This window comes from Hyaena hyaena, unplaced genomic scaffold (assembly GCF_003009895.1).
Source record: "Hyaena hyaena isolate Hyena2069 unplaced genomic scaffold, ASM300989v1 scaffold_390, whole genome shotgun sequence".
In the NCBI taxonomy this organism is placed as follows: domain Eukaryota; kingdom Metazoa; phylum Chordata; class Mammalia; order Carnivora; family Hyaenidae; genus Hyaena; species Hyaena hyaena.
In genome coordinates, this window is record NW_024081018.1 from 1,621,917 (window position 1) to 1,679,357 (window position 57,441).

At 37.6% G+C, this 57,441-nt stretch overlaps 2 protein-coding genes across 3 annotated transcripts; both read right to left on the minus strand.

Moving 5' to 3' along the window:
* Window positions 1-202: 202 nt before the first annotated feature.
* Window positions 203-46,634, minus strand: GPSM2 (G protein signaling modulator 2). Of its 2 annotated transcripts, none has more exons than XM_039251128.1 (15): window positions 46,620-46,634; window positions 40,741-41,045; window positions 32,898-33,119; window positions 32,389-32,524; window positions 31,915-32,057; window positions 31,237-31,360; window positions 31,008-31,123; window positions 28,105-28,260; window positions 27,049-27,157; window positions 26,022-26,151; window positions 17,241-17,311; window positions 14,299-14,475; window positions 11,443-11,602; window positions 10,336-10,553; window positions 203-478 (listed from the first exon to the last, which is right to left on the minus strand). In XM_039251128.1, the coding sequence occupies exons 2-15, from the start codon at window positions 40,794-40,796 to the stop codon at window positions 251-253; spliced, it is 2,046 nt and encodes a 681-aa protein (XP_039107059.1). In that variant the 5' UTR covers window positions 40,797-41,045; window positions 46,620-46,634; the 3' UTR covers window positions 203-250. The 2 variants fall into 2 exon arrangements, with proteins under 2 accessions (XP_039107059.1, XP_039107058.1); XM_039251127.1 differs by lacking the exon at window positions 46,620-46,634 and adding an exon at window positions 42,877-42,918.
* On the minus strand, window positions 42,990-53,784 carry LOC120244536 (translation initiation factor IF-2-like). The gene is made up of 3 exons (XM_039251118.1): window positions 53,580-53,784; window positions 52,873-53,455; window positions 42,990-43,027 (listed from the first exon to the last, which is right to left on the minus strand). The coding sequence occupies exons 1-3, from the start codon at window positions 53,782-53,784 to the stop codon at window positions 43,012-43,014; spliced, it is 804 nt and encodes a 267-aa protein (XP_039107049.1). The 3' UTR covers window positions 42,990-43,011.
* Between the last annotated feature and the right edge of the window lie 3,657 nt (window positions 53,785-57,441).

The following is a 57,441-nucleotide window of genomic DNA, read 5'->3' on the forward strand; positions in this document are numbered from 1 at the left end:
CCAAGCACTACTCAAAAAAGTTGACGAAGCACCTTGTATAAGACACCTCCACCGTGAAACAAGTGAGTGTCCAGAGAAATGTGAATGCTATACTATTAAAGGTTAAATATTTACATCATTCTAAAAACATTTTAAGCTGTATTACAGTGCTATAATTTCTCCTTTTAAGGAAAAAAAAAATTCCCCTGCAGTGTTCTGAAAGGAAAAAAGGTCATTTAAAAAAATATATCCATAATAACTAGTGGTTTGCTTATTTTTTTCCTGTATTTTTAAATTCCAACAAAGCATTACTTTGCAAAATGTCCTTCAGCCCAAATTCAGTGTCTCTGTTTTGATCTCTTTGTAAAAGAACTCTCTGTTCATCCATTCTTTTTGCCTGAGAACGTAAAATCAGGCTAAAAAAGTCTTCGTCTGGCACTGTTGGTCCCTTTGTAGTGGCAGGTGGTGGAGCACATCTTTGATCATCTAATCTGGACCCCTGAAAATTTAGGAGAAAGAGATTAAAACATAAATATCGTAGGGAAGGAGAACACCAGGTTACATTTTGTTTGTCATCACAAGAAAAACTTTTTTTTGCCTCGTCTCAGAAATTTAATCTTTAGACCTGAAACCTAATAAAACCCTTCCAAAGACTTATAGAATCAGAACATAACAAGTACTATGTAGAAGCACAGCTGTAACCTCAGGCTTTGCTAAGATTAACTCAGATACAAGGTCAAAAAAAAGCTACAAGGTCAAATCTTACATATTCAGCATTGACAACTTACCCAAATCCTAAGAAATATATTATGTATAAAACCCGTGCAGCACTATGTCAGGTCAGGGGTCAGCAAGCCATAACCTGCTGCCTGTTTTGTACCAAAAGTTTCCTTTCTGTTTCACCACAATGCTCATTTGTCTACAAACTTCATGTGGCTGTTTGCCTGTGACAGCAGCAGAGGGGAGCAATTGTGAAGGCCTGAGACGCCTACAATACTTTCTATGTAGCCCTGTACAGGAAGCTTGCCTCGCCCTATCTTAAGCATTTACATCTGTTACAAACAGGCCAGATTTTTTCCTTGAAGTTCCAACTTCATGATTTTGTCTGTTTGGGTGCTCTCTCTTTTTGAGAAACCTGGCTAGAGGTTTGTCAATTTTGTTTATTTTTTCAAAAAACCAACTCTTGGTTTCATTGATCTGTTCAATTGTTTCTTTGGTCTCTATGTTGTTTATTTCTGCTCTGAATTTTACTATTTCTCTTCTCCTAGTGGGCTTGGGGTGCTCTTGTTGCTCTGCCTCTAGTTCCTTTAGGTGCGCTGTTAGATTTTGCACTTGTGCTTTTTCTAATTTCTTGAAATAGGCCTGGAATGCAGTGTACTTTCCTCTTAGGACTGCCTTTGCCGCATCCCATAGAGTTTGGATTGTTGTATTTTCATTTTCATTTGTTTCCATATATTTTTTAAATTTTTCTCTAATTGCCTGATTGGCCCATTCATTCTTTAGTAGGGTGTTCTTTAACCTCCATGTTTTTGGAGGTTTTCCAGACTTCTTCCTGTGATTGATTTCAAGTTTCAAAGCCTTATGATCTGACAGTGTGCATGGTATGATCTCAGTTCTTTTATACTTATTGAGGGCTGCTTTATGTCCCAGTATGTGATCTATCTAGGAGAATATGCCATGCACACTTAAGAAGAAAGTGAATTCCATGGCCTCGGGGTGTAGAGTTCTAAATATATCTGCCAGATCCATCTGGTCCAATGTGTCATTCAAGTCCATTGTTTCTTTAGTGATTTTCTGTCTGGATGATCTATCCATTGCTGTAAGTGGAGTATTAAAGTCCCCTGCTATTAGCACATTCTTATCTAATAAGATTGTTTCTGTTTGTGATTGTTTTAAATATTTAGGTGCTCCCATATTCGGTGCGTAGACATTTTTAATTGTTCTTCCTGATGGATAGACCCTGTAATTATTATATAATGCTCTACTTCATCCCTTGTTATTGTTTTTAAAGTCCAGTTTGTCTAAGTATAGCTACTCCAGCTTTCTTTTGACTTCCTGTAGCATGATAAATATTTCTCTATCCCCCTTTTTTTTTTAATGTTTTATTTATTTCTGAGAGAGAGAGAGACAGCGTGAGCAGGGAAGGGGCAGAGAGAGAGAGGGAGACACAGAATCTGAAGCAGGCTTCGGGCTCTGAGCTGGCTGTCAGCACAGAGCCCGACGCGGGGCCCGAACCCATGAACCGTGAGATCATGACCTGAGCCAAAGTCGGACGCTTAACTGACTGTGCCACCCAGGCGCCCTCTATCCCCTTACTTTTAATCTGAAGGTCTCTTCCAGTCTAAAATGCGTTTCTTGTAGACAGCAGATAGATGAACTTTGTTTTTTTATCCATTCTGCTACCCTATGTCTTTTGATTGGAGCATTCAGCCCATTTACATTCAGTGTTATTATTGAAATATGTGGGTTTAGAGTCATTGTGTCCTTTGTGGGATTCATGCTTGTGGTGGAGTCTCTGGTATCTTGTGTTCCTTCCTTGAAGTTCTAACTTATGATTCTTATTTTAGAAGTACATTACAAATGTTACCAAATAAAAAACATAAGCACTTAAATGAGTACAGTGTAGTGGAACTGTAGCTCCAGAGTGGGACTATGACCGCTGACACCTGAGCGTCTACTGTGTTGCCGGGCACCGCGCACTTACAGGCCTTAACATTTCTCTGCACAGCCCCGTGACCCTCACCAGCCTCCTTGTCAGCAGCCTCCCACCCACCCACCCGGCTCCTGCTTCTGCATTCCTCCTGTCTTTAAGTTGGAGTGATTTCATTGTCCTCCAGTTGATCCAACACTTGGTACTTCATTTCAGTCCTCAGACTCTGGTCTCTGTTCACCTTTGCCTTCTCCATTAGCTCCCATCATCATAGGCCAGACTGGTCAATCTTAGTCACCACAGTCGTGAAAATCAGGATTTCAAACATCTCATGTTGGTCACCGCCTCCAATTTCCCAGATCAGGCTATAGAGTGCTCCTCCAGGATTTTTTTTTTTAACTGTGGTAAAATATGATGTTTACCATTTTAACCATTTCAAATGTACAGCTCAGTATTAAGCACATTCATACTGCTGTGCAGTCATCAGCATTATCCGTCTCCAGAACGTTTTCATTTTGCAAAACCGAAACTCCTTCCCTCTCCAGCCCCTGGCAACCACCAATCTGACCACTTTGCCCCATGTCAGTGGAACTGTATTTGTCCTTTCATAAATGCCTACTTCTCAGCATAATGTCTTCAGGGTTCATCCATGTTGTAGCCTGTGTCAGAATCTCACTCATTTTTAAGGCTGAAAAATACTCCAATGTACACGTACACATTTTATTTTTCCAGGTGTCAATAGGCACTTGGTTGCTTCTACCTTTGGCTATTGTGAATAATGCTGGCTGCTTGAAGGTGGGTGTACAAGTATCTGTTCATATCTGTGCTTTCAGTCGTTTGGGGAATATACCCAGAAATGAGACTGATGGATCATATGTTAATTCTATTTTTAAATAATGTAAGGAACCACCATACTGTTTTTTATAGCAGCTTTGCCATTTTGTATTCCCGCCTGCAGTGCACAACAGTTCCAACTTCTTCACATCCTTGCCAACTCTGTTTTCCGATGTTTTTAATTTGTTTTTAATGTTTATTTTTTAAAGAGACAGAGCATAAGCTGGGAGGGGCAGAGAGAGGGAGGGAGACACAGAATCTGAAGCAGGCTCCAAGCTGTCAGCACAGAGCCCTACACAGGGCTTGAACTTGAGAATTGCAAGATAATATCCTGAGCTGAAGTTGGACGCTTAGCCGACCGAGTTACCCAGGTGCCCGTTTTTTTTTTCCTTTCCTAATGTTAGCTTCCCAATGGGTGTGAGGTGATACCTCATTATGATTTTAATTTGCATTTCTCTAATGATTTGTGATGTTGAGCATCTCTTCCTGTGCTTACTGGCCGTTTGTAGATCTTCTTTTGAGAAATGTCTTTGGATTTTTTGCCCATTTTTGAAATAGGTTTTTTTTTTGTGGTTAAGTTTTAAGAGTTCTTTATAATTCTGAATTAATCCTTTATTGATTATGTAATTTGTATTTTCTGTGGGTTGCCTTTTTACATTGTTGATAGTGTCATTTGATGTACAAAAGTTTTAAACTTTCATCAAGTCCAGTTTGTTTACTCTTTTGTTGCCTGTGCCTCATAACTGAGGTCTCATAACTAAGAAAGAACTGCCAAATCCAAAATCTTGAAGCTTTCCTCTTACGGTTTTTTTTAAATTAATATTTTATGGGGGTGAGTGCAAGTGGAGGAGGGGCAGAGAGAGGGATACAGAGGATCTGAAGCAGGCTGTATGCTGACAGGGTGATAGCAGTGAGCCTCATGTGGGGGCTGGAACTCACAACTGTGAGATCCAGACCTGAGCTGAGGTCGGGTGAGCCACCCAGGTGCCCCTCCTCTTAAGTCTTCTGTATGTTTAAAGTCTTAGCTCTTACATTGAGGTCTCTGATCCATTCTGAAGCAGTTTTTACATATGGTGTTGGGTAAGGGCCCAGCTTCATTCTTTTGCACGTGGATAGTTTTCCCAGCAGCATTTGTTGATGAGACTCCTTTCCCCATTTAATAGTTTTGGCACACTTGTGGAAAGTCATTTGATGATATATTCAAGGATTCATTTTTGGGCTCTCTTTTCCATTGGTCTATATGCCTGTCATGTCAAATACCATACTGTTTGATTACTATAGCTTTGCAGTAAAATTTGAAATCAGCAAGTGGGAGTCCTCCAGCTTTGTCCTGCTTCCTCAAGATTCAGTTTCAGTTATTTGGGTTCCCCTGAAATTCTATAGGAATTTCAAGATGGAATTTTCTGTTCAGTAAAAAACCTTATTTACATTTTGATAAGGAATGCATTGATTGAATCCATAGATTACACTCTGACATTTTAACAATATTAAGTCTTCTAATCCATGAACATGGGATTTTTTTTCCATTTCCTTAAGGAGTTGTAATTTCTTACAGAAACATTTTATACTTTTCATTGCTCAGGTCTTTCAGTGTCTTGATTAAGTTCATTCCTGCTCCTGCTATAAGAAGAGCTGTCTTCTTCTTTCCTTTTGGGTCTGTTCACCATTAGTGTATGGAAACACACTGATTTCTGGATATTAATTTTCTACCGTTATTTTGCTGAATTTGTTTCTTAGTTCCAACAGGGTTTGTTTTTGTGTGTGTGTGGTTTTTTTTGGATGAAATCTTTAGGATTTTCTACACATAAGACTCCTTACTGAACAGAGATAATTTTACTTCTTCCTTTCCTATCTGGATGTTTTTTCTTACCTAACTGCTCTGCTAGAACTTCTAGTACCATGTTGAATACAAATGGCACGTGGCAAAAAATGAGCATCCTTGTCTTGTTCCTGTCTTAGAGAAAAGCTTTTCTTTTACCACTGAGTAGCTGTGGGTGTTTCATAAATGACTTTTATTGTGTTGTGGTAGTTTCTTACTATTCCTAGCTGAGTGTTTTTATCATGAAAATGTGTTGAATTTTGTCAAATGCTTTTTCTGCATCAGTTTACATGATCAGTTTTTTTTTTCCTCTTTCATTCTATTAATGTAGTAAATGTATTACACTAATTATTCCCCTATGTTGAACCATCCTTGCATTCCAGGAACACATTTGACCTAGGCATGGTGTATAATCTTTTTAACATTCCCCTGGATTCTGTTTGTTCGTATTCTATTCATGATTTTTGCGTCTATATTCAAAAAGGATATTGGACACATACTTTTCTTGTAGTGCCTTGTCTGGCTTTGGTATCAGGGCAAACTGATTCTGTATCATTCTATGATACTGACCTCATAGAATGACTCAGGAAAAGAAAGTATTAGGAATATAACGTATTCCCTTTTTTTCAGTTTGGTAGAATTCACCAGTGAAGCCATCAGAACCAGGGCTTTTGTTTGTCAGGAGGTTTCTGGTTACTGATAAAATGTTCTTATGGATTATGGCTCTGTTTTCTATTCATGATTCCGTCTTGGTTGATTTTGTGTTTCTGGTTATGTGTCCATTTCATCTAGGTTATCCAACTTATTAGCATATAAGCATTCAGAGCATTCTCCAAAAATTCTTATTTCTATAGAATTAGAAGTGATGTCCCTACTTTTGTTTCTTATTTTTGTAATTGGAGCCTTTGTCAATTGTGTTAAACCTTTCAACTAACCAGCTTTTGGAGTTCTTTTTTTTTTTCCTATTTTTCTGTTCTTCATTTACTTCTTTCTGCTAGTTTTAGGTTTAATTTGTTCTTTTTCTAAGCCCTTAAGCTATAAAAAATTAGGTTGCTGATTGGAGATATTCTTCCTTTTTTAACATAAGCATTTACAGCTGTAAATTTCCCCAAATACTGCCTTCCCTGCATCCCAAGGTTTTAGGATACTGTTTTCATTTTCATCTGTCTCAGGTTATTTTCTAATTTCCCTGTGCTTGCTTATGGTTAATTTCCACCCATTTGTGAATTCTCCGTTTTTCCTTTCCTTAAGTTTTATTCATTTATTTTGAGAGAGATGGAGACATTGTGAGCCAGGGGAAGGAGAGAGAGAATCCCAAGCAGGCTCCTCACCTTCAGTGCAGAGCCCGAAGCAAGGCTTGAACCAAGAAACCATGAGATCATGACCTGATCTGAAACCGAGAGTCAGATGCCCAACCAACTGGGCCACCCAGGTGCCTCTCCTTGTTATTGCTTCTGACTCCATCCGGTTGTGGAGAAAATACTTTGTATGATATCTAATCTTTTAAAATTGTTGAGACTTGCAGCACCTGGGTGGCTCAGTTGGTTAAGCATATGACTTTTGCCATGGTCTTACAGTTCGTGAGTTTGGGCCCTGTGTTGGGCTCTGTGCGGACAGCTCAGAGCCTGGATCCTGCTTCAGATTCTGTGTCTCCCTCTTTCCACCCCTCTCCCACTCTATGTCTCTCTCAAAAATGAAACTTGAGAATTTGTGGCCTAACATACGGTCTATCCTGGAGAATGTCCCATATGTACTGGAGAAGAATGGTATTCTCTAAGAACTAGCTAGTTTATTGTGTTGTTCAAATTTATCATCTGTCTGGTTGTCCTACCTATCATTGGGGTTGTGAGGTGGAGTCTTGAAATCTCCCAACTATTTTTGTAGAAGTGCCCATTTCTCCCCCCAGTTCTGTCAGTTTTTGCTTTCTCTATGTTGGTGGTTTTTTTTTTTTTTTTTTTTTAGAGACAGAGAGGGGCACAGAATCTGAAACAGGCTACAGGCTCTGAGCTAGTAGCATAGGGCCTGCAGGGCTCGAACTCACGAACCATGAGATCATGACCTGAGCTGAAGTCGGACGCTTAACTGACCGAGCCACCCAGATACCCCAGGTCTTCACGATTTCTTAAAGCCACCAGGATCACTGACAGTTGTCACTTCCATACCTTTCATTTCCCTACCCCCTTCTTAGATGCAGCCTAGTTTCCAAAGTCCATTAGTAAAATCAGTTCCTGGCATGTGCTTCTCTCCCCCTCCATCCTATTCTCTCAAATTACTGACTTTGGTTAAATCTTTGTATCCTTAAGTAGCTGGTTATGCCTTGAGAAAATACAGTGACTGTGGACTTCAAAGGAGTCCTCAGAGTTAGCTCAACAATCCCAATACTTTCTGCTGGTCAAAATACTTTGTTTCTCAAAATAACTATATTCTATTCTTTCTCTTCAAAATTACAATGCTGCAACCCCCATCTCAGTTAACGGCCCTACTTCCATAACCAGAGAATTCCTACCTGCACCTATCTCCAAATGCAGACATATACTCTGCTGCATCACTGGTTCCTCCCTCTACTTGATCATTTACAAAACAACTAACCTCTATCCTTTATCTCCAACTCTTTGAAAATCCCTTGAAAGTTTTATATTTACTATCTCTCCTTTTTCTCAACCCCCTCAATCCTTTGTCCCCATCATGTCACTAAAACAGTATCTTTCAAAATGACTAATAATATCCACATTGGCAAATCTGTACATCAGCCATCATCTCACTTGGCTTCTTAGCAGTGTCTGGCACAGATGAACATTCTTGAAAACACTTCCTTTAATTTGCTGCCACCACCCCCTGGGCTGACTGCTGCTTTGCCGGCTCATCTTCCTCTGTTCAATTAGATTTAGGAATGCCCAGGGCTTAGTCATCCTATTTCCGGATCTCTTCTTCAGGTAGTATCTTCACAGGGTTTTAATACCAGCTACATGCTGATGACTCCCAAAGTCGTTTCCTTCTGGGGCTCTAGGTTTTTGCGGGTTTTTTTGAGAGAGAGAAAGTGTGCATGAGCTCAGAGACTGCACTGAGTGTGAAGGGGGCTTGATCTCATGACCTGAGCCAGTGTCAAGAGTCAGACCCTTAACTTACTGAGGTGCTCTGGGGCTCCAGATTTTTATATCCGATTGTCGACTCAACATTGCCACTTAAATACCTACTTATGTAACTGAAATTTACATACCTAAATTAGAACTCCTGCTTTTTCTTCCCAAACCTATTTCTCCTCTCAACTTCTCTATTTCAGTCACCATCCGGTGACTCAGTTATTCAAAGCCAAAAAGGTAGGAGCTCTCCTTGCTTCTTATACCCCCCACATGATTTATTAACAGGGTCTTGCCAATCACCCATAACTTCGAAATAAACCCCTGTTCATCATCACTACTACCACCACACTAGTCAAAGTCGCCAATATCTTTTGCCTGAATCACCAGAGTGGTTTTCTAGCTGGTTCTCCCACTAACTTTCAGCACTATCCAAGATGATCTTTCAGACCCTCCAATATCATCACATTTGGAACACAAGACCTCATCATGGCCTATAAAATCACAAGATCTAGGGGCGCCTGGGTGGCTTAGTTGGTTAAGCGTCCGACTTTCGCTTAGGTCATGATCTCACGGTTTGTGGGTTCGGGCCCTGCGTCGGGCTCTGTGTTGACTGCCAGCTCAGAGCCTGGAGCCTGTTTCAGTCTGTGACTCCCTCTCTCTCTGACCCTCCCCTGCTCACGCTGTCTTTCTCTCTCTCTCTGCTAGAAATAAATAAAATAAAATCACAGAATCTAGGCTGGTTACTTCTCCATCCTTATCTCCTACCACTCTCCCTCACTCTTTTCTTACTCCATGCAAGTCACACTGGCCACCTTGCCATTCCTTGAACCTGCTAAGCTTTTATATTCGAGAAGGGACATGTTGTGTCTGTATAGGATGCTGTTTCACTAAATATTCACATAGCTATTTTACCTTATTCAGATCTCTGTTCATCTGTCAATCCAGGAACATCCCCCTAGCCACCACCCCTGGCTAACCCACCCCTTTCTTTACCTTGGTCTAATTTTCTTTATAGCAAGCATCATTACCTGACATATAGTATCTATCTCTACATGTGCACAGACTTACTTATTGTCTCTCCCACTAACATGCAGGATCCTTTAAAAGCAAGTACATGGCAGGGTGGCTCAGATGGTTAAGCATCTAACTCTTGATTTCACCTTAGGTCATGATCTGAGTTTCGGTAGTCTGAGCCCCATGTTAGGCTCTGTGCTGACAGTGCGGAGTCTGCTGGAGATTCTCCCTCTCAAAAAGAAATAACAACTAAAAAACTTTAAAAGAAGGATTGGGGCGCCTGGGTGGCTTAGTCAGTTAAGCGTCCGACTTTCGCTTAGGTCATGATCTCGCGGTTCGTGGGTTCGAGCCCCACGTCAGGCTCTGTGCTGACTGCCAGCTCAGAGCCTGGAGCCTATTTCAGAGTCTGTGTCTCCCTCTCTCTCCTAGAAATAAATAAAAATAAAAATAAAATAATAAAATAAAAGATTATTTTCCTCATGGTCACGTTTAAGCCATCTGAGGTATTCCTTAACCATTTTGGCAAATAATTATTAAAATAAATATTTTAAATTTAAAACTTAAATTTAAATGAAAATAAAGATGAAATCTATCTCTATATGTAGATTTTGCCTAAAGCTGTCTAGAGAGGGCCCCAGCTTAACTCTCCCCATACTGATCACTGGTTGCTCCCAATGCTAACATTTAGGAAAGTGGAGCTCTTTTCTAGGCCTCCACCCATGCCCTTCAGTCTCCTCTCCACTGCAGCCCAGAGGGCAGCATCGGCAACACCTCACCTTACCACCCAAAAGAATACAAAGTAAGGAGCTATCACAGGGATCTATAGTGTCTATGAAGGATCCCTGAATGATAAGTGTGTCCCTAATACAAAATGAGCCCCTCCCAAATTAGAATAATACTGCCAAAGCTGTCAACAGCATCTGAGCTACACACAGACCGACAAAAATATACATACGTACTTGACATTTTACAAGGATGTCAAAGAAGTCTTCATCAGGCTCTTTGTTGTCATTAGTCATCAGGTGGCCAAGTACGGACTTATTGTTGTTTTGCGTCAGACGAAGCCCTGGCAAATTACTGAAACTGGCCCTCTGGTCATCAAGACGGCGGCTCTGAGAGCTGGCAAGAAGGTCTAAAAACTCATCTGTGTTGGGGGACGTCACGGAAACAGACGGTGCTATGAAAGGGGAAAAAAAATCCAAAACATTATGAAAATATTTAAGCCTATTTTTAATATACATATAGTTCTTTATGCCTTGTTCAGTGCCAACATCCACTGTCCCCTGGCTTCGTCTCTCACTGAGAGGCACGGAGAGGCTGGGGCCTGACCAGATGGATAGGGAAGGAAGAATGGATCCCAGAGTACTTCAGGTGACTCACTTGGAGGTTATTCCTTCAGATTTAACCATCTTTCCTTTTATCTAACGCCTGCTCAAAATGTAACTTTAAAAGATCTTGGGCTAGATTTCAGAAGGTAAATAGTCTCTCTTACATAATTTCTCATGTGAAGATGAGTGAGACTGTTTTTATTCTATGCCCTGCATGGGAACCACTTAGCTAACTTAGACTGTTGCTAAGTCCTGTTCGACAGAGGAAGTCTTCTGGTAGTTGAAATAGAAAATCTTAAGTAACCCATTTTAGACCTTTCTAAGGCTCAGGCAGGCCTTAGCTTCAGCCTGAGTTAGAGGTTCCTCTTCAGTCTGTCTTGGCTTTTCTTTTTTAATCCAGATAGAAATCATTTGCATTTTACATAGAATTATAAGGTAAGTATACCTAAATTTTTTCCTCACTATTTTTACTTTTGAAGTTAGACTTTTTTTTCCCCAGTCCCAAGGAATCTAGGGAGGAAGTAGGATATCATTAGTAGAAAGTACCCTGGACTAAAATACAGACAAACCTAGGGAAACAAACAAAACCTTGTTTCGAACTGAAGAAATACCAGCATTTCAGATACACCTGGATTCAGGCTGATTTACTGTGCCTGCTCCGATGAGAACGAAACTTTCAGAAATCACAAGAATATCAAAGTAACTCCCAAAATTGGGAGAGCAGCACAGATCACTCACCTTTTAGCATTACTCGAGGTGGAGTGGAAGAAGCAGGGGCTGAAGCAGTCCTGCAGCTCTGTTCTTGTAAGCAGCACCTCTGATCATCCATCCGATTGCTTTGAAATCGGCTTAGCAGGTCAAAGAACCCTTCATCTCCAATAACATCTGCACTGATTTTCTGAAATATTGAGAAAATCTGAATATTCTAGCATTATCATTAGATCACCAATGGAACAATATCATGAAACATATATAAAAGGTAAAGGATGAGGATTAAAATAAAAATTGACATTTTCGGGGTGCACGGGTGACTCAGTCCATCATCTCGCGGTTTGTGAGTTCGAGTTTCACATGGGGCTGTCTGCTGTCAGCTCAGAGCCCACTTCAGATCCTCTGTCCCCAGCCCCTCCCCAATAAATAAATAAACTTTAAAGAAAAATTGGCATTTTCATTATAAAGAATTCAAGATGGCAACCCTGGTAATAAAGTTATTTCAATCCAATTAACAAACTAGTTATTTTAGTTTTTAATCTCTGTATTTCCAAGGCTAAAGAATAAAGAAATGTACCTCAACTCTGGGGAACTGCTCCACATACTGAATGACTTATGTAAATATTAGTGATCCCAGGCTCAATGTTCAGTTCTAAGATTCTACAACAGAATTTAAAAGTAAACTAAGAACTGAAAACTAAGAAAGCATAGTGATTTCCAAGGTCCTCTATTATATTTACAGATTTGAAGATCTTGAAAAATATATAAACTTCAAAGGGAACTGGTCATACTTTATTTGGAAGGCTTCAAAGCTTAATATAATAGATGCAATGTTTAATAAAAGTTTCATTCTTCATAATGATGTAAATATTATAGTAGAGGTACATATATATGTAACGTCTAAGCCTCGAGCAAAAGGCAGAACTAATTCTTCAGGGAAATGGGGGAAATTGGTCTTTGGGTTGGCTCCTGAAGAACGAATAAGCATTAACAGGGCAGATATGTTTCCTACGGATTCATGTGCAATTCCAAGGTCTGTAGTGTTCAGGGCATTAAGAACTGAAGGGTAGGGGAGGTGAAGAAGGAACAAGCTGCCGAAACAAGGGCTTCTGTATGACCTACAAGTAATACTGTGTGAAATAAGAGGAGCACTAGTAGCAATTTTAAACAGAACTGGCCCCTCCAGAAGGTTGCAGAGATTAATGAATGTAGGGAAAGAGATCAATTCAGGTGCCTATTCCAAAAATCTGGGTAAGAGATGCAGTACTGCACTAAGAAATAAGATATAGTAGCAGAGGTTTATTTTCAAAAGGTGGGAGTGGGGTCAGATCTGAGGGATGTAGGGATTGATTGGATATGGTTAGTGGAGAAGGAGTCTAGAATGACACCTAACTTGAGTAACCAAGTACATAGCATGAAGGAAACAGGAGGGTTTGAGAAAGTACAGTTTTTAACGTACAATCTGGGGTTTCGGATTAAATATATACATAAGCTGTAGTCAGATGCATTAATCACTAACAAGACTTTTCTAGGTGCAAAAAAGGCTCGAATTCAAACTTCTGAATATCAAAACACAGGAAAGCTCCAGAAGTGGACATTTTCAGTTGAGCTAAGTGGGCTTAGTTAAGACCTCAGATCTTGAACAAAGGTATGCCTTTGAGATGTGCTCTAGATCTACAGAAATATTCCTGAGCCATTTTTATACACCCCATAAAGTTTCCTTTTGTTAGTCTTTATATCAACATATAAAGTTAGTATATATCAACATATAAACTGATAAAAATCAAGACCAAGGACACTACCAGGATACAGATATGATGGAATGCTGACAAGAGGACCAAGAGAAATTGGTCAAAAAAGTAAGACTAGCGTTTTTCCAAAAGCTCTCACTGAGGGGTGTCTAGGTGTCTCAGTCGGTTGGGTGTCTGACTTCAGCTCAGGTCATGATCTCATGGTCTGTGAGTTTGAGCCCTGCATCAGGCTCTGTGCTGACAGCTCAGAGCCTGGAGCCTGCTTCAGATTCTGTGTCTCCCTCCCTCTCTGTTCCTCCCCCGCTTGCACTCTGTTGCTCAAAAATGAATAAACGTTTAAAAAAAATTAAACTCTCATTGAAAATTGGACTTGATAATTGGAAGTATCATCTTTGTAATTTATTTTGATTCTTTTATCAGAGTGTAGGGTAGCTAGATTAGAGATACTCCTGGTATGGTATTTTCTTCTTTCTAAATATTTTAAGTTAATAACCTGATTCCTGTGTTCACTTTTCATCAAAACAGTTTTTAACTATTCTTGTAATTTCAATATAAATAGAAGTTGATGCTAGCAGATAGTATTTTAAATCAGTATTTTAAAATCCTTGAACATGTGAATTTAATTTGTTCTAATTTCTACTACAAAAGGAGAGTTCTACTGTGAGACACTATGGTAAAATAAAAGGTGGTATTTTTTTTTTTAATGTTTTATTTATTTCTGAGAGAGAGAGAGAGAGAGACAGAGAATCTAAAGCAGGCTCCAGGCTCTGAGCTAGCTGTCAGCACAGAGCCCAACGCGGGGCTCGAACGCACAAACCGTGAGATCATGACCTGAGCTGAAGTCGGATGCTCAACCGACTGAGCCACCCAGGTGCCCCTAAAAGGTAGTATTTTTGTAATTAGTGACAAATGATTACTGTCCAAAGCAGTGAAGCAACATATCCAGGAATGGAGTAACTACAGTTTCTAACTTTGAAGAAGACAGAAAAGATAGGGAAATATGGAAGACTTCTTTGAATGAAAAGGCTATTTTGTATTAAATGTCTAAGTTGTCAAATATTCAGCATGAATACAAGAAAGCTAAAATGAAGGTACTCAAAGTACAATACTCAAAACCTTATTTCATACATACCCTCTCAGAATTTGGAATTCGGTGATCAATGGAATTACTGGCATCTTGGAGGACTTTAGTGGAGGAATTAGTTTTGCATTTTTTCCCCTTCAATCTGTTGACAAAGAGTAGCTTTGCAGAAGGTTTGGCAATAAGAGGTTTTTGCTTAGCAAGAATTTCACTGTTCCAGTTCTGTACCTACAAAATTATAAACAGATACGGAAAGCAGAGCATGAAAAAGCAAAAACTGTCTCTGGTTTTCTATAATATTAACCTGCCCTCGCCACTCATCTAGTGTGGGTTGCAGCTAGATCTGGCCCTTTTTGCCAGTATATCTCACTATTTTCAACAGCTTGTACTAAATGTATACTGTGAACTTTTCATTTTCAAAACACTAAAATGGTGGCTTTTAGGAACTTAAGAGTAGGGAAACAGACACCTGGGTGGCTCAGTCAGTTGTGTCTGACTCTTGATTCTCACTCGGGTCATGATCTCACAGTTTGTGGGATCGAGCCCCATTGGGCTCTGAGTTGAGAAGGTGGAACCTGCTTGGAATTCTCTCTCTCTCTCTCTCTCTCTCTCTGCCCCTTCCCCATTGGTGCCCTCTCTTTCCGTCTCAAAATAAACAAACATTTTTAAAAAAGTAAGGGGCACCTGGGTGGCTCAGTCAGTTAAGCGTCCGACATCAGCTCAGGTCATAATCTTGTAGTTCGTGGGTTTGAGCCCCACACAGAGCTCTAGGCTCTGTGCTGAGAGCTCAGAGCCCGGAGCCTGATTCAGATTTTGTGTCTCCCCCTCCCTCTCTCCCTTCTCACTCAGACGGTCTCTCTCTCTCCTTCAAAAAGAAACATTAATTTTTTTTTTTAAAGTAAGAAAACAAAGTTTGCCAAAATCCCATAGAAATCCCATAAGGGGCATTAAGGAATCTACTCCTGAAATTACTGTTGCACTATATACTAACTAACCTGGATGTAAACTAGAAATTAATTAAGAAACTTACTAAATAAAAAACAAAAACCCACCCTTAAAATAGTAAGAATGACTAAAACAAAAAAAAATTTACTGAGTGAAAAGGAAAAACATACAGAATGTATAGTAGTTATGTGACGTTTGCAGCTTTAACATTCAGTCTTAAGTGTTTGTAAGTCCAAAGGTCTGTGTAGTAATTGATAATAAAATTATATCACATGAGACACAAAATAGGGAAGTCCTGCCCTGAGGCTACTGTACCTGAGTGAGAGATAGCTAGTGAGTAAACCATGCCAATCTGCATCAAATGAAGTTTATTTTTTTCCCCTCTGTCCCTTTTCTCATACAGGTGGTAAGGAGAAACTACTGGAGTAGACTACAGGGTCTATTAATTTGAGAAAAAGTAAACAAGCCCAATTATTAGAACATAAATCCCAGTGGAAATGTGAAAAATTTTTAATGTTTCCTATATACTTATTTGGACTTCTCAACAAAAACCCTGAAGAATACAGACTGGAACAATGTCTTCAAAATTATGAAGGAAAACGATTTCCAATTAGTAATCCCACAATAAGTAGAATTACCAATCAAACGTGAGAGTAGCAAAAAAGGCATTTTCAGACATCCAGGGTTTCAAGAGTTCCCTACAACTTTGTTCTTTCCCAACAAGTATCTTTAACACTGAAGTCTACTGTTTTCTTTACATATGCTCCTTTGCTTTAAGAATAATGAAATAATGAATTGGAACTTTATTTTGAGGAAAAGGAAACACAGAACTAATTCCAAACGTATTTTAGAGACAAAACTGCCATTAATTGACCCTTGGAAAATTACAGGGTTGAATCTAGTCGGCTTCTTAATGAAATCTACCGTTAGTACTACTACAGAGCTAGCCACAAGGCAGCAAATTAATTTTGCTACTTATTAGTATGTTCCTACAAGAAATAGAAAAGAGACCTAAATTGACTTAAAAGTTGTTTGTTTTTTTCTTTTAATAATTTGCAGGGGTGTCTAGGTGGCTCAGTCGGTTAAGCAGCCAACTTTGGCTCAGGTCATGATCTTGCGGTTTGTGATTTAGAGCCCCGAGCTGGGCTTTGTGCTAACAGCTCAGAGCCTGGAGCCTGCTTCACATTCTGTGTCGTCACCCCCCCTCCCCCCTTGCTTGTGTTCTGTCTCCCATTCTCTCTCAAAAATAAACATTAAACAAATAAATTGCAGATTAGCCGAATGAATGAATGAATGAACAAGCAAACAAACCACAGATCAGTCCAATTTGTGAACTCACAAGATAAGAGGGAGGTAGTTAGATAATCTGGGGGAAAATCACGAAGTCCTTCAGGAGTTAACTAGAATTTCTGAACAATATTAATTATATCTGGCTGATGTGAACTTATGAAAACTATTTTCCACAAAAAAAGTCAATATTAAAAAATCATATGCCTATTATCAGAATAGGGCAGAAAAATGTTTTATGACATGGAAATAAAACATTAACTACATATTATAAAATATCTATAACATGACAATAAACATTCATATGAAAGTGCAAGATGAATAAATACCAAAATATTAATTGTACTTACCCATGGGGGTGGGATTACTGATAAAAACAGTAATTTAAAAAAGTAATAAATGTACATGTTAAAATACTGAAATAGTTCAAACTGTAAAACTATATACAGAGTATCTCTTCTAACTCAGACACCCAATCCTTTTCCCAGAAGCAGTTGTCATTAGCAAGTTTCTTAGAGATTCTTCCTGAAATGTTTTATGCATCTGCAAAGGATATATGCATAATACTTTTCTTAAACAGATGGCAGCATATTATACGCTTTCTTTTTAGATTGTACTTTTAAAAACTCTTTTTAAAGAAAAATTTTAAAGTGATACCCACACAAAACAAGATTTATTTAAACTATCCATTTAAAGTTAAAAGTTACTTAAATATCTGATTATAACAGTTCAAGAAATTTAAGAACCTAAAGGCTGCCAACCTTTTCTGGCGTTAACTTCATAAGTTCCATGTTTTCCATACTGTGTCGGCGTCCAAACTTGGGGCGTGCACCTTTGTAAAAAAAAAAAAAAAATTCAAATGAACGGGGAAGTCCTTAAGACTACAAATTCAGCATGACTAGGTTATTCAATTTTAAAGTCTGTTACACAACACTATATGGAAGGAGGAAATATACAAACGTATTATTTTAAGAATAATAATTTTCCATACCAACTACATAAAAATAGAATATACACTCCCTCTAAAATGCTTTGATGTAGAGTTACATTTTGGTTGGAAACTAACTTTGGTTACTGACATTACCCCTTAATTTAGAAAAGGCATTTTATAATAACTGGTTTTATACTATCCACAGAAACTCTTAAAAAAAAAAATGAGGAGACAAATCCTGTATGATCTCATAGTGGAATCTAAAAAGAAAAAAAAAAAACCTGAACTAGGAAAAAGATCAAACTTGTAATTACCAGAGGCAGAGGGTTACGGGAGGAGAAAAGGAAGAAGGTGGTCAAAAGGTACAAACCTCCGGTTATAAGGTGAGTAAGTACTCGGGATAGAATGTATTACATGATGACTCCAGTCAACACTGCTGTATGACACTTGGGAAAATTGCTAGGAGGGTTTATCCTAAGAGTGTTCCTCATAAGAAGAAAATTTTTCCCTTTAGCTTCTGTAGGAGAAGCTGGATGTTAACAGAATCTACTGTGGTGATCATTTCACTATGTATGTAAATCATACTGTACACCTTAAATTTACAATATGCATGTCAAATATTTCTCAATAAAACTGGAAAAAGTACAAATTTTAAACACCACTAAAATGATTATAGTAGGGGAAATAACTAACTGTAGGGGAATTTAAGTAAGTAAAAACCGGGGCACCTGGGTGGCTCAGTCAGTTAAATGTCTGACTTTGGCTCAAGTAATGATCTCATGTTCATGGGTTCGAGCTCTGCATGGGGCTCTCTGCTGTCAGCACAGAGCCCCCTCTAGATCCTCTGTACCCCTCGCCCCCTTTCTGGCCCTCCCTGGATCATGCTCTCTCAAAAATAAAGAAATATCTTTAAAAAAACAAGTAAAAACTGAAGGAAAGGGCTTTAGGCCTTCAATTCCAAGGTAAGAATCGAAATAACACCTCTAGTTCTATATTGTTACTCTTTTCTAAGTTACTCATATCCATTTTAAGATCACATTAGATGACAGATTTACTGCTGATCAGGACATGTTAAATAAAATGGTCCTTACAACTTTTTTTCAATTATCATTAAATATAGAGAAGTATATTTCCATATCCGTTTTCATATTTTCATATCCATTCAATAAAGATTAAGCAGTATTTTAAAGGCATATGGGACATATGATACCTAATACCCAGCTTAAGAAATAAACCACTAACATATTAACTACTCTGTGACTCCGAAAACATGTCTCCTCCTCCTCCCTATAATTTTTCATATTTTCATTACATATATACTATAGATCTCCAAGCAATTTAGCTTATTATATAATAAATGCTCTCATACTGTATATATCATCTAACTTGCTTCCTTTCAGCAACTTTACGTCTGTGAGATTCAGCCAAGTTGCTATGTGTAGTTCAATTCTGATTGCCATGTTAGGAGTAAGAAATTCTTTAGCCATTCTACTGGGGATAGAGATTTAGGGTGCTTCTTATTTTTTGTTATCATAAGCAGCACTACTACAGAAATTCTTAAAAATGTCTCTTAGTGACACGAGTGAGTGTTTCTTCCAGTTTGGGTATCAGTGGTATGTAACTGGCAATGGAAATGCCAGATCATATGCTTAGTATCCTCAACTTTACCAGAATGCTGCCAGATTGTTCTTGGGAGTAAACACATTTCTATCACTTCCATTACCTACATTTCAATACTGGTATTATCAGAACTTTTAATGTGCATCCACTTCATAGATTTTCAGTATTACCTCACTGTGGTTTTCCCTGATTAAATGAGTTAAATATCTTTTCATTTATTCATGGGCTATTTGTGTTCTGTTCATCATTTTGCCCATTGTTTAGTTATCTGTCTTATTTTTAATTTACAAGCATTCTTTTTTTTTTTTTTAAGTTTATTTATTATTGAGAGAGAGAGAGAGAGACCTGTCTCTCACTGTCAGTGCAGAGCCTAATGCAGGGCTCCATCCCATGAACCATGAGATCATGACCTGAGCAAATATCAAGAGTTGGATGCCTAACCAACTGAGCCATCCAGGCAGGCGCTCCTATAGGCATTCTTTACACTGAGGATACAAATTCTTTTTTAACTGTATGTGTGGCAATTTTCTCTCAATTTGTTTTTTTTGTTTTTGTTTTTTCATTTTATTTTATTTTATTTTTCTTTTGGGAATTTTTTTTTTTTTTTTTTTACAAATAGTTTATTGTCAAATTAGTTTCCACATAACGCTCAGTGCTCATCCCCACAAGTGTCCTCCTCCATGCCCATCCCCCACTTCCCCCCACATCCATCAGTCCTCAGTTTTTGTCAGCATTCAAGAGTCTCTCATGGTTTGCCTCTCTCCCTTTCCCCCACCATTTCCGCCCTTCTTCCCCCCTTGTTCCTCCATCAAGTTCCTCCTAATCCTCCTATATGTGCAAACATATGATATTTTGTCCTTCTCTGCCTGACTTATTTCGCTCAGCATAACACCCTCAAGGTCCATCCATGTTGCTACACATGGCCAGATTTCACTGTTTCTCATTGCCATGTAGTATTCCATGGTATAGATAAACCACATCTTCTTGATCCATTCATCTGTTGATGGACACAGGCTCTTTCCATGTTTTAGCTATTGTGGAGAGTGCTGCTATGAACATTGGGGTCCATGTGCTCCTATGCCTCAGCATTTCTGTATCCCTTGGGTAAATTCCTAGCAGTGCTATTGCTGGGTCATAAGGGAGTTCTATTGTTAGTTTCCTGAGGAACCTCCACACTGTTTTCCAGAGGGGCTGTACCAGTTTACATTCCCACCAACAGTGTAGGAGGGTGCCCGTTTCTCCACATCCTCGCCAGCATCTAGAGTTCTCTGATTTGCTCATTTTAGCCACTCTGACTGGCGTGAGGTGGTATCTCAGTGTGGTTTTGATTTGTATCCAGAATCTATAAGGAACTCACCAAACTACACGCCCGAAAAACAAACAACCCAGTGAAGAAATGGGCAGAAGATATGAACAGACACTTCTCCAAAGAGGACATCCAGATGGCCAACAGACACATGAAACGATGCTCAGCATCCCTCCTCATCAGGGAAATACAAATCAATTTGTGTTTTCTCTCTTCATGATCTCTTTAAATGAAATGAAGTTCTTAATTTCAATGTCAAGCTTTTCCTTAATGGTTTTTTGTCTTAAGAAGGCCTTCCTCTCTCACATCATGAAGATGTACTCCTTTATTTTCAGAGGTCTTATAGCAGACTGATTCAGCATGCAAGACTCTGAAGCCAGACCAGTCACTTACTTGTGATAAAACCTTTTTATCACAGCTCCCACTCTGGGACTCAGTTTTCTCATCTGTAAATAACAATACTTCCTACTACTCATAGCACTGTGTGATGGTAAATGCATCATTACCTATAAAAGGGGTCAGTACACTGCCTGGTAATTAGTAAGCATTCAGCAAGTATAAGCATTCATTAGTAAGCATTCAGCCAGCCATCATCATTATTATTGCTTTAAATCCATTTTTCATATTTAAATCCATAGTCCATCAATATATTTATGTGAATATTAGTTTCCATATATGTAAGGAATAAAGTATATAGGCTCTATATTCCATTCCACTGGTGTTTATCTGTCTCTATACCAAAAGCTCAGTCTTAATTACTGTGGCTTTATCATCTTTATGTCTGTAGAGAAAGCACATCGTTTCTTGTTTTTTATCAGGAATATTCTGGCTTTGAGTTCTCAGACCTTTCTTCTTTCATATACATTCATGAATGATCATGAATGACCTTGTCAAGTTCCATAAAAGAACTGTTGTTATTCGCTTGGCAGTGCACTCAATTTATATCATTTTGGAAAGAACTTACATCCTTTATAATATTTAGGTTTCTGATATGAGCAATTACTGAGAGAAATATGCTAAAATTTCCCATTATGATTCTGGATTTTCTCATTTCCCCTTTTAGTTTGGTATCTGTGTTTATTTGTGGTTTAATTTTCATTGCTTTGTTTTTAGGCTTACTAGGCACACCTAAATTTAAGGCTTTTATCTTCCAGGTGAGCTGAATTGTTAATCATTATGAAGTGGCCCTTCTTTATTTCTAACAAGATCTTATGTCTTAAAGTACAAATATTAATATAGCTATACCAGCTTTCTTTTGATTTGTTTTTCCATGGTATATCTTTTTCTATCCTTTTATTTTCAGGCTTACTATATCCTTACACTTTAGGTATTTCTCTTGCATTTAGTTGGATTTTACTCTTTTTCCAATCTGATACTCCTGTTCTTTAAATGAAACATTTATATTTAATAGAATTAGATATACTTCGATATCCAGGCTATTTTCTTTACGATGTTCATTCGTGAATTACACTAGTTGATTTTCTAATGTTCAACCCATGTGATTTCCTGTTTACTTAAATTCATTGCTGCATTTGGTTTGCTAAAATTTTGTTTACAATTTCTGCATCTATATTTAGGAATAAAGACTGACTTGTAATTTACCCTTCTCATATTCTTGTCTAGTTTGAATATCCAGGTTACACTGTTCTCAAAAGGACAGATAAAATGTTCCTACTTTTCCAGTTAGCTATAAAATTTGGTGAAAGTTAGAGTCAATTTTCTTGAATGTTTGGTATGTCTCATTTGTAAAATCATCTTGTCTTGAGTTTTTTCTTAGTAGGAAGACTTTACATTATTGATCAAATTTCTTTTCGGTTTTAGGCATTAGAGACGTCATTCACACTGCATCCTACCATTAGATTTTTTTTTAGATTCAATTGTAGGAATATGTTTTTCTAGAAATTGTCCATATCTCCTAGGTTTTAAAATATTTCATCATAAATTTCTTCAGGATAATCTCATCTTTTTAATCTCTACTGAATCTTTATTATGTCCTCTTTCACTTAAAAAAAAAAAACAAAAACCCTTGCTGTAGATTCTTTTTAAAGAATCAAATTTGTGGTTTTCAAAATTCTATTGAATATCTGTTTTAAGTTCATTAACTTCTATTATTTTTTTTTGCCTTCTACTATCTTTTGAGGGTTTTTTTGTTTTTACTTTTTAAAAGCTGGATACTTAAAATTCACTTTTCAGTTTTCCTTTTTAATTATAAGTTTTGCTCTAAGATACCATGTAAGTCCTATCTCACAACATGTAATTCAGTCCTAAGTTAATTTTTTTTTTAAATATTTTTATTTATTTCTAGGAGAGAGAGAGAGAGACAGTGTGAGCAGGGGAGGGTCAGAGAGAGAGGGAGACACAGACTCTGAAATAGGCTCCAGGCTCTGAGCTGGCAATCAGCACAGAGCCCGACGCGGGGCTCGAACCCACGAACCGCGAGATCATGACCTAAGCGAAAGTCGGACGCTTAACCGACTAAGCCACCCAGGCGCCCCAGTCCTAAGTTAATTTCTAATTTTATTTATGATATCTTCTCCAACCCATAACTTAGAAATATATTTTAAAGCCTTCAAATGAATATGTTTTATACATTATCTTGTTAATTTCTTGCTTAACTGCACTATGCTCAGGGCATGAAAAATGTGATAGAGATTCTTTCAAGTTTGTTGAGAACTGCTTTATTGGCTTATTAGCATGTGGTCAAATTTTTGTAAAATGTTTAATGAATACTTTAAAAGAATTTGAATTGTTGGGGTGCCTGGGTGGCTTGGTCCATTAAGTGTCAGACTTCGGCTCAGGTTATGATCTCATGGTTCTTGAGTTTAAGCCCCACATCAAGCTCTCTGCTGTCAGTGCAGAACCCACTTGGGATCCTCTGTCCCCACCTCCCACCTATCGCCCCTCCCTCCCTCACATGCTTTCTCAAAAATAAACATTTAAAAATAATTAAAGAATTTGAATTTAGATTTAAGGTGCAGTATTCTAGATGTCCATTAAAATGGTTTTCATTTTCTAACTGTGACACATATTAAGAAATACATTTGCATTACAACCCTGACTACACACACACAAATATATAACAAAACTTTCAGTCAACAGTAGTTGCTCTTATGTCAGACGTTTAACCGACTGAGCCACCCAGACACCCTGTAAATTCAGATTCTTAAGGAAGACTCCTTTTCTCTACCCTGAGCCAACACCAAAAATATGTTTCCTTGCAGTTCCTTCAGCCAGCAAACCTTTCCTGGCACTAGAGATACAGCAATGAACAAAAGACACCAAAAAGTACCTTGTCTTCTTGCAGCCACAATGAGCAAAGGGGGAATGGTAGGAAGTGATGTCAAAGAAGTTGGTCAAAATTACACAAGGTCTTTTAACCCTGGTGAGGACTAAGGATTTGGTCCTAGGTGTGATGGGAAATCACTGGAGGATTTTGAACTGATGAATGACAAGGCATGATTTACATTTTAAAAGAGCACTCTTACTGCTGTGAGGAAAAAGTCAGTGTGAAGGATTAAAAATGGAAGCAAGACTGGGCGCCTGGGTGGCTAAGTCGGCTTAAGCTTGATGGACTCTTGATTTCACATCAGGCTGTGATTTCTTGGCGAGATCAAGCCCTGTATCAGGCTCTGTGCTGACAACATGGAGCTTACTTGGGATACTCTCCCTCCCTCTTTGCCCCTTCCCCACTCTCTCTGTCTCTCTCAAGTAAACAAACATTAACAAAACAAAAATGGAAATGAGAAAGAGTTGGTAGGCTAATACCCTACTAGGAAATGCTGGTAGCTTGTATTAAGTTTGTGGCAGTGTACACTGTAAGAGAGATTAGGCGTATATTTTGAAGATAGGGTTTCTGATAGGTTGGATGCAGACGTGAGTGGAAGAAAGGGAACGAGGATGACTTGTAGATATTTGGCCTGAACACTTCAATGAATGATGGTACCATTTCCTGAGATGAGGAAACTAGATGAAGAACATGTTTGGGGAGAAAAACAAGAGGTCTGTTTTGCACATGTTAAGTTTTAGATGCCAATCAGATGTTCCAAAGGAAATGTTATATATATGAATCTTAAACATAAAAGAAAAATTATGGCTGGAAATATCAATTTGAAAATCATTAGTATATAGAGGATATAAAAAGCCAACCAACTGAATGAAATCATCTAGAGCTGTGCTATTTGATATAGTAGTCACATGTGGCACTTAAATTTTTAATTAATGACAGTTAATAATACTAAGAATTCATTTCTTCTTTTTCCCTAGCCACACTGCAAATGCTCAAGAGTCACACATGGCTAGAGGCTATTATCTTGGACAGACCAGATATACAATATTTCCGTCTTCACAGGAAATTCTATTAGAGCTTGAATTGGAGTACAGGTAAGAGAAAAAAGGATAAAATCAGAAAGGAAGGAAGGATAGAATGGAAAGAAGACAGGGAGGGAGAGAAGGATACTTTCTGGGCCCTACAAATATTACGCTACTTGAAAATTAAACCCAGGAAAACTTTTTAGCCCATTATTCAGTTGCAAAGCACAGGGTCACAATTTGTTACACCACTCATACTTCAGAATCCTTCACTAAATGTTCTTTCAAAGTTTTAATCAGATGACTAGCTACTAATTTCTTTTCCTTCTTCCCTTCTTCATACGGGTTTAAAGAAGGAAGCTGGAAATATAAAAGTTAGATTTTCCACTGACTTTTAAGTTCAAAACATTAATCTCTATCAGTATCTTTTTTTAGACTGAGAATTTTTAAAGCTTCGGCCAGATCTATAATATGGATCCCATATAATCACATATAGATAGTATTCAAAAATGTGTTTCTAATCTTGTCCCTTTTTTTTTTTCTTTAAACAAAAGTAGAATTTGGGGGGCGCCTGGGTGGCTCAGTCGGTTAAACGCCGACTTCGGCTCAGGTCATGATCTCACAGTTCGTGGGTTCAAGCCCCGCATCGGGCCCTGTGCTGACAGCCAGCTCAGAGCCTGGAGCCTGCTTCCGATTCTGTGTCTCCCTCTCTCTCTGACCCTCCCCTGCTCATGCTGTCTCTCTCTCAGAAATAAATAAAACATTAAAAAAAAAAAAGTAGAATTTGGGGGGCACCTGGCTGGCTCAGTCGGTAAAATGTGCAACTCTTGATCTCTGTGTTGTAAGTTCAAGCCCCACACGGGGTATAAGGCTTACTTAAAAAAAAAAAAAAAAGATAATTTTTTTTCACATACAAACAGAGATATTCTAGCATGTTTTTCCCTATAACGACGTCAAACAAAATCTTTCTTTAGGTGCTGACCTAAAGAAAATTTCCCAGGTTTTTTGAATTAAAAAAAATTAATAATACTAAGAGATCACCTTACAAATGAAACAAGAACAAAACAAAAATCAAATATGTAAGAATATTTGATTAAAAAGAACTAAACAATAAAATACTTTTATTGTCATCTTCACATTCATAAATCTGAGTGACCCGATAGAAAATAATATCTTTACCATTCCTAAGTTCAAGATAACAACTGTAAAATACTGTATTCTATAGTGATAAATCAGCAAGACTGTAGCAAAGCAAAAAGGTATTACAAAAAGCTGAACTTCTATGTTATATATTCTCTCTGGAGATGGTAAACATGTGGTAAGTAATTTAAATATAATGGCAGATAAAGAAACTGGGTTTGAAGACCTGCTACTTACCCTGCAAATTGTTGTCAATTTCAATATTTTCAGACATGATTGAATTATTTGTGCTGTAGCTCAGACCAAGAACCATCTGAAGATCTGAGAGATTCAGTCGTGCTGTCAGTTCACCACTTCTATCCCCAACCTACAACCATAAGCATTTATATTTTAGAGCTGTGTTTATGACAATGGTGAAGATTAGTTGAAAACTGGAAGAAAATGTAGAGAAATGAAAATAGTTCTATTAGATTTAAGAGACTGACTGAAATGGGTTTTTTCAGTAATACTTACTTTAAAGAAAAGGAAAGCTTCTAAAATATGGCACAATAGGAAAGCCGATTACATTCTACCAATACTTCCATTCTCTAAATTGTAATTGCTCTTAATCTCTACAATCATACTTAATAATAATGTAGGTTATTCTGTGACACATTAACTTGCCAACACATGAATAAAATTTCCTTAGAATATTGTTTCCATACCATAGTAATAATATCTATTAAGCCAGCAACAGACATTACACTAGGCTTTTACATACACTATCTCTAATTCTTATGATGAGTTGGAAGGTAGATCTTATTCTTCCCATTTTATAGATGAGAGAAATGAGGCTCAGAAAAGGTTTCCAAGCTCAAATAGCCAGAAAGAGGAACTGTAACAGGAACAATTACTATCTTGATCATAAGTCCCTGATTGTAAAAACCATGTTAAAAAAAAAAAAAAAAAGACAGCAACAAAAAAACTCACCCACATTTTCCTTTCCATACCATGCTACTTTTCCATGTAGAGATAGGAGGCATATTTTAGTAATCTTTCCATTCCCCTATGCCTGGTCTCACCTTCCTATCTTCCTACATCAAGGCCAATGTAAACAGACCTCTGATCTGTATCTCAAAATGCTCTGTGTAGTTTTTATGCCAAGGGAATAACATAGTTGGATTCATTACTAGCTTATACAGGAGAAATCTAGAAAAATAATAGGGCTTCCCCCCTGCTAATCTATGAATCACAATAGCACAGACAGCCATTTTTAGTTTCATACCTCTCTTGAAATTTCCAAGTGCTTTTCAGCAAAATGCATCGCTTGATCATGATTCCCTAGTGCTGTGTATGCATTTCCTAAGCTCCAACATGCTCTTCCTTCACCAATTCTACAAAACAATTCAAAGCAAACATATAGTTATCTGAAAAGAGAGCTGTGTGTGGAATAAAAGCTATTTAGCAGTGATTAAAGGTATCAACAATGCTTTCGATTTGGTCTTTCATATAAAGAATATACTATGACAACACGGGAGACATATGAAAATACCCAGATAATATCGAACTCAGAGTTAAGCATGAAAATGGGAAACATCCTTTTTAAAAACATCCAATTTATTATAAAATAATAAAAACTAAGGAATAGGTCTTCTAGTTAAACTACCCCATTTTCTTTCCACAACAGCCCTACTAGGTAATCATTCAGTCCAGGTTTGAACACCAGTGGGGAGAAAGAATGTACCTCTTGAAGTAACATACTTCATTTTGAACAGTTACAGAAAAGTAGTTCTTCATACTGAAGTAAAAATCTGTCTTTCTAAAGCAAACATCACAGACTAAATGCCTGCACAGATACACTGTTTTATCATACAGTTTTTTTTAAACAGCCACCAATATTTAAAAATCAGATTACATATAAAACTCAGGACTTCCAGCTTCTCTTGAAAAAAGAGGAGTACCCAGACATTACAGACCCTAGGTCCTGCCTGGCATCACTTAGCTGGGGCTGAGTAGCAGCTGCCCCCTTACACTGGGCCTTATCTCTAAGTTCACCACAATTCCCACACTGTTGTCGTCAGGAGGACCTTTGTACGTAACTGAGTTTGTGACCTATTTATTGATCATGGCTCAAGGCTATATAGACCATTGCAAACTCCTATGACATGCTGCCCCTTCAAACAATAATATACAGAGGAGGTAACCAAAACAGAACAAATTCCTTAAAAAATAATTAAGAAGAAAACAAAGGAAACAAGCTTAAAAACAAAGGAAAAATTCTAGCGATTTGATAATGCATCTATATTTTACTATAATTATAGTGAGAAGGTATATAACTTACCTATCATTTAGCTCTTGAGCAATTGCTAAGTGCTTCAGATGATAATCAATGGCCTTTTCGTAGTCCTGAAGCAAAGTATATGTGTTTCCAAGACTATAACAAGACTGTGCTTCCACTGCTCTGTCTTTAAGCTGTCGAGCCAATAGCAGTGTCTTTCTAAAAAAAGAAATTAATTCTTGCATAATGATCATTTTTATTTTTGGCTATAATAATCATAAAATAAGACACTCATTTTTCTTCCTGCCTCTAAAGTAAATTCATTTTAGAGTTTAATATCTCATACTTTCTCCATTACTTTTAGACAAAATGAAAAGTTGTCTTGGAAACACAAAAACCAAATCCAGACTCAGAATAAATCTGAGAACCCTATTAATTCTTCAGAGAAAAGGAATACTGACCCATGATTTCAAGCGTCTCTAAACAGAATATAGTATTTTTAACATTAAAAAAAAACAACTACCCAGGGGCGCCTGGGTGGCTTAGTCGGTTAAGCATCTGATTTCAGCTCTAGTCATGATCTCATAGTTCATGAGTTAAAGCCCCACATCAGGCTCAGAGCCTGGAGCCTGCTTCAGATTCTGTGTCTCCCTCTCTGTATGCCCCTCCGCTGCTTGCACTCTGTCTCTCTCTCTCTCTTTCAAAAATAAAATAAAAACATTAAAAAAAAAAAGCCCGTGGGGCCTAAAAAAAAAAAAACCCAAACCTATCCAAATTGTAGTGGAAATAACTTAAAAGTAAGAAAATTTTGTCCACATAACCTCTTGTTTCAGTCATACTGTTGTCTTTGCATTTTGTCAAAATTCAAAATACAACACTTAAAATTCTAAAGTGTAGGGCAGTAGTCACTGATTCATGAAAAATATTAAATGCTGCATTTAAACATCAACCAAATTCTACCTACTACACATTGAATCATCAATGAGGAGCTAGTGTCACAGTTAAGAGTGTGGGCCCTAGAACCAGACTGGGTTCAAATCCCAACTTTGCCAATTATTAGCTCTGTTACAGGGCAAGTCACTCAACCTCTCTGTTTCCTCATATGTAAAATGAGGAAAACACCTCACAGGGTTTTGTGAGGATGAAATGAATTAGTATATATGAAGTGCTTAGAACAGCATCTTGTTCACAGTACATGCTAACAAATGTTAATACTGTTTTGATTATTATTACCAGTGATTAATCCTACAGATGATCCAATAACTTAAATACTCCTATAATAATATTTCATGTAATTTGGAATTACATGAAAAATAAGTATATGGTAGATAGTATAGTTTTAAGCAAACAAACCTGAAATTTTATACTTAATGATGATACCTTCGAAGCTGTCCCTGGGGGAGGCCACACACTTATTCTAACACTGCCTCCTCTCAAACATTTTTGCAAGACTTTTGGAGTTGCTTTGAGGTCCTGGAATATTTTCCTGGTACACCGCTATTCTTTGAGAAAACAGTTAATTTGTAAATGTTTAGAAGTCCTTCTAGAACCAAATTCAACTGCTAAAGTAGGTTTGCCAAACTGCTACTACTACGGCTTTCTATCCTGAAGGCTATAGATTTAAAACGTTAAGACGGCCTTCCTGTCTAGTCCTGAGAGTTCTGAATTCTAGCCTCCTAATGGAGAGGAGAGCAGAAAGAAGTGTCATTACTTCATATGCCTGCTCTTTAGTCTAACAGCCACCATACACTTTATTGGAGAACTTTTCAGTATGTAATATAAGTAGATCATTTATTAAGACATTTCTATGTCCTTTTACTTGAAAATATAAGAAAATTTTATATTTAAAAACAAAACATAAGGGTGCCTGACTGGCTCAGTCAGAAGAGCATCTGACTTTTGATCTCAAGGTCATGAGTTTGAGCCCCACACTGGGTGTAGAGATTACTTAAATAAAACTTAAAAAAATAAATACGAATAAAATCAAAATAAAAAACACGTACTCCTTATATAGTAATATATTTTATATGTAACTAATCAACTAACAAATATTAACCATCAGTCAATGTTTAAAGTAGGGTGGGATGACATTCTAGGTTTTTAGATGGACCTAAAGCAATTTTTTTTTTTAGATGACAAACGCTCTCACATTGGATTCTTTAACAATAAAATACAAATCAATCATTGTATCTTTGGTCCAAGCTGGCTTCTGCCTAAGGTCTGTATGGGCCCCAGTCCCCACTAATTAGAGAAAACTCCAAACCAGAAAGCACAGACCAGACCATCTCCAACAGTCTACACTTTCCTATTATCTATGTTTCAAGTCTACTGACAGATCAGAAAGACCCTTCCCAGAAGAAGCTAGGTTTGCCAGCTCCTCAGGCAAGTGAGTGGGGCCTCAAGCTTACGGTGAGGATCAAAGACGGGCAGAAGAGGGTGGGAGAACTGTTCAACACGAGGGCACAAAGGTGGGGAAATTCAGTGATCACTGATGAAAACCAGGCATAATTTTGTTAACAGACTTTCTTATGGCTTTTTGCAAACACATAACTGGGTGAAAAAAAAGCATATAAATATACATACCACATATGCTAAACCAAGTTTAAAAAGACTTTAAAAGTTTAGAATTTCATTTCAAAATGGTTAGTTTTAAAGATAAAAACTAATAAAAATATAAAGGAGTCATACTGCTATCATTAAAACGGAGGTACAATAATATTTACTGAAGACTGTGTGCCAGGTCCTATGGAAACTAACTGCTTAATATATTGTTTCATTCAATCCTCACAACAATCCTAAAAGCAAGATACTGGCATCATCCATGACAGATGAAGAAACTGAGGCTTAGAAGCACAAAGTCCTGCTGCTAGTGTGTGCAAAAAGCAAGTGTTAAACCCAAAGCCTATGATTTAATAAGATTGCATAACTATTCATTTTACATTTATCTATAGAAATATTAGACTAACTTGTAGTATTCAGAGGCAGTTTCAAATTCACCAAGAAATATATATGCATTTCCAAGGTTGCTATATGCTCTTCTTTCAGCTGCTTTATCTCCAAATTCTTTTGCAATAAGGAGACGCTGAAACAGAAAATTCTGGTTAGATATAACTATAATAAAACTAAAGAATAATCTAATCACTATTCAGAACATTGATGGAGAAGATGATCTGGCTCCAAAGCCTTGCACTATACCTGTTCATGAGCTATAACCGCATCCCTGAAGTTGCCAAGGAGGTAATGTGTGTTTCCAAGATTTCCAAAGGCACGTCCTTGGGCTGCTCGGTCACCCAGAGCAGTCACTAGTGACAAGTTTTCCCTAAATGTTAACAAAAGTTGTGAAAAAAACATGTTGAGCAAAAAAAATGTGTTGATTTAATTTACAAATCAATTTCTTCTTATAAAAAAAAATTCTAACTAAGCTTACAGTTATAATGTGCCACATTTTAAAGGTATATCTATGATGGAGGGGGACTACAGGAAATAACTCGAAACAGTTTACTGAACCATTCAGACAGGCTTCTATCCAGAGTCAAGGACAGAGTCAATCTTGGAACCATTACAGCTAAGAAGTTCTATGAAATTTTATTGATAAAAGACTAAATTTATTCCAAATAACTCAGACTAATGATTGATATTTCCTGTTTTTGCCACTAAGTGGCACCGGTTAACAGTTTAAAGGAAAGCTTTCCTAGGGAGGGGTTTACTCTAATCTAACACTGTAACATTTTAGCAGTGATTTGATGGCTTATTTTTACTTGCTAGTCCATAATTCTAAAACCTTTGCCAAACTTAAAAATGTATTGCTGGATAAAGAATGTAGAGCAGGTCCAAGACTCAGGGGGGCCACAGGACTGCATCAGTGCTACTTACTCATAATAATCCACAGCTGCCTGCAGTGCATTTCTCACTTCTTCTGGAAATTCTCCCATGTCCTGAGGACCAGGGCAGCCAAAACTTTTCCCTTTGGCGTGATACACATTTCCAAGATTGTAAAGTGCTCTTGCCTCTCCCACCTAGATGAAGAGATCAGCAGAGTTTACATTTTGAAATCAGAAGCCTGGTGTTATCATGCTTATCACATATATTTATTTATAATATCCTTGATGGTCAAGAGAAAGAAATGTTTACACTGGCCGTCCATACAGAACCAAATAAATGATTACTTCTGAAAGAAGAAGGTCTTATTTTTTTCTCTACGATTTTAAATTTTTACTTCTATTTTTCTATGAATATTTTCTTTACTGGCATTAACTTTTAGATAAACTACAGAATAATTAAATAGAATTAAAACACAAAGCAATATCAAAGAAAACATTTGGCCTACCATCTAACATTCCTTATTACCTTGTCATTAAGCTCTCTGGAAATATCTAGGTGTCGCTGACAACAAACTACAGCTTCATCAAAATTCCCAAGAACTTTTAAGGTGTTTCCCAGATTACCGCTAGCTTTGGCTTCCCCCAGCTGGTCTCCAATAGTCCTGGGGGGGAAAAAGCAAATGGTGTTAAAATTAAGCAGCCAGAGTATAGTTTTCCCTAGAGGACAACTGACATGCTTTAGGTAAGAAGGACCTGTTATTAGCCTTGAAACCTACTTTAAATAAAAATGTAAAACTTACATTTCTGTATTCAAATGTAATTAATTTTCCTTCATTTAATTAAACTCTAGTGTCATTTCACTACTATTAAATCATTTAATTACACTGTGATCAGCCTAAAGATTCGTTTTAAAATGCAATGCTACTGAATTGCAACTCACTAAAATGTATTAAGTTTATTTTTTTTAATTGAATGAAAATGTTTTTTTAAGAAACATTCAGGGAGAAAGGGTATTAAAAAGCTTAAATTAATTACCTTGCTAGAGTTAAATCATGATGATGGTATTCTAATGCTTTGGCATAATCATGCAAATAGAAATAAGCATTGCCCAGCTGGCTGTAAATAGCACTAAGGGTTTTTAGGTCTTCAGTTCCAACTTGAACTGCAGCTTCAAAGAAGGACACACCAGCACGACAGTCTCCTGATTTACACAGACGTTCCCCTTCCAAGGCCAGTTCTAGGCAAGAAGCTTCCATTCTATAAAATTATATAAGACAGACATTTACAACATTACCTTACAACTGCACCTCAGGTAATACAATTTTAATGTTGACTGTGGCTACTCTTGCTTAGAAGAGCTGCCTCTATAATTGAAGCATATATACATTATTGATAAAACAGTAAACTATTATTTATAGCATGAGCTAATTTACCTAATCAAATGTCTTTGAGCCCCAGAGCTCTTTTATATAGGATAGCTAAATACCTCTATATGGAGCCCATTTTAATTGGCCCACCCAGAGCAACCCACTTCACCAATGAGAGAACCTAAAGTAGTGTTTCCTAAAGTATTCTGAGTTGTGGCAGACTTCTGGACTTCCTCAGAGTGTGGGGAGAAAACAGGTACCAAGGGAGGTGAGGTTTTAAATTAATACTCTTCTCTATCCAGATATTTAAGTGATCTACATCACCTCCTACCACCCATATCTCTTTCTCTGTCTCAAACACACACACTCCTTTCTGCCCTTACCACCACGTATTATCTATACCTCAGAAAAACAAAGGAGCAAAGTATTTTGATCTATAAGGCACACGTCTGCAAGAAAACTAAGTGACAAGAAACTTTACATTAGAAAGCAGTAATTTAAAGATTTGCAGAAATTCTAATTCTCAAAGTCTGTCACTGGATTTTTAAAAGCCAGAAGAATTAAGTTATTGTAAATCTATGTTGGGAGAAAAAGCACTGATACTTTAGGTTCTAATCCTAGATTTTATAGTAGGTGCCTTTTACCAAAGTTGCCACTGTGTTTCTTCAACATTTTAATGATTTCAGCCAGAAATATATATGTCTATATTTTACATAATCATCCACTTGTGTGTTTCTATAATCTGGCAAATTTCTTTGAAATTGGCACTTGTAATTTTTAAAAATCTGCCTTCAAAGCAGTATCCATGGAACTGTGAGGAGTTTGATGTGATACTTATATTTTCTAATGCACATTAAAACAAATATTAAAGTATAAAAATAAAAAAATAAAAATTACCTCATGTAACACCAGTGGTACACATATCACCCTTTGGAAAACTCTGACTGAACTTATCAAGCATTCTAATTTTGTGAGCAGCATGAAATTACTCCTTACTGGAATTAGCTTTGACCAACTCTAGCAGAGCCGTGATTCCTTTTTTAAAAATGTTTAAATGTTATTATTTATTTCTGAGAGAGAGAGAGAAAGAGAGAGACAGCATGAGCAGGAGAGGGTCAGAGAGAAAGGGTGACACAGAATCCGAAGCAGGCTCCAGGCTCTGAGCTAGCTAGCTGTCAGCACAGAGCCCGACACGGGGCTCGAACACAAACCATGAGATCATGACGGGAGCCGAAGTTGAACACTTATCCAACTGAGCCACCCAGGCGCCCCCAGATCAGTGATTCCTAATCCTGGCTGCACCACAACAGAGCTCATATGGAGTGTCTTTTAAAGCTCTCAATGCTGGGTCTCACTCTCTGGGTATGAGGTATGGCTCATAGTATTTTTAAAATACCCCTAAGTAATTCCAACATATAAGCCAGAGTTGAGAATTACTCCTTTAACAAGAAATAGAAATTAAACCACAGCTCGCCCTAAATTCATTCAAATAGGATTATACTTTTGTATTTCTAGTAGCAGGCCAATTAACATGTTTCTTCAGGATGCTATCTTTTAGCCTATAAAACTTCAATGTTCCTTAAAACCATAAATTAAATTGGAATTGCAAAAGTGGAAAATAAATCTGATAAAGCTAAGAGAAAAGTCTAGACTAAGATTAACAGAGCCAAGTGCAAAGGTTCAAAGCAGACTTTTGGTTAGGAATAAACAGATTTATGTAGTTATCTATGATAGGTATTTTTCAAGTTTTACATCCAGCTATCCTTTTTTTATAATTCAAATAATTAAGTGATGGAATACTGTATGACCACAATTAGACAAGTGATTTCACCCCCACTTAGTGGATTTAGGCAAAATAATGCAAGTGAACCTCTATTTAACATTTTGCTTCAATATTAGACCAATTATATACAAAGGAAGAGCTAAAACACATGGAAAAATTAATCGGTTAAATCAAAAAACTTAAGTTTTTGCTATATTTATTTATAAAAATTTTTAAATGTTTATTTATGTCTGAGGAGAGAGAGTGCAAGCAGGGTAGGGGCAAAGAGAGAGGGAGACACATGCGGTTCCAGAGCCGCATGTGGGATTCAAACTCATGAACCATGAAATCACAGCCCAAGCCAAAGTCAGACACTTAACTGACTGAGCCACCCAGGCACCCCTGCTAAATTTATATTTCATGTCATTTCAAATTAATAAAACCAATTTTCATCTTTCACAAGTAAAAACTGCCCTTTAAAACTATATTTTTGAAAATTAGAGACTTCATAAAGAAAGATTATTTTTAAAGTTTTATAACGTTATTGTTGTATTTTGCGTATGAAGAGAAATGAGGTAGTGAAAGACTACTATGTAAAAAATGTGATTTTATTAAAGGTTCTTTTGCTAAATTAGCTACCTCAACTAGGTGTCTTTATTGGCCTGAAAACTAAAACCACTGAACTGTCAAGAATTACCATAGGAAAAAAACTGGAAAAGATATTTTTACATATAAAATAATTTTTTAATTAAATTTTTAAAAACTTTTTAATGTCTTTATTTTGAAAGAGAGAGAGAGAGACAGAGTGAGTGGGGGAGGGGCAGAGACAGAGGGAGACACAGACTGAAGCAGGCTCCAGGCTTTGAGCTGTCAGCACACAGCCTGACACGGGGCTTGAACCCACAGACTGAGATCATGACCTGAGCCGAAGTTGAATGCTTAACCGACTGAGCCACTCAGGCACCCCTTTATTAAAAATTTTTAACTTAAGCATGATTCTAATTATCTATGAAAATTATACATTGAGCAATTTCACTGGTAGGAACTGATCTTTAAGTTATATGTACACACAAATTCAAGAGTATATATGTGAAAGGATGTTCACAGCAGCAAAAACAAAAACACACACACACACAATTTAAATGTCCATCAACAGAGTATTAAAGGAAATTATACACCACTGTACAATGGAATACTAATAATGGCACATGATTTCACTGAAGGAGAGGTAGAGAATGAGTTACATACAGCAGCAACATCAGTTCAGGATGATTAGCTGGCTGGCCAGGAAAATTAGGGATAAGGCAGAATTGGCTATTCATAGATAAGACATGTAAAAATTGGATGTTTACAACATATTTGCCTATATTCATATAAACCAGAGATGTGTCTTCTTCAAATAAATATCTGCATCACAAATATTTGACTTTCTGGATCGAAACTTACGCAACATTATACTGGAACCATAAATCCAAATGATGTATGTAACAAAATTTAGCTACAGACTGAATAGTGTCAGAAGTGCTACAAATTTTTAAAAAGACATTTTAGATAATTCCATGAGAAACAGTGACAGCAAACTGGAACCCTGTGGGCCACGCAGCTGTCTCTGAAGTCCACATGAAGGAAGAATGCCCTTTAAGAGAAACTACCTTAGAAAAGTCATTTCCGTAACGAATTCCCAAAATAAAGTCCCAAAATCTCTAGTTTATGATTAATTCTGAGATATACTGTAGCTCTGGTATGTTTTATTAGAAAAGAAAATATTCTGGCAAAATCTCCAACACCTTAATCGAATATATCTAACTGCATAATAGTCAAGGCAGGTTGGTTTATAAATTTTTTAAAAGATCATTAAATAGTAAGAGAGAAAGTAATTTCATATCCTCTCTGTCTCTATGAGAGAATAGAATTACTTCATTTGTTTACCAGCTGGGTTGGAAACAAAGAACACACTCAGAGTAGAAGACAAACTGGGAAAATACCTCCATTAAAATACATTCCACATACAAAGTTTCTTTTATTCTTCCTAATGGCCTAACTCTTGTGGACTCAAAGAAAGTACATTCCTAATAACTAAACACAACTACTATACTTAACTGAAATGTTTTCATTTTTGCCAAAATGTTATAATTATACTTATAATTATAATTCCTCATTTTTTGCACAAACTCCTGTCATTTCAATTTAATTTTTTATATTTTTAATTATTATTACTATTTACTTTTCTTCCTCACTAAATTTTTCCTTTACGTTCTTAATTTTGGTTTCTTATGTTCACAGTATATCAATGAAAGCAAAAGAGGATTAAAACCTCAATGCTACATCATTTTAAAACATTTGATACAGATTATGTTCATTCTAATCCGACCTTCCCCTCAGTAGGTTTACATACTATTTAAGAATAAACAATGGGACCGAGGACTCAGGATTCAATGCAAGAGTGCCTCGTGTCTTCTCCATTGTGCTGTCTTCTAGAGCAGTCCAATCTCTTTACAGACCTTAGTTCCACCTTCTAAGTGTTCTAATTGGGCCTGGATCTTTTCCATTACCAATCCTACCTCCCACAATTTTCATCTATTCTATTTACATGTATCTGTTCTAGTTTACTTGTGAAAGGGAAAGTAGTATAAATTTATCTTTAGACTTAAGTTTTGATTGGTAAGTTAGTTTTAAAAGTTATTTCACTGCATATTATATTAAAATTTAATTCTCAAAATAACCTTCTGAGATAGGTATTATACAAAAGAGGAAACTGATGCTCAGACAGGTTGAGTGACCTATTAAGATCACAGGATTGCAAAGCTGAGAAATGAAATCCTGTCTTTGTCTCTAAGCCCAGTGCTCTTTCCACCATTCCACATGACCTCAAACTATTCTTCAGGAAAGAATATTAACAACTACATTTACCTAGCAAAATTGAAGAATTCAACACCAAAACTGTATTCCTTTACAATTTCTGTGCAATGGTCTAATTTTTATAATATGAAAGTTATTGAAGTACGAACAAAGACATTTCTCAAAGAAATACAAAACTAGAGAAACTAGAGAAATTATTCTATTTCAAAATTACAAACTCACTGTGTCATAGAAAGGTCTCCAGAGATGAATGAAGACCTTCACAATGAGAGAACAAGATGTTTAAACACTACATGCTACCAGTTTACCAGAGTAGAGTAATAATTTATACTAGGCCACGACTCCTAACACAAAGAATAAAAAGTATAACCAGCAATTATACAATAATCTAATATACAGAATCCATATCAATATTCAGAATGCTGATCCTAAAGCACTGATGAAGCTAAAGCTTTGTTTGACCTATTGTTGTTGTTTTATTTTTTTTTAATTAAAAAAAATTTTTTTTTAATGTTTTATTTATTTCTAGGAGAGAAAGAGAGAGAGACAGTGTGAGCAGGGGAAGGTCAGAGAGAGAGGGAGTCACAGACTCTGAAACAGGCTCCAGGCTCTGAGCTGGCAGTCAGCACAGAGCCCGACGAGGGGCCCAAACCCACGAACCGCGAGATCATGACCTAAGCGAAAGTCGGACGCTTAACCGACTAAGCCACCCAGGCGCCCCTTGTTGTTGTTTTAAACCTGAAGTTAATCTTGAGATTAAAACCTGAGCTGAGATCGAGTTGGATGTTTAACTGGCCGAGCCATCCAAGTACCCCATGGCATATTCTTACTAAAAATAGTTACAGAGTTTTAAGTTTCTTTTGGTGAAGTCCTATACCAATATGTAACTATGTCTGACCTATACTCTATCACAGAAATCCTTACCTGCTGCTCTTAGACAGTGTTAAGAAGTATACCACTCTTCAAAATGTTTAGCAAGACAAAAATCTTACTTACTAGGTTCAACTGATAGTTATATCCAATGAAGTTCAATGGAGAGTCCATCAAATGTGCACTATGAGTCAGATAACATGCTAAGCATCATGGCTTCCCTAAGGAAGTTAATGGTCAAAGGGAGTGGTCAAAGAGTTCACAAACATATAAAGAGATACAATTAATTTTAATATAGTTGATGCAAAGAAAGAGATATGCAAAAGATGTCATGGGAGCAAATGAAGGGCACACAGCCAAACTATGGTGTTTAAAAGTGGTTTCCAGGAGTAGGTAATTCAAGTCATAGAGTGCATCATGAGCAAAGGCACAGACACATGGAACAGCAAGACATGTAAAGGAATCCATAGCTCAAAGTGCAAGGTTAGGACTGGAAGAAAGTAAGAACAAAAGAATACACAGAAGCTAGAAAAAGGAAGATATTGTATACTATGTTAAGCTTAGCTCTGCCCTATAGGTGACCAGGAGGCATCACAGTGAGTAAGCAGAATTTGCACAGTTAGCTCTGTGTTTTTAGACTGAGCCCCCTAATGGCAAATTAAAAAGATGGTTTCTAAGAGGTAAGAATGGAGAATACAATGAGTCTAGAGAGATGATGATGGGGGCCTAAACCACAGCAGTGATAAGGAGAATCCAGACGGGTAGATCAATCTGAGCAACATTTTGGAGGAAAAATTGACATAACTTTACACTGGATACATGGAGTGAGAAGGGGCGGGGGGGGGGTGGCGGGAGGGGGGACATGTAAGATAATTCCCAGACTTCTGGAACTATGCCCAATAGGGTAGAGTTATATTAAAAGTTCATTTTAATTATGTTGAATGTCCTCCACTTCTTTTATTCAAACCTTTTTTAATTTTTAATAGAAATACTCTCATATTACGTATATAGACTTCCTTGGCACCATGCCCTAACACGATTCTGCTTCAAAGTACAATACATCTATTTCCTAACCATGTGTTAAGATATCTAGGATTTGGCAACCAACACCTTCAACTTATTAAATATGCTGAATAATCCTCACTACAAGTTTTTTTATTTACTACTAATTTATGATAGCTATGATAAAGAATCTATTAGTATTCTAATCACCTTACTAATAGTTACATGCCTTTCATTCTAATATTTATGTTTATGTTCATCTTATAGTTTAGTGCAATGACCAGAACTTCTAGAATAAATGTTAAATAATAATGGGGGCACATGGGTGGCTCAGTCAGTTAAGCATCTGACTTCAGCTCAGGTCATGATCTCACAGTTCAGGAGTTCAAGCCCCGCACTGGGCTCTCTGCTGTCAGTGCAGAGCCTGCTTCAGATCCTCTGTCCCCCCACCCTCTCTCTGCCCCTTCCCCGCTCACGCTTTGTGCTCCCTCTCTCTCTCAAAAATAAATAAATAGAAAATTTAAAAATAAATAACGCAGATATCTTTGTTTTGTTCCTAAATGTTAGTTTATCATGTTTAGAAAGTACCCACCCATTCCAACGATACCGACTTTTTTAAAAGCTCACTTATAAAAGATCACCATTAAAAACTGAAACATAAAAATTAGGTCATTCATATCTGATCCTATTACAAATCCATCTTTTACCTCAAACATTTGGAAATAAATTTCATTTTTATATCTGTATTATAAGTTACAAAATATAAAGTAACTATTCATAAATTCTTCCCCAAAATGTTAATAAAGTATAATATATAATTGATCTCTGCCACTATTTTCCTATAGAAAGGACATAAAATCTTACAACAACCACAACAAAAAGAAAATGTAGTTTACAGGAGATACTAACTACAGCTAGTATATTTTAAATATATTCAGATTTAAATTTGAAATGACCAGAGCAAAATACATGTTTAATAAGGATTAAAAACCACCCACTAAGAAAGTAGTGGTCTTACCTGTAACGAACATGAAAAGAATGGTCTTCCCTCATGCTTATCAAATTTTCCTCCATCGAGTCATATTATAAGCTGAGTAAAATACGAAATTATTTTATTTTCAGCCAATCCAGTTCTTTACAATGTAGAATTGTTGCAGCACATTGTCCGGTTAGTATATTAATGAATTGGTGTTAATACATCCTAAGCTCCTGCTTCTTCTTTATTAATAATGAAAGGAGGTCAATGTCAGACAGCTTAAAGGTTCAAAATGTGTCCCAAATCCTTGCATCTCTGGCCCTTTCAGCAGCACTTCAGCAACATTTCTGCAAAAGGAATACAAGATGCTTTGCTTGAAGTCCTATTTTCAAACAATAACCTAACGTAATTCCAAGCGGCACATAATCACAGAGCTAACTCCACACACTGCTGTCCTGTCAATCAGGGGAGAGACAGCAGAGGGCTTAACTGTCACCATAGAGCTTCTAAATAAGGATATGAATATATGATTTCATCTGAGACCTGTTCTTTAGTTTTTAAAATTCTCTTAAAATATGGTAATTTTATGTATTATTTTTATTATAAACAAATTTAGGAGAATGTGTTAAGAGTATCTAAAGACAAAATTATGATACTCCAAGCTTTTAAAAACTGCTATTATAACAAGTTAAATAAAAAGTCAGTAATTATTTGAACAAGTCAAATCCAAACTTTAAATTTATTCCTTCAAGGGGCACCTAGGTGGCTTAGTCGGTTAAGCGTCCGACTTTCGCTTAGGTCATGATCTCATGGTTCGTGGGTTCGAGCCCCGCGTCGGGCTCTGTGCTGACTGCCAGCTCAGAGCCCGGAGCCTGTTTCAGTCTGTGACTCCCTCTCTCTCTGACCCTCCCCTGCTCGCGCTGTCTCTCTCTCTCTCCTAGAAATAAATTTTAAAAAAAAATTAAAAAAAAAATTATTCCTTCAAGATATTTGTAATCATTAGATTATATTTGTATTCATTTGTTCCCAAAGTATATTCTATTTTTACTAAGATCTTTAAAGTGTTTTTATTAAGTACAAAAAATATAGAAAATATGTGTATAATAGAATAAGATAATATTTATATACCACCACCCAATTTTAAGAAAAAGAAGAATATTATCACTGTCTTTGAAGTCTCCTGGGTGCTTCAACCTAAGCCATCACACCTTCCTTTCCCCTCTAAGGTGATCGCAAAACTGAATTTTGTTCATTATTCCCTTCTTGTCTTTATAACTTTAGTACAATGCTTATATAGGCCTAAAAATCATATCATTTAGTTTTATGTGGTTTTACTTAACATTATGTTTCTGAAATTCATCTTGTTGCACATAACTACAGTTTGTATATTTTAACTGCTGTGTACCAAATATGTTTTTATTCTGCTATTGATAGACATTTGGATTGTAATTTTTGGGTTTTTTGCTATTACTGAAGTACTGCTATGAACATTGGTAGTAATAACTCAAAGTACTGGTTAAACAGCACAGCAGATAAGCTAAAGAGAACTCGAAGAATATCTGAAGAGATTATCCAGACATTCACAAATAGATAAAGAGATAAAAATACTGAAGAGCAGTTCAGAGAAACGGAAGACAAAATGAGAGGCCCTGACATAGGTCTAATAATCATACTAGATGGGAAAAACAGAAAGGCAAAATGTTCAGTGATAAAGACAGAATGAATCAGAATTGAAGACAGATTTGAATTAGCAGATTGATGAAGCACACTAAGTCCTAAACAGGATAAATAAAAATGAATACCACACCCAGATCTATCACAGAGAAACTATAGAACGTCATATATAAACTTTAACTTCTAAGGTAACAATTGAGAGAAACAAAGTAGATATATGTATGTGTGTATATATAAATAGACATAATTTATACACACATACACAATTATTATTAAGTCCTGGAATCTCAATGTTATAAACAACCCTATAGGTCAATTAGTCTAACATTTTACTACCTCATTCCCAGAAAGTTCTTGAGGCAGCTAATCCTAATTTTGAACAGTCCTTTTAGAAAATTGTTCCATACTTTGAGGAATCTATTTCTATCCAGTTTTTCCTTCTGCTGCCATCCAATAAGCCTAATTCCTTTTTCCACATAGCATCCTTTTAGATATTTTAACTACCTGGGTGGCTCAGTCAGTTAAGAGTCCGACTCTTGGTTTCGGCTCCGGTCATGACGTCACAGTTTCATGAGTTCGAACCCTGCATTGGGCTCTGTGTTGAACCTGCTTGGGATTCTGTCTCTCCCGCTCCCCCGTTCAGGCTGGTCTCTGTCTCTCTCAAAAATAAATAAACTTTTAAAAATAAATATTTCAACTATAACATAAGCTAGACTCTAAATCACACATACCCACTGCTTTGTTAATCAAGTACAGTTTGAGAGAGGTTAGTAGAAACAGAGCAGTGAGGATCTGTGAGGAGGAAGGAGGTAGAAGGTGGAAAGGACTAGCCTTGGGAATATTGACAAGCTTCCCAGAGGAAATGAGGTTTTCATATTAATAACCATTTTGACACATAAAAAACACAAAACCTTATTCCTCTTATCTTTCCCTGGGCCAGCAAAAGAAGCAGTGTCTTAAGAATGGATGAAAAGACAGGGTAGCAGCTATCAATCCAACAAACCCCTTTTTCTTTTATTCAGAATTCACTGGCCTCCTTAATAATAATAAAACACTGTTAACGCTATTAGTGTAGATATTAATAGCAATAGCTTCAACGTACACAAGGTTACGCTATAGCTAAACTGTCAACCAAAAGGTCTTCCCCTATCCATGTTGCGGTTTAGGCTATTTAGGCTGTTATTTATAAAATGGGGCAGAAGGTGAAGTACTAGAATAAATTAAATTTTGAATTAAATTAAGTTATAATTTAGTTGAAATATTTTATTCAGATAATGAAATTCCAAATTTTAGCAATCATTAAAAATATGTTAACTTCATACTTATTAAAATGGAAACATGCAGCCAAATTAACAAATGTAAATAAATGAAATTGTGAAATACCTTACTTAAGATTGCATAGAGACACATTTTAAAAATAATTAAAATAGGCAAGGTGAATAGAATGCTATTCACCATTTCCGTAAGGACAATTTATAACACGGTTTTACTATTCCCAAAAGAAGTGTATCCCCAAAGAAGTCACTCTTTCATTTACAATCTCCATAATGAAGTAGCATTTCTTGTAATTATTCACTGAACAAGTAATTCTTGATTCAATGATTAATTCTGCAAGAACTCTCTAACCAATTTAGTAACAATGTGTTCATTTATGCTCTATATTACAAAGGGCTAACAAACCCACTTCATAGTTAACACAGAGTTTATATATTACCAGTGTGACAGTAATACAATCTGTAACAAATATTAAATTATGTTCATTAGGATAAGAAAGTTTAATGACAGGACCAGGAAATAGAATGAAAATTATAGGTTTGAAAGAATATTAAGTAGTCACCAAATTTAACCTCCAATCTCCATTAAGACTTATTACTAATAATTCACAAGGAACATATATGTGCTTAGTAGTATCTCTCAGGTTTTAAAAAACAATGCTCCCAAAACCTCACTGCTAACAAAAACTCTCAGCATCTTTTGGTCTAATCATACAGAAATAAAGAGTAAGAAATAATTTTTTTCTATATGCTAGAAACTGACAAAAGCATACTGGAAGATAAGCTAGTATATAATTCTGATTGCCTCACTTTTAATTACCTGATTAGGAAGTCAAAATAGGCAGATTCCCTTTACACAGCTAGGTGGACTTCTAGGCACTGTCCAAAGTTGTAATCAGAGTAAACAATAAATCCTATCCTTGCTTTACTCCATCAGCAGTAAAATGTTTACAAACTAAGTGATGGGGAAACATAGGGGATACACGGTTAAACGTATTATCTTTTGTCCTTCTTTCAATTTATGCAAACTATCCAACATAAATGACAATAACCTCTGGTCTGATTCTTTAAGTATCTCTAATAAACTGGTAACTCTCATCAGGCAATAAATACAACTTACTTTTCTTGCCTCCAGGTTGGATAATCTAAATTCTTTAAAATTCTTTTATCTTCATAATTCCCTCTAAGGAGCAACAGTCAAGTTCTCCAAATCCCTTTCAGTTGTAATGTTTCAAGTCAGGTACAGTTGCCCTTTAACAATCTGGGCTGGGGGCGCCTGTGTGGCTCAGTCTATTAAGCGTCCAACTTCGGCTCAGGTCATGGCTCAGGTCATGACCTCATGGTTTGGTTTGTGAGTTGGAGCCCCCTGTAGGACTCTGTGCTGACGGCTAGCTCAGAGCCTGGAGCCTGCTTCAGATTGTGTATCTCCCTCTCTCTCTGAGCCTCCCCTGCTCATGCTGTCTCTCTCTCTTTCTCTCAGATATAAATAAAACATAAAAAGAAAAATTTGGGCAGGGATAAATATGGACAAAGAATCAAGAACACATTTAAAATGAAGTTCTTTTATATTAGACTTAAGGGTACTGGTCATAACAAATACACATCACATAATAATGAACATAATAAAAAAGGATGCCAAAACAAAGTCCAATAAGAAAGAAGAGTTCAGAGCTTGATTTTAGTGTGGCAGGTGCTGAGGGAACCAATTAAAGCAAGAAAAATTATTTTGACATCAGAATACATGACATGGGAAATTAGTGCCTAAAGCAAGGGAAGTCAGACCCTAGAATGGCTGGGTACTTGATTAGGTAATGTGGCTAAAAATACCTAAAGAAAAATGAAAAACAACGGCCACTGACTAGATAAGAGAAGTAAAGGTCAAGCAGTAACATAGAGCATGCAAGATTTCCAATTTTCAAAGTAGATGGAACAGTAGCAGTGCACAGTGACTGACAAATTGGATTGGAAGAGGGATACTTCCAAGGGGAGAAAATGGAATACTTAAGACTTTGAAGAGGGAAAAGTGTAAGACTTCTATTAAACTTTTGTACTCGGTAGAGTGCTATATTCACAAATAATAGCTGGAAAAAATAAAGATATCAAACGAGATAATCTGAAATCATATAAAATTTGATAAATGGGTAAGAATCTGAAGGGTTAAAAAAAGTAGAACTGAGTGACTGACATTACTGAATTTTTGCACATCTTACATTAAAAATTAATTAAAGTACCAATGAGATCTAAATGTTAATCCTGCAATAAGAAGTCAGTGGCAAAATTAAAGAGAAATTGCAATGAAAGAAAAAATTAAAGCAATGCATAAAAGTTCTGATTCTTTTTTCAACATACTCAATCTCTAAACCAATATCATAACCAAATTTTTATATAATACTCTGAACTAAAGATAACTCAAGATTATAAGTGTGTATCCATATATATCTATGTATGGTGTTGAACATGGTTTTAGTATCAACTGATAATTGTCATATATAGCAAATGTAAATTACTTTACAGAATCCTAAATTAATGAAATAATCGTAGTGTTTAGTTAAGCAAATCACTCTATGCTCTATCATTCTAGAGAAATGCAAATTTATCAGATTATGCTGTAAAACTGTATGAATAAAATTTTCCTTAAGCAAATACATACTTCTAAATAAGTACTCCAATTAAAGCTAAGTCTTAATTTATTGCTAATCTTTAAGTCTGCAACAATCAATGTGAGATATTAGGCCAAGTTAGTTAGAAAACAAGCATAGCTAACAGTGTAACTGCTAACTATTAACACATATTTTATTATAACAACTTTCTAATGAGCTATTTGTGACTATCAATTAGCTAAATAAATAGAATAAAATTAAAAGAATAGATTAATGGTTCTAGATTCCAAATAAATCTATATCTTAAAGCTATACCACCAGTCAGAAGGGTTTCCAAGTGTATTTGAAATTAATCCTCAAGGTCATGGGACACCTGGGTGGCTCAGTCGGTTAAGCATCTGACTTTGGCTCAGGTCATGATCTCACAGTTCAGGGATTCAAGCCCCACATCAGGCTCTATGCTGACAGCTAGCTCAGAGCCTGGAACCTGCTTCAGATTCTGTGTCTCCCTCTCTCTCTGACCCTCCCCTATTCATGCTGTCTCTCTCTCTCTCTCTGAAATAAATAAAACATTAAAAAAAATAAAAAAGAAATTAATCCTCAAGGTCATTATGAAAGATGTCAATTTATGCAAGCTAAAGGCACTATTTCAAACTCTCATTTTTATTACCCTTTTTTTTAAGTTTGTTTATTTTGAGAGAGAGCGTGTACAAGGCGGGGAGGGGCAGAGAGAGAGAGGAAGAGAGAATCCCCAACAGGCTCCATGCTGTCAGCACAGAGCCAAATGTCAGGCTCAAACTCATGAACCACAAGATCACGACCTGAGACGAAACCAAGAGGCAGATGCTTAACCAACTGAGCCACCCAGACACCCCTTTCATTATTATTCTTGGCAGGTTAAAAAAATATACTATGATCCAAGGGTGCCTGGATGGCTCAGCTGGTTAAGCATTTGATTCTGGATTTTGGCTCAGGTCATGATCTCACAGTTTGTAAGTTCAAGCCCCACATCAGGCTCTGTGCTGACAGTGCAGAGCCTGCTTGGGATTCTCGATCTGTGCCTTTCCCCCAGTCATGCTCGCTCGCTCGCTCGCTCTCAAAAAAAATATATGTGTATATGTGTGTGTGTGTGTGTGTGTGTGTGTGTGTGTGTATCTCCATCCAGAGCTATGGCCTTTAGAAATGGCAAAACAACAAATGCAACCATTTCAGACTAATATAATCTAAACAATTTTAACGATATACAATAAGAATTCTTTTTCAGGTTTTCAATGTTTACAACTAAAAGCTCACCACTCTAAACAACTCTGCATAATCTTCCTTTTTTGATGGGGAACATTTGTATTTAAAGAGTCCAATGAATTATCCGTGGATAACCAAATACAAATATATATGAAATTTCAAATTAGATAAATACTAAAACAAAATATAACGTAGAAGAAGAAAAAGATTTGAATATTTCAAGCCTTGATCTTAGCATCGTTGTTAAACAGTGAGAAAGGACCAAGTGTGCGTCTATTTGGATAAGAAATGCTGAATGTTTGTGGGTCAATGGCAGTTTCCAAAAGTCTGTACACAAAGCACTATGGATATAATAATTATTACATGAGCAAACTCAGTGTCTTTGGTTTGGCAGGCCATGATAAATCAGGAAGAAGTTGAATACTGAAGATTTTTCTGGGGGGAGATACACTAGAAAGGGGCTCCATTTTTATATTATACATGGAGTCCCTCTGAATTATACCAATGACTACACCAATCATCAAAACTGCTGTTTTGTAGTTACAATCCTCAGTGATTACAATAATTCAAGAGGATAAAATAGTTGTTTAAAAATTTCAAGGGCAAAAGACAGATTGCTTTTATTTAACATTCCCAATCTTGGTTTCCTTTTTCCCTGCAAAGCAGTTACTGAACCACAAGTAATGCTCCAACAAGATTATTTATATTTAAAAATATAGGTATGTTCAACTAAAGGAATAGTTATGTTCATTAGAATATTAGTATTTTTCTCCTTATTACTTGGTTTTATTTCTCATCAAACTGAAGCCCAGAGTTTACAAATAATGTTAATTTTCTCTCCTACAAAAAAAGGTTAAATATAGTTCATTTAATGTATTAGTAAAATTAAGAACCTTCTGCAAGAGTTTCAATTAAACACATAAGAAAAATGATTTGTAGTTAACACTTACAAACACATAAAAATGGATTCATAGAAGTATTACAATACCAAAGTTATAAAAGGCATAGTAATGACTGAGAGAAAAAAGACATTCTAAATTTTCGTCATTCCCAATTATACATTCAGTGCTTTCCAAAGGACTACTCAGGTTAAAAGACCAAGAGATCACAGAATATGTCTGCAATCCAAAAACACTGATAATTTACACTAAGCCCAATTTCTACCAAAATAAAACAAAATCCTTACATGTACATATATTAGTCCTTGCCCTTTCTGATCTGTAATCTCTTTGTTAATAAATAAATAAATAAATGTTTATTTAAGTGTTTTATTTTTAGGGCCTATATAAATTTTGGACAACCATGATGCAATTAATTGGAGCTCAAAGAAACAAATTAAAAATAAATGTAGCTTTCTGTAGACACTGCTGTGCCGGAAAAAAAGAGAGAGAGAGAGAGAGAAGAGATAGATACACAGACAGAACGGGGAGAACACAACTTATAGAAAAGCTGGTAACCAAGTTACCTGAATAATTGACCTATAGCTATTCAGTACTATCAGTGTTGGTCAGTCATCATCAGCTTAAATCAAAAGATATATGAAAAACTCAATAGAGAACAGAGTGGTCCTTTCTACTAGCCATTGTTCTAGAGTTAAGTGACAACAAACCAGCTCTCTTAACAGGACTTTAAAAAAGCAAAACTGGTTTCAAATAAATTTTTAAGCAGAAATAAATCTCAAATGCACAAGGGTTAAAAATGTTAAAAGGGTTGCTAGAGAGTTTGAATTTAGAATTCTTTATAGGAAAATACAACTTTTTCTTCTTCCACAAGTTATCACTATCCTGGGGAAAAATGTGATTATTCATAGGATGAGCATTGGATGTTATATGTAAGTGATGAATCACTAAATTCTATTCCTGAAATCGTTATTACACTATATGTTAACTAACTTGGATTTAAATTTAAATAAATAAAAATTTAAAAATGTGATTATTCAATTCAGTAATGCTATGAGATATGGGAAGAATGATTCTATTTTTTTTCTCTAGGTTTTTTTTTTTTCTTTTTTAAAAAATTTTTTAAATGTTTTATTCATTTCTAGGAGAGAGAGAGAGACAGCGTGAGCAGGGGAGGGTCAGAGAGAGAGGGAGACACAGACTCTGAAACAGGCTCCAGGCTCTGAACTGGCTGTCAGCACAGAGCCCGACGCGGGGCTCGAACCCACGAATCGTGAGATCATGACCTAAGCGAAAGTCGGACGCTTAACTGACTAAGCCACCCAGGCGCCCCTTCTCTAGGTTTATTTATTGTTAGAGAGAGAAAAAGAGAGAGCAAGCATGAATGGGGGAGGGGCAGAGAAAGAGAGAGAGGGAGACAGAACTCTAAGCAGGCTCTGCACTGTCAGCGCAGAGCCCAACTCAGGGCTCAGACTCACTGAACCATGAGATCATGACCTGAGCAGAAGACAAGAGTCCAATGCTTAACCAACTGAACCACCCAGGTGCCCCTAGAATGATTCTAAATAAAGAGGACCAGGGAAAGCTTTTTGGAAGCAAGGAATCCAGCCGGCACCTTTAAAGGATAGGTAGACCTTATTAGGCAAATGGAGGAAAAGCATTCCAGTCACAGGGAAACGGCTCAAGCAAAAGCAAGGAGGTAGGAATGCACAGACTGTGTGCCCAGGACAAGCACACTGGGTTAGGAGTAGGAAAAGAGAAGTCTAAGACAGTACTGAAGTGTTAGGGATTGTGAATATGTATGTGGACTTGTATTTAACCCTGTAATTTTTTCAATGGAAGAATAACAAAGTTGGATCTGTGTTAGTACGATAAACTGGTAGCAACACATAGGGTAGAACACGGAGAAAGAAGAAAGATACTTCAAAAATTCTAGAAGCGGGGCACCTGGGTGGCTCAGTTGGTTGTACATCTGACTTCAGCTCAGATCATGATCTCACAGTTCCTGAATTGGAACCCTGCTTCCGGCCCACAGCTGTCAGCTCAGAGGCTGCTTAGGATCTGCTGAAAAATTTCAGTCAGTTAAGCATCCAAATCTTGGTTTCAGCTCAGGTCATGATTTGAGCCCCACATGGGGCTCTCTGTGCTGACAGCAGGGAGCCTGCTTGGGATTCTCTCTCCCACTTCTCTCTCTCCCCCTCCCGACTGCTCTCTTTCTCTCAAAATAAAATAAATAAACTTCAAAGAAAATTTTTTTTAAACTTCCAGAAGCAACTACTGAATAGGAAGTTTTCTCTTGTCATCTCACAACAAACACCAAGCAAATTGGTTTGCACATAATTGATGTTTAGCAAATTTTTTTGATTTCTTGCCTGAGAAGAAGAGAAGAGCTAAGAAGTGGCAAAGAACCCTAGGACAGTGAGAACACTGGGCTTTAATACATATCTGCTCCACAGTAAAGAGTATATTCATATTCATGTAAATACATCAGGAAAGTTTTACTCAATTTTTTAATGTCTTTATAAAATAGATGATTAAGGATATTGGAAATGTAACAGATTTAAAAGGTCCTAAACGGAAGACAGCTGTCCTAAAAGAAAGACTGAAATATTTCTGCATAGTTATCAACAAAACACAACACCTACAGGCATCTTAAAAGTGGACTATGTCCCTACAAATGGAATCCAGAGATCTGGAGGAGATTTAAACAGTCGCACAGAAGCAATACAGCGAGTGCTCTGGGATCAGGCCACAGTTTGAATCCTAGCACAGTGACTTATTAGTTAGATGATCTTGAGCTAGTTAAACTCTCAGAGTTGGTTTCGGCATAATGACACTTATCCAACATGTGTTGTGATGATGAGAGATCGGATTTATAAAGTACGTAACCCAGTGCCTGGCTCTGGTACTTAACGAAAGTACTCAATGAAGTATAGTAGTAATAATGTTAGTAGCTGTGATTATTTTAAATGTCTATTATTAGACTAATCTAAATCCACATCAGGTTTTTGGTTTTCAAATTCCAGAGAATTACAAAATTTTACTGTTTGGGTAAACCGCAGACATATTTTATGCTTAAGGCCATTTACAAAAAATCACTATAGGCTATCTTCATTGTAATTAGCCTAGCACCAAATCTGAAATTTATATTAAAATATAATATCTGTTAACACTTCATGCCTGACTTAATCACATTAGAAAATACAGCTAAACTGCAGCTCTAGCTTAAGCAGATTGGGGGGGAAATATCTCTACGGCAGCAACTTTTTACTTTGTATCTGCTCCACTTCTCATATTGTAAATAAGGAACAGCCGAAGGAAAGGGCTTGCCAGAATGAATACATGGTAAGGCGTAAAGCAGAGGAGGTCCGGGACTGCCCTTCTCCCGAGCCCTCACTCTCCTCACACATCCCCGTGTCAACCGACGGCGACCGTACCTTTGTTTAGAAGCAACATAAAAATCAACTAAAGCGGCTTCTCCAATAGTGACAACCCTAACAAAAGTGGTTTTTATCTGAGGTAATCACAGCGGTGGTTATCAGACCGGGAATCTTCGCACACCCTCCTAAAGTGGCAGCCTGAAAATTCAGCTGGGTTGGTACATTAACACCCCCCGGCCCCTCCCCGGCCCCCCTCCCCACCCCCTCCCTCCCCGCACACCACCTCCAACACAAGCCGGCAGAAAGGAAAGCCAAGAACCTACTTCGTTTCACTCCGGCAGGGTTAAATTATGCACGAAGGCAAATAAAATTTCCGTCCTTACTCGTTTTCTTGAACAGAGTTCAAATACTACTCGTTAATATGATCTAACTAGTTACTATTAAAACAAGGAAATGAATAGATTTTCCACTTTTTACTCTTCGAAGATTTTCCATAGATTATACAGATTTTCGGATAAGGGCTTTCTTAACATTCTCTTCTTACTAAAACTTTCCGCAGCAACTACCAATTTCTTTTTTTTTTTAAATAGTTTATTGTCAAGTTAGTTTCCATAGCAACGACCAATTTCTACGATAATTCGACAAGCCGGTGCGCAGAACGCGTGAACCGAAACGAGCAGCCGCAGGTGTCCGACAACACCGCCGGCTTCAGCCAGCCAGCGCAAGGCTGCACGTGAATGCTACCGGCCTCGGGTTAATTCCACAGGCGTTCGGGCTTTTAATCCACTGTCTGTTACGCTCAGAAGACGTGAGGAGTCGCTGCCCCCTATCACACTTAATATTTGTAAAAAGGGAACAAAGCTCTTAAACTTGACTCTCATTTAAAAATCCCGCAACAAGACAGAACTCGCACTTCAGCCAGCTGCTCCCCATCCCGTTTCTGGTTTCCTCACTCGGGTCCCCGCAGCGCGGGTCCCCGCCGACCACCCCCGAACACAGCGGGCGGCCCCGGGACCCGGGACCCACCTACCCTACCGTCCGGCACACGCAGGCCCGTCCCCGACAGCTCCCTCCGCGGGGCGCCGTCAGACGCTTCAGAACTCACCTCCCGCGGGCCGGCGAGTCCCGGGAGAGCGGCGGACGCCACGGAGCTGCAGCAGCGACCGCCTGGGGCGACGGACGGGTGGCCGTGGCCCCTCCTCCAGGCGAGTCCGCGCGCCGCGGGCGCCTCGCTAGGCAGGGGCACCGCGGGAGGCAGGCGCGCGGCCCCCGCCCCAGCTCGCTGTGGGTCACGTGAGCCAGAGCGCCCGCCGCTCTCCTCGCCCCCCAGAGCACCCCTCCCGGCGCAAGGGTCCCGCAACGCCGCCCGGCCTCCGCGGCTCCCTCCTCTGCGCCTGCGCCCCAGCTCCTGTTTCTCCCATTCAAACCGACAACGCCCCGCGTCTTTCGGACCCGCCAATGGCCGGCGTGGGGGAGGCGGGGCGGGGCGGGTGTCGGCGCTTTTGCCTCCGCGGTCCCCCGCGGGCGTGCAGGGGCGACGGGCCTGAGGGAAACTTTGGGGGGCCTGGCCCCCCTCCGCCGCTCCGGGGGCCTGTCCTCAACCGTCAGGCTGAAACTGCCTTGCTGTATCTTCTTCAGACACTGAAGGGTGGCGCGATAAATGTCTTCCAGAAAAATGTTCAGAGAGGCTGGGCGCCGAGAACAAATGCGTCCTGCGCTTCACACTCCGTCCGGCCTAGAGAATGAGTTTCCCAAGCGGCTTATGCGGGATAGTTAAGAAAAAAGAGGGCTCTGTGACAGAAACAGAGGGACCCGTGTGGAAGTCAAACAAGGCAGCCTCAGTTCTTGCGCGCCTGTCACAGTTCTGGCGGTTCCAGCTGTTCAGGAAGGCAAACTTGTGTTGACTGCAGAGTTGCCGGTCCCCAGGAAAATTGGGTGGCAGTCTACTCAGCTGCAGGCCAGTGTATGCCAAATACAACGGGAAGAGCAGTTTTACTTCCGTGCACCTCCTCTCCATGCCACGTTTAACCAGAAAATTGGTCTCAGTTCTTCACAAAAATACCAAGAATCAGATGAATTTAATTAGATTACTTCTCAAATATTTCTCCACCGAAATGAAATTTAAATGTTTCTGCCGGCCTAAGGATGTTAGAGGAAGCCCCAGTTTCAGTATCTCTCTGAATGATGGCCATAACCAGTGATCCAAGCAGTATTTCTCTTGCTGGGAATGTGTTACTGCAAATTGATTAAAATAACAGGCTTGGCATCAGACTAGACCTTGGCATCAGACTAGACCTGAATTTGAGTTCCATCTCAGCCAATTATAGGCTGATTGCCCTAGAACGAGTTACTTATCCTTCTTTAGCCTTAGTTTCCTCAACTGTAAAACACAAGTAAGAAATCCTCTTATAAGGGTGGTTGTGATACTTCAGCGAGGGAAATGTTGTTAAGCAGTTAACATTGCCTGACTGCTTAATATATGGTACTTATTATCAACAACTACCTTTAATATCAGGTACTTATAAATAACAACTGAATTAGATGGCTGTAACATTTCGGAGGTAGGTATTAGAATACCTTCTTACTCATAAATTCTTTTTTGGGTGTTGATAGGAAAACCACAAAGGAAGTGCGGTATATCAAATTCAACATGTCAAAAATGAATCATTATTTCCCGCCTGCAGATCTTTTCTTACACATGACTTTCTATCATTGGTATTAGTTATCTCCCTCTTACTCAAGCGGAATTAGTTTTTAGATTATCTTTTAAAAGGCGTAAATCAGGTTATGTCACTCTCCTATTTGAAACTTCTAGTTTTCATTTGGATTAGATTCATTGAGATTTCTCATTTGATTGAAAATAAAATCTAAGTTCCCTCTCATGGCCCACAAAGCCCTAAGTCATCTTTGCCCTACTCACCTCTCTATTTTCCTGTATTTCTCTCTCCTCCTAGCTTGCTTCCCTCCAAGTACATAAGACACTCCTACATCCCTAGAATAGACCAAGCCTCAGGGTTCTCTGAGGGCCTTCTCCCTGGAAGTTCCCTGGCCAAAATTTTTTCCCTCCGGCCCTTTAAATGGCTGGCTACTTTTCAGCCCTCAGCTTTCAACTTATTCATTACAGTATTTAGCAAGTGTTTATTAAGTTTCTGCTATGTGTCAGGAACTGTTCTAGGTGCTGGGAAAATAGTAATGAGCAAGACCGAGCACAGCCCCTGCTTTCATGGAGCCCAGTAAAAGTAAATAATAAGAAAAATATCAGGTTGTGACAGGTACCATGCAGAGAATTCAAAGTAGGGTGATGTGAGAGTGAATGACTGAAAGACTACTTTACATTGAGGGTCAAGGTAGTAAGAAAGTCCACTTTGGGAAGATGGTATTCAAACCAAGACTTTAATTATAAGGAGCCAACTTTCAAGCAAAGCTCAGGGAAGAGAATATTAGGGAGAGGGAACAGCTATAATGCAAAGCCCTGTGAGGGCAAGTTTTGTGGGTTTGAGAAACTGGAAAAAGACCACTACGGCTTAAGTGAAGTGAGGTAGAGAAGAACATACAAAGTGAAGTCACACCAGATCATGTAGACCTCTGTGAACCAGGATAATGAGTATGGGCTTTGTTTTCTAAATGTTATAATAGCCAGAGGAAGATTTTAAACATGAGAATAACTTCGTTTGTTTATATTTTTAAAGGAGCACTTTGAAACAAAACCAGAATCTCAGACATTCTATAAGACAGTTACCCCAGACTCTTCATAAACTTCGCTGTCATGAAAAACAAACCAACCAAAAAAGGTACATGAATCTTGATGGAGTCCTAAGTCAGAGAGGGAGGGAGAGAAAGAGAGAGAGAGAAGGAGAGAGACATACACATTTTAGAAGCAATTGGGGACATTTGAATGTAGATAATATATTAGATAATGTTAGAGAATTACTGTTAATTTTCCTAGAGGTGACATAGAATTATGGTTACATGAGAGAATTTTTTTTTTTTATTCTTAGGAAATGCAAGCTGAAATACTCAAGGATAAAAAGACATGACTTCTGCAACTTGTATTCAAATGGTTTAGCAAAAGACAGAGAAAGGAGAGAAATACAAACTAAATATTAACAATTAGATCTAGGTGAAGATATATCTCTTCTTCTTATACTATACTATTCATGTATTATTCTTTTACATTTTCTAGAAATTTGGAATATTTCAGAATAAAAAGTAGGGAAGGAAATCACTCTGTAGACTTCCATGTCTGACAGTAATAAACCAGATTCCTTGTTCAACCCTCCCACTGAAAACAACTTAAAATGGCTTTTAAATATTAAAAAAAGAATAGAAAACTTATCAGTGAGCCGGCATTCAAGTTAGTTTTATTGAGTTTTAGTTGTCGTGGTCTCATGAGGCATGGAAAAAGGAGACAAAGGCCAAGTCCTACCAAGATGAGGAATCTAATAAGAGACTCCACACATAGGTCAGGATCTCCCAAAGTCCTCTCTAACCTTTTGCCAGAAGACAACAAAAGAAAATTGCCTTTAATCATCCTTAACATAGAATCTCCTCTGAGATTTTTTTTTTAACCAAAGGCAATAATCTGCTCTACCTGGCTTGTCTGAAATTCAAGCACATAATATAAAGTGGTTTCAGGTTCGTGGTGCCCCCAGCCAGCTGGCAAAGGTAAACCAAATCACCTCTAGAGAAAATCAACTGCTATAGACTGAATATTTGTGTCTCCCCAAAATTTTATATTTAAACTTAATGTAACAGTATTTGGAGATAGGGTCTTTTATTAGATCATGAGGGTGAAGCACTCATGAATGAGATTAGTGCCCTTATATTAAAAATAAAAGACCCTAAAAGTAGCCTCTTAAACAAGGACACAGTAAGATGACCATACTCTGAGAACCAAGAAATGGGCCCTCACCAGACACAATCTGCTGGCACCTTGACTTAAGACTTCCCAGCTTCCAGAACTGTGAGGAATAAATGTTTTGTTTAAGCAACCCAGTTTATGGTATTTTGTTAGCTCAAATTGACTAAGACACCAACTTAATCCAGAGCCCAAAAATTACACAGAAAAAATTCCAAGAAATGTAAATTGTCAGTCAAATTACAAACCATACAAGAAACAAGGCATCTTAAACAAGAATTAGCAGGAAAAAAACAACAGAATCAAACTCATAAAGACATGGAAACTGGAATTACCAGTCATAGATTATAAATATGTTTAATATATTTAAAGCAATAAAATAAAAGATTGAAAATATAAATAAAGAGCAAAGTTCTGCCAAAAAATGAACAGGCAGATTTACAAAAGAATTAAAGGGGTGCCTGAGTGGCTCAGTCGGTTAAGCGTCCGACTTTGGCTCAGTCACGATCTCACAGCTTGTGGGTTCGAGCCCCGCATCAGGCTCTGTGCTGACAGCCAGCTCAGAGCCTGGAACCTGTTTCAGATCCTGTGTCTCCCTCTCTCTCTGATGCTCCCCTGCTCATGCTGTCTCTCTCTCTCTCTCACTCTCTCTCTCTCTCTCTCAGAAATAAAAAACATTAGGGGCGCCTGGGTGGCTTAGTCGGTTAAGCGTCCGACTTTCGCTTGGGTCATGATCTCGCGGTTCGTGGGTTCGAGCCCCGCGTCGGGCTCTGTGCTGACTGCCAGCTCAGAGCCTGGAGCCTGTTTCAGTCTGTG

Excerpts from the sequence above, each read along its gene's own strand:
- GPSM2 (XM_039251128.1), bottom strand. The coding sequence starts at position 40,796 with ATGGAGGAAAATTTGATAAGCATGAGGGAAGACCATTCTTTTCATGTT. Across the intron at positions 33,120-40,740 it reads TCTTTTCATGTTCGTTACAG|AATGGAAGCTTCTTGCCTAG; the intron begins GTAAGACCACTA and ends ATAATTTTATAG. Across the intron at positions 28,261-31,007 it reads ACTGCCTCTGAATACTACAA|AAAGACACTGCTATTGGCTC; the intron begins GTTAGTCTAATA and ends TTCTTTTTTTAG.
- LOC120244536 (XM_039251118.1), bottom strand. The coding sequence starts at position 53,784 with ATGGAGAGGAGGTGCACGGAAGTAAAACTGCTCTTCCCGTTGTATTTG. Across the intron at positions 53,456-53,579 it reads CTTGTTTGACTTCCACACGG|CCTCTCTGAACATTTTTCTG; the intron begins GTCCCTCTGTTT and ends CTCGGCGCCCAG.